The following is a 72089-nucleotide window of genomic DNA, read 5'->3' as shown; positions in this document are numbered from 1 at the left end:
AAAAAGTCCAAGAAGCCCACAGCTAATTTAAGTTTAGAAACACCAGAACCTAGTCAATGCTGTTTGGAATCAGAATCCCCTTAAGTTCGCAATCAAAAACTACCCAGAAGGACAAAAATTTTCAGTATTAGTAAACGTGATCTAAATGTGATAACCTCAAAATAACGTGATACAAGCCAACCAAAATGTATTAAACTCTTTAATAAGTAGATTAAATTGTTTTACAGTTAAATCATTCAATAAATAAGACTTGCTTGTCTATTGCTAAGAATTAAATACAATCAGTATAATATAAATGAATTTAATTATTTACTATCCCTTTGTTTTAATCATTAGAACTACAATTCTAATTAGTACAATTAGTAGTTCTTTATTATAAACTTCTGTCACAATTAGTATAAAAAAAATTAATATTAATATTCTATTATTATCTTTTACTATAATTGTTTGAACTACAATTCATATTTTTGATTCTCTGACACATAGTGGTTGATCCCGGTACTGTTTGTTACCACGATGGCTACCATGCACGTTTACTAACGTGAAAAAGCTTTGCATGCAGTTGGATAATTCAATGATGTTAATTTGCTATTGGAAGCAAACTTTAACTGAGAGAAGAGACTTTCGACGGAGCTTCCATTTATTCGAATAGGAGAAAGAAAGTTTTTGGGGTAAAGTTTAAAAAAGTCTTTAACAAAACCTTTTAGGCCAAACACTAATACCCTTAGCAAGTCCCATGTTTGCCACGAGAGGAATAGTTTTTGCCTTGGGTTGTTTAAGTTGATGTCAGGGTTTCCTGTTAATATTTCTGTTATCCATTCTTCAAAGAATTTAAATCCATTAGATAGGACATAATGATAATTATTAAATGACTATGATATTTACAATGCTTTAGTAATATTTAAGTATTTAAGTAGCGCCAGTATATAGGGTTCAATTATATAGCAAAGATTTACTCTCTTACCTAGTTTTATAGAGCCATGAAAGTGTTCTATGTGTTGTCTCTAATAACGCGGTGCGAACTGGTTAAGATGTAGGTTCGGGCAAGAACGAATTTGTCAAACTGGACAAAAACGCGAGCAAGCTTTGATACAAGCTAGCTAACGTGACACTTAATCAGATGTTAGTTTATGGGAGAGAACTACCGAACTCCACTACCTAACTAGACGGCTACTAACTGTAAACTACTAAAGACTAATGTGAACTGCCAGCCGTACTGCATGGCAGACCTGACTTTATATATCCCACGGACAGGCCTAACGCGTCGCTCAGGTAGTGCAATAGAACGCCACCTATCCGGCTATTGATAAACTATGAGTCAATATGCTAATGAAATAGATTAAATATCGTTTCCCTGTTGTGACCTCCTCAATTACATAACGTAATTCGTCTAGTTTTTGAACTATGCGATATGGACCATCCCATTTTGGAGCCAATTTAGCTGAGAAGTAAGTAGCACCATGGCACTGGGGGTGTAAGACCTTCCAAACATACATGCCTACATCTAATTCCCGCTCCTCTCTACGCTGTTTATAATAATGTCGTTGCTTGGCTTGCATACGAGCTATGTAAGTCCTAACGGCAAGAATGTCAGACTGTAGTTGAGTAACTCTATCCTCTAATCTTTTGCCAGCTTGGGTACATTCAGGAGACTGAAAAAGCTCCGTAGGAAGTTCGCAAGGTAGGCGTGCTTCTCTTCCATGATTCATGTAGAACGGAGTTCGTACTGTGGTCTCGTGAGGTGTTGTATTGAGAAAAATTATTTTGAAAAATCTAAGTTACGATCCCAATTACGGTGTTCATTCCCTACAAAGATACCTAACATAATGCCTATCGACTTATTAACACGTTCTGTGGCATTAGTTTGAGGGTGGTACGGGGTAGTGTAGGTGCATGTGACGTTGAATTGCGCGCAAGTGTCTTTCCAGACACGAGACACAAATTGCGTTCCATTGTCTGAAAGTATAGCCTTAGGGCCTCCCAATGCAGGATCAGACCTTTAAGAGTCTGACTTACAGTATCAGTGGTGATGTTCTTTAATGGTATTAGTTTTACATAGCGAGTATAATAGTCCACATACACTAAGATGTAACGATTACGCTTAGGACTAAGAGGTAAAGGACCTAAAATGTGAACCCCAACTAAATACCAAGGTTGTTCTACCACTGTAGAGTGCATTAACCCAGGAGTTTTGCGGTTGCGTCCTTCATATTGTTGGCACATTAGGCATGTAGGCACAAATAATGCTACATTCTTTTTCAAAGTAGGCCAATAATATCGAAAACGAATACGTTCATACGTACTATCTCTACCTCTATGACCAGCAGTCATGTGTGTGTGAAATAAGTGTAACGCTTGAGGACGTAGTGTACTAGGCAGGTAAATCTTACGCGGTTGAGTACCGCAGCGCTTACGATAAACGAGACCATCTATGATTTGATATAATGGACTAGTCCCATCATGACCTTCTAATTGAGCCTTAAGATTCTGTATACTAGGATCTAGACTTTGTTCACGTGTTATGTCTGCCAGATTAAATGCATTCATAACAGGAGGTAATGGAGGCGGAATTACTTGAGGACGGAGCCTAAGTAACGCGCCTAAAACAAATCCTTTAGGTGGAATATCTCGGGACAAAGCGTCAGCGACTACGTTTTCTACGCCCTTGCGATATTGCACTTTAAATTTGTAAGTCTGTAAATACATAATCCAACGTAATACGCGATATGAAGGGTCAGTACATGTATAAAGCCATTGTAAAGCATTATGATCAGTGATCACAGTGAAGTTTTTGCCATCTAGGAAATGTGTAAATCAGTTAATAGCCCAAAATATAGCTAAACATTCCTTTTCGTACGTAGAATAATTCTTTTCTGCTGCGTTAAGCAGAGTAGAAGCGTAAGCTATAGGCAATTCTATGTTACCATCTTTCTGACTTAGCAAAGCACCTAAACCAACGTTGCTAGCGTCCGTGGTTAAGTAAGTAGGCTTACTATGATCATAATGATGCACTGGATGCTCATTAGCATGCACTATAGCGGCTTTTAATTTAGAAAAGGCTTCTTCACATTGGACATTCTTAGGTTTAAGACGGTATAATGGGGCAGCTAGTTCCGCATAATGAGGAACAAACTTGCTATGCCATCCCGTCAAACCTAAGAATCTTGATAAAGACTTGAGGTCTGTAGGCCTAGGAAGTTGTTTCATTGCTATGGTTTTCGCAGGATTCACATGAATACCTTTCCTATCTATTACATGTCCTAATATTAAGGTTGAAGGTTTAGCGAAGTGACATTTCGTCAGATTCAGGGTGAGACCAGCTTTCGTTAGTTGCCTAAAGACATATTCCAATGCTTTAAGGTGTTCTGTCCATGTTCTAGACGTAATGATTAAATCATCTAAGTAAACAAAAATTGTAAACTTGGACTTATCTCGAAACACCTTATCCATTAACTTTTGGAAAGTGGTTGGTGCATTGCACAACCCAAAAGGCATTACTACAAATTCATATTTACCAAAAGGGGATGAAATTTACTTCGGTTTATTTAATCCTAATAAAATATCTTCAACCTTAGGAAGAGGATAGGGATCGGGTTTACTAACTTTATTCAAAGCTCTATAATCCACACAAAATCTCCAACCTCCTTCCTTTTTCGGTACTAGGCAAATTCCTGAGGACCAGGGGCTTCTGGAAGGACGTATTTTCCAGCCCTAACATTTTGTCAATGTGTTCCTTAGTAATTGCTCTTTTTGCCTCGGTACAACGATAAGCAAAGGTTCTGATAGGTTTATTGTCTCCTGTATCTCTCTTATGTGTAGTCATATGAGTGCAACCTGGCTTAGCTGCCGTGATTGCAGGACGTTTCTGTACTTGTACTGTGTCATTGTATTTTCCTCTAAAGCAGGACTTGTGTCTTGCTGGTCACCTACCGAATCACGTGATGTCGGTGGTGCTGGTAACAGTGTGTATGGTTTAGAATTTATAGTAACTGTTAATGTAGGAAAATCTATATTAGCTAAGTGTGCCATTAAGAAATCTGCCCTGAGATTATGTCACAAAATAAATCAGGGACAATATGAAAATAGTGTAAGAATGAAGTCCCACATATGGTAAACTCTAACTCTACATTACCTCTTGTAAAGAAATATTGACCGTTGGGTAGAAAGATGCAATCTTCTGTATTTTGTGTAAATATTTCAGGGTCAGTAGTGAAGGTCCATAAATACTTGTAGGTATGCCTTAGTTGATATAATACTAACTTCAGCACCTTGATCTACACTCGCTTATATTGTTCTATCAACGGGAAATTTTAAAGCTAAAGCGAATGATAACTTCGAATTAGAAGTGTTACTAGAAGGTGATGCTAAAATAATGGAATTATGAGGGTATTTGTATCGGGAAGAAGGACGCACTCTACGTGCATTCCAGCCCATTAGTTTCCCTTCTTACTTCTAGGTTTCCCTTGAGTAGTAGGCTTATTTTGATTTTAAATTGGGACAATTTGGTCTTATATTTCCTTGTTTCCCACATTCATGGCATGTTATAGAAGAACTACGAGAGGGCTCGGTAGATCTACGAGAACTAGAAGTATTTTTCGAACTCTGACTAGGAGAATCACTTGCAGTGGCACGTTACCCCTTAAGATTTTTAACCCTAGCTTCTATTATTTCTGCTTGTACTAACTAGTCCGAAATAGTAGAACATTGGTGACGTAAATACACATTTATGTCTGAAAGTAAGTTTTCTTCCAAGAGTGGCACTAGTTCCATTTCCGGAAGGGGATCTCTTAAAGGTAGATTAAAATCTTGCATCCTTTCGAAAAACCGAACTATGCTCTCATCACGTCTCTGTTTAGTGCAAATTAATGCGGCTTTCATAAACCTTTGTTTCACAGCAGACATAAAATATTCTCTAAATCGTAATTTAAAGATATTTAAACATGTCTCTAAATCCGTACGTTCCTGACGATACCAAAATCGCGCACCCTCAATTAAGAAAGTAGGCATCAAACCTAACACTTATGCGTGCCATTCCCCGTACTGGTGTAGATCCTTGAAGAGGAACAGATGGTGAAGGACCAGAAAATGAAAAAGGATTCTGTAAGCCTATTGCCGATGGAATATTTCCAAAGGTTTGTGGATTACTATTTGTTGAGGACAAAACCATAGGCGTTGCCCCTGGGGATACGTACTACCCAATCCCGTTACTAAAGTTGAAACAGGTGGCAAATTCCCAGAGCTTGAGAAAGGATTATGTACGCCCCTTACTAATGAAATATTTCCAAAGGATTGTGGTATATTAAATTTGTTGGATTAAACCCTAGGTTGTCCACCAATTACTGTAGTTGTAGTTTTAGGTCTAGCACCCTTAGAAACCGAAGACGTCGTTACGACACTAACAGGGACATGTATATTAGCGGAACAGGACAATTTGGTCTCGCCGAATTGGTCTCGCCATTTCGGTCTCGCCGATTTGGTCGCGGGACTAATTGGTCTCACCGATTTGGTCTCGGGACTATTTGGTATCGTGATTATTTGGTCTCGGGACTGTTTGGTCTCGGGACTATTTGGTATCGGGACTATTTGGTTTCGGGACTATTTGGTCTCGGGACTATTTGGTTTCGGGACTATTTGGTCTCGGGACTATTTGGTCTCGGGACTGTTTGGTCTCGTGATTATTTGGTCACCTAATTAGTTGCCTCCTTTTCCAAAGCAATGGTCCCAATAATTCGTTGCCACCTTTTCCAAAACAATGGTTCTGATAATTCGTTGCCACCTTTTCCAAAATATTCTCCTATTAATTAGTTGCCACCTTTTCCAAAATATTCTCCTATTAATTAGTTGCCACCTTATCCTAAATATTCTCCTATTAATTAGTTGCCACCTTATCCTAAATATTCTCCTATTAATTAGTAGCCACCTTATCCTAAATATTCTCCAATTAATTAGCTGCCACCTTTTCCAAAATATTCTACTATTAATTAGCTGCCACCTTTTCCAGAACATTCTCCTACTAATTAGCCGCCACCTTTTCCAAAATATTCTCCTATTAATTAGCCGCCACCTTTTCCAAAATATTCTCCTATTAATTAGCCGCCACCTTTTCCAAAACATTCTCCTACTAATTAGCTGCCACCTTTTCCAAAACATTATCCTACTAATTAGCTGCCACCTTTTCCAAAACATTATCCTATAAATTAGCTGCCACCTTTTCCAAAATATTCTCCTATTAATTAGCTGCCACCTTTTCCAAAACATTCTCCTACTAATTAGCTGCCACCTTTTCCAAAATATTCTCCTAATAGTTAGCTGCCGCCTATTCCAAAATATTCTCCAATTAAATAGCTGCCACCTTTTCCAAAATATTCTCCAATTAATTAGCTGCCACCTTTTCCAAAATATTCTCCTATTAATTTCTGACACCTTTTCCAAATATTTCTATCATTGCTAATAAATTGTTCGTGGGCTTTTAATACTCATATAAATAATCTTCTTACCTCCAAACAAGGTTGGGTTGGATTAGGTTCCGAGACCCAATTATCTCGAGACCCATTTGTCCCGAGACCCATATGTCCCGAGACACATTTGTCCCGAGGCCCATTTGTCCCGAGGCCCATTTGTCCCGAGACCCATTTGTCCCGATAACTATTTGTCCCGAGACCCAATTGTCCCGAGACCCATTTGTCCCGAGACCAAAACGGCGAGACCAAATCGGCAAGACCATAACGGCGAGACTAAATTGTCGCGGACCGTGTGGTCTTTGTCCATCCCACACGGACACCAGTCTGTACTTACTGGCTTCTAATCACCACCATCTTTTGGTCTTTGTCCATCCCACTTGGACACCAGTCTGTACATTCTGGCTTCTAGACACCACCATCTACTGGTCTTCCGTCTATTTCACATAGACACCAAGCTGTCTCATTGGCTTCTAACTCCATCGTCATCGTTTGGTTTAAGACATTCGCGGCGATCAGCTAGGGTTACGAGAAACGTCTAGCCTCCCTAAGGTGGGTTGTCCATAAAAGGTTTTCGCAATTGCGCTTGGTTTTGCTTTTAACTGTAGTTCGACACCTTATATACTACCTATTTTAGTAAGGCGAAGCAACCGGCGTATGCTTCATATCAAACGCCAATATTAGTCAAGTCTCTCAAGAATGTTTAATTGTCCTTTATGAAAACGATGTTACGCTCAATAAGGCGAACAACTAACGAAGAAAATATTTAATATTAATTATATTTATTTTAATTATTAAGATAATCTTGTTTCTCAACTCAAAATTAATACGGAAAGAGTTAAAAAGCAGTCTATGTTTTTGTCTGTGTGTGTCCGTCCATTGTTACACTAGTGCGTCGCGTTATCAGTTAAGCCTTGTGTTGCTGTGTTAAGAAATCATACAGTACCTTAATATTCCCTTTTTCCATAATATAAAGTGAATATGTGGAAGTATTTTTCGTAATTACGATACCTTTAGTAGTTTTGTAACTTGAAAGCTCTTTCATTTTGATATTCCAAGAACATTTTTTAATATTATTATTTCAAATGGCTGTTTATATATTACTTAAGCTATACTACATCGGTATATAGAATAATCCTTGCTTTATATATATCAAGAAGAACGCTAAGGCTTACACTCTGTCGGTTAAATCAAGTATTATCCGTAACAGGCCTAGTGAACTAAAGAGTAAATAATTGAGGCCTTAGGTGTAGTAAACTATGGGTGTTGATTTTCGTGTCTGTATTGAAGAGACATTAACGGTTCAGAGTGAGCCGAAAATTAAATACACGCTTGAATAATCAGGTGTAGATATTATAATCGAAGAAAAGATCATGGTGGCAATTAGACCAGGGAAAGGGCTAATGGTAAACGGGAATTAGCTACGGAGTTTTCATTCTTTTTATGGTGCGCAAGACTTTCAGTGCGTTTAGCCACAAATCAGCTTTGGTGTTATTTAATCTTAACACGCATAACACGGGTAAACAGCTGAAGCCTAGACAATTGGGCCTTTACAAACACATAAAGGTTATATCTCTCCAAAATTTATACACTTCATTTCCTGTTCTTTTCCCCATTGACTGATTTCCATGTGTCCAAAATTTATCCTTATTTGATGTAAAATGTCGTCTGCTTTGCTATATATTCGCAATGCTTGGAATACTGCTTCAATAATTTGTAAATTTTTACTTCAAAATAAGAGAAATAATTCCATATCTAGGTAAATAATTTTGCAGTAGTAGACCTCTTGACTCGGAGAGGTAAAATTTTGGTTTTCCCAACTTGTCTTCTATCTCTCTGCGTAGGATAAGACGGAACATGTTTAGGCTTAACCGCCATACTAGCGGTAGCACCACCCGTGTCTGAGTCAGAATCTGATGTATGTGCACGTGCAGGCCTCGTGTTAATACGTAACAATACTAAACTAGTTCTAACAAATTAAGCTCGCCAATTATTTCCCCCTGTAACCGATTCACTTTAAAAGAGGGCTACCACGTTGAAATAATTGAGACAAAGAATTACTCTCTTAATCTCAGTTTAATATCCAGGTTCTTTCTGGTTCGTTTACAAAATAAATAACTGATAATTACATAATAATAATTAATTAATGACTATGAATTTTTACAATGCTTTAGTAATAGTTAAGTGTTGAAATAGCGCCAGTAAATAGGGTTTCATCTATATAGTAAAGATTACTCTCTTACCAAGTTTTGTAGAGCCATGAAAGTGTTCAATGTGTTGTCTCTAATAACGCGGCGCAAACTGGTTATGTTATAGGTTCGAGCAAGAACGAAATTGTCAAACTGGACAAAAACGCGAGCAAGCTTTGGTACAAGCTAGCCATGGAGCCTGTATCTTAAACGGAGAGGATAACCCTTATAAAATATGAACCCCTCACAGTCGCTTTGCGGTCTACTTCGCGCTAGTTGGCCGTATCGGAAATTGAGGGCAGTTAAGGTAGTTTATCGTAGGCGGCAGTTGAAAAAGTCGTCTGCTGCCAAATAGATATGTCAATGGCTCGTGTGAACGTTAATAACAATGAAACACTGGGAAATATGTTCATCTTGTCAAAAAATGAACATTCGTACACGGGAAAGTAAGTATTTTTCAATTAGACCTAATAAAATGTATTATTAATTTGGATTGGTGATTTTAAATTTATCCGAGAATATTGTAAACTTGTAAAGATAGTTTTATCATAAGCCTTGGCTAAATCATCTGTCGTTTTGTAGGAAATCTCTTCAGAAAGAGAGAGAAAAGCATGATGTTATCTACTATGGAATAAGTGATACAGAGGAAATCGAAGTAATGCTTATAGTGGATGAATATATAGACAACGATGTATCGCATATCAATCTTAATGAACTTCATATTTGTGAGTTCAATATTCTAAAATATTAACCGCTGCTGCTCCAAAACCTCCAGTAAAAATAATAAAAATGATCCCGTGCGTAGCTTTATGTAGTAAGTTGAATACAAATTTTAAAATTGGAGATGTTAATGTACTAATTTAAATTAACTTCTCTTAGATTTTACCTCGAACAAGTTCCGAGAGATAATTAACGAAGGTTTAGAAAAATTGCAGGATTTGGGAAAATCCACAGATAGCTACACAAATCTTGTAACGGAAGAATTGATAAAAGTTGGAATTGCTAAAAAAGCGGCTGTGTGGGAGACTGGGCTTGAAAGATTTAATACGGAGTTAGATCATTTAAAAATTTCAAAATCTTTTTGGGGCACTGGCTTAGCGATGCTTTCCAATGATGACTTTTTAACTGAAGCTAGTGAATATATTTCTAAGACAGCCCCACCAGTTAGTATCTCTGGTGTTATTCGGGGCACGACTGATAGAGCTTGTCTTTGGCCTTTTGAAAGGAGAAATTGTTGAAAGCAGGGGTCAGTCCTATATGGCTAGAGTGGTTGTGCAAGGTCCTCTTGGATGGTAGATGTAAGACACCACAAGACGCAATAAGGTTGTAGGATGCTGGAGACTTGCGATTGAAATGGATGCACCATTGTAATATTTTGGGATGCCATCTACGCATGCGCTTGTTTTTGGCTTTGAGGACAGATAATTGTTGCTCAATGAATAAGCGTTGAAAAGAATTCTTTGGGAGCATTTTTTCTGTTGGTCTAGTATATTTGTAAAAAATTGGGTGTCTTCAGGTTCCAATTTCTCTCCAAATTTTTTAAGGTCACTTTCCATGCTCGTTTTCATAATTTTCATCTTCCTCCTCATTTGTGAATTTGCAATTGCTTTTTGCTTCATCTTTTTTTCTAGATGGGCTAGTAGCTATTTCTATTTTCACCATTTTTTTATTGCAGCGATCCATGCACTTTTTCAATGACCTCCTGTATTTCAGACAGTTTTGACATAATTGACATGTATCTAGACTCTTTCCATTATTTTGTAACACTTTTTGTAATACAATTTGGCAGTCATTCGCGTGAATAGCATTAGTAAAAACATTTTTACCCCTTTCATCTTTATCTTGCTATCAAAAAGATCTACTATTTTTCTGTCAAAAATTCCGCTACACAAATCAAACGAATCTATTACTTCTATCAAGATACCTAATGAAAGCAAGCTCTGGATATCGTGTAGCGAGTCCCTTATGAATGGAATATTAGAGACGTCTTTTCCGTGGATTTTGAGAGTTCCTCTTTTATCTTGGTTTTTATTGTAAAAGTCTTAATAGCGTAGCGATTTCCTGGATTCAGTTTTACAAATTCCACACTATCATCATTTGAACAGGATGAAGCTACCCATCCACTACATATTGGATTCCCTCCGAAAGTTTACTTAAATGCTCTGTGTACATGATACCATTATTAATGTTTACTTTGGCTTGATTAGTTTCATTTCCATAGGGTGCAAGGTTCACCGACAATGATGGTGGTGTCACTGTTTTTGATAGAAGGCTTTATAAAATAGTTTTACTGGTTTTATTGAGAGAATTTTGAGTCTTCTTCCATAACTTTCATCTGGGTATCATTTACAAGACAAGGTTCAAAATGTGTGAGAAGCTTTGCTTATTGAGACACCGGTATGAGATTTGTCGTCGAGTTTTCCAATGATTTTATTGGATTTTCACTCTTAATATTTAAATGATGAACATAATTTAATTAAAATTTACAAAAATATGTAATAATTTACACACCGAAGACAATAATTTTTGGGTATCATTGGCATCAGGGATTTCTTCTAATATGAAGTACTAAGAATCCTCGGGTTTTTCTACTACGGGTACTTTATCTTGAGGATGTTGGGTGTTAAGACTTAAAGAGTTATTTTCATTTTGATGCGATAATAATTGGACACCATAATTAAAAAGCGACTTAATATGTAAAACTCGGCTATTTAAACTTACCATTAACCGAAGCGTTTCTTGAGTTTTTTCAAACTTTATAGGATCAGGGTTACTTTCTGTTGGTCCATGACCTCCCACAAAATTATTGGAGCATATATAATATGTTGATTTCTTATTTTTTTTCAATTGTAATCCGATTATCAAAACGTTCCCAAGCAGAAATCCATTTTAAACATCTCTCAAAATCAGTTTTTGGTCTCGGAAATGGAAATTACCTTACATGAGCACTATTAGGCCTTGTTTTAAAATAATTTTCCCTATTCCAACACAACTAATACTCGCATTGTTTTTTAACCATCGTGAAACTAAGAGAACAGGTTATATATTCTTAAATTGACATTTTAAATAAATCAGTTATGTACACTTATTTATATTTTTAAGTTCTTTGATTTCTAACCGAGATTTCAGGAAAAGATTTCGGCGCCATTTTTACCGGAAACAGAAATTGGATCACGTGCTCAGATTCGACCTTCACTGCCGAAGTTCACAATACTATCCTTACCACCCCCACTTTGAGAAGGACTGTGGGTGAGAGAGGGATTTTTATACTATGGAAGCTACGGCTTAGCCTCTCCGTTTAAGATATAGCCTCCATGAGCGAGCTAATTGATCACTTAAACTGATGTTAGTTTAGAGGTCTACCGAACTCCACTACTTAACTAGACGGCTACTAACTGTAGACTACTAAAGACTAATCAGTACTGCCACCCGTACTGCATGGCAAACCCGACTTTATATATCCCGGCCTAGCTCAGTATAGGGGTCGCTCAGGTAGTGCAATAGAGCGCCACCTATCCGGCTATTGACAAACTATAAGAAAAATAGGCTTTATAAAAGATATTATCCTATCAAAAACATTAACATGTACAAAAATGGGCCAAGCCTCGCCTCGTGCCATCTCCGCCGTAAAACATTCTGAGATCCCATGTAGAGCCATGTCTGTCATCTTCTTCTCATTCAATCGCCAATTTAACAATTATCTTATAAATTAAGTCCTTTTCCTAATTAATAACCAATATTCTTTGACTCTTTAATTAATATACATCTTTGTTCGTATCAAAAATATCGTGACTTGCCAATCGCAGGAAGATAATGTTAAAAGGAAGTCGAGGTAATATTTACTAAATCGTTGCCGATTTTAAAATAATTGAAGGGATATTCACTAAATCGTTTATGGTCGAGGGGATATGTACAAATTTATAAGAAAAGTCATGAAAACCCTATATACAAACAAGTTTATATGGTGAGTTATGCATAACCCTATGTACACGATTGCCAAGTCACGATATTTTTGATACGAACAAAGATGTATAACAATGAAAGAGTCAAAGAATATTGGTTATTAATTAGGAAAAGGACTTAATTTATAACATAGTTGTTGAATTGGCGATTGAAGGAGAAGAAGATGACAGACTTGGCTCTACATGGGATCTCAGAACGTTTTACGGCGGAGATGGCACGAGGCGACGATTGGCCCATTTTTGTACATGTTAATGTTTTTGATAGGATCTCACTACTTTTTGTAGACCCTCTCGTTATACTTTGGTAGTTAAATTAAAACAAGACCCTCTCGTTATACTTCGTTTGCCAATATAATTGCTAACGTTTGCCCATATTTACGCTCATTTACCCCTTTCGACCCCCAGAGAATATGCCGAAAAGATTGTACGCTATATCCTAATATAGGAATGTAGTATCAGTTACGACACATTTCTTTTAAACTACTACTGCTATTAGCTTTAATATGTATCTAGCTTTCCATTAACTTTGAACCGTTACGTTCTTTCATCAAGAACCCACATTATTTCTGTTGAAAAGACGACAGCGCCATTTAGTTTTAATATCAAGAACTAAAGAGCAATTTTATAAAAATTTGGGGATGTTTTAATTTTTCTGTCCTTTATATAACAAATGAAAACTAAATCTTAAATTTTAAGTTTCTATCTCCTCTAGAAGTACAGTCCCGGACAAAAGTTTCTGGACATTTTCAATTGGCTGTCATTTTGTTCCTATTTGAGCTAGAGTAACAAAATAGGACTTTCTAAATAGGTTGACTTCTCAAGATTATTTTAAAGTTAAAAATGACACTATGGCGCTAATAGGGCGTTAGCCATAGTGGAAATAGTAAAGCCCCCCGATAATGACGTTACGAAATAATGCTTCAAATGGATCAACAATCCTATCGTTGCACGCGTCTTGTTACGTAGAATCCGAAACTGTTTTCAAATTGTAAATCGGTTCAGAAAATCAAAAGTTATGACAAAAACGTGACGTTCAAAACAATAGCAAATAAGCCTAACGATTATTTATTTTATCTATATCAACTTAGCTCAGTAGTAAAACATTACGATTAGAAAAACAAGATGTTCCAATTCGAGAATTTTTAGTTCCACACTGACATATGAGAAATGGGAACTTATGAATTAGACTCAGTCTTCAGAAATGGTGGGTTGTTGGTGGCGGTTTGTAAACGTATAAATATTTAGAGAATTGGATATGTTTAATGATTTTTTATAATTTACTAGTTGCTAATACAGTGGGTGGATATTTGGGGATAATTCTTTTGACGGATATTTTACGACAGACGGCGTTATCTGTTGAATCGCTATTAAAAGTTTAACGAGCCGCGGTATTGGATGATGGACAGTGTTTCAAGAATATTCTTTGAGAAAGTTTATGGAGCAAAATAGGTGGCATGACTAAAATACAGGTGTAACAGAACTTATTTGACGTTCGGTAAATAGTGTTTGGACGCTTGAGAATTGGATGTTGAGAAATGCTCTGAAAATAATGGGAATAATATTTCGACGGCAAATTCATAATGATGGGTGAGAAGACATATTGTTCAATTCAAAGTGGATGAGAATGGTTTGAATTATAATTTATAATATAAATACAGGTTAAATTATTCGCAAGTTCTTATGACATGAAAATATTTTACGACGTGGATAATTTTAACGTATTTCCCGCTTTCTCGGCTTTACTCTGCAAAGTTTTCTTATTCCCAGCACATTTTAAACGTGATAATTATCCCTTTAAACTTTACTTAAGAATTTGGTTTTTTGAAAATTATGGCTGTTTTTGGAACATAGAGCAAAAAAGAGAGAGAGGCCCTAAAAACGATAAAAAGCTCAGCGTTTGCAATTGTGTCGTGTTTCAGCGTATGAAGATCGGAGCTCGGTCGTGCATAAAGATGAAGATCCCGTCGGGGAACCTTTCCAATATGCTAGGAAACCAATAGTTCTCCAGGAGTTGGACATATCGTTGGGCATTGTTCCGTTCTTCGATATGAACCAAACACCCGGAATTCGTTGCCAATAGCCAGCCCCAAACGTTGATTGAGAAACGGTCGCTGCTTTGGACCTCGGCGATGTAAGGCTCATTGTAGCGCGTGTAGGCAGGTCTCCTCGCCCTTATCTTTATAACATTACAGAAATATAGATATTTGAATACTCAAGTCCACTGATAATTATATTAATAGACTATGTTGATCTTATTCTGTCATTCATCTCATTGCTTCCTCTCAATAAATGAAATTACCTGCCCATTATGTCCGACGACGAAACTTTTCTCGTCCGTGAAAACTACTCTTTCCCACTGCTCTAGTGTCCAATTTAAATGTAAACGAGAAAATTCCAGCCTCCCTCGTCAGTTCATGGCGCTCAACTTTTCTTTAGGACACGCGATCCTTCCATGAAGGCCTTGATTTGCCAAGGCTCTTCGTACGGTCCTCACACTTGTCTGCAGCTCAAGTTCCGTTCTAACAAGCCGCGATGTTACAAATGGCTGTGCCCTACTTGTCCTACCAATTAGTCGAACTTCTTTATATGTTAAATCCCTTGGTCGTCCTCCTCTTTGCCTATCAGCTCCACCGTTAAACTCGTTATTTCTGTCACGGTCAATCCAAGTAGCCACTGTCGTAGGTGAAACATTTAACTGCCGAGCGATTTTGCGATTACAAAAACCTTGCTCATGAAGTTCAACAATTTGACGACGAATTAATACTCTATCAGCCATTTTACTTGTTCGGAGAATATGAAAATTAAGTGATAAAAAGAGTGGTTTGCGGTCCCTTTTATATAGTAAACGTGGAATAGGTGAAAATATTTTTTCGTCGAGTGGAAGGTAAAAATTAGTTTTTGGATGAAAATAGACATTCTTAAAAACTTAATTTAACGATGGAGGTGATAGGCAAAGAATTTGACAACCAAAGATTTGACGTCCGAGAAGTTTTTTTAAGCGTGATACTTGTGAGCAACTTCAAATAAGTTTAAAACCGTAAGATGAACTTTGGTGAGACAGGGTCTTTTTGAACGCTTCGCGTGGCACTTAAGAAACGTGAAGTTTCTTTTCTCTAAAAGTCTAAAGAGGCTTCAATTTGGAATAGAGCAGGGTTGTTGATTTTTTTGATTTTTCAAATAAAACCAAAAAAAATGGATTTTTTTTATTTAAATCGGATTTTTTTTATTTTAATTGATTTATTTTATTTTTATTGAACTACTAGATAGTAAATTAGCAACATGAAAAGTCTTGAGTCAAAATTAACCAAAAGCAAAATAATCATGAAATTTAAGCAGCTATTGGATATTGTTGCTATTCAAATGCTTGTATAAAAAGACTAGCTTGACCGCTATTTCATTTCTTAGCCTATCCAGCACTGAAGTTCTGGGAAAAACTTAAACTGAAATATAACAACACTATGATTTTTTTTAATTATAGGTCTTTTCTAGTTAAGTTTCTTCTCGAGTTTCTTAACCTACTTCTTGGAATCTTAGAAGACATTTTTTTAAAAATAAAAATATATTCTTGATTTTAATCAAAGGATTTTTTTAAAAAAATCGCTTGATTAAAATCAAACAACCCTGGAACAGAGCACACAACTTAGACACTCGAGCAAATAGAATGTGTAGTCTTTACGAATAAAAAACGTTTCGTCGTCGGACACGATGGCCAGGTAAATTTATCTACGATGTTTGTGCACCAATTTATGCCCATCCACTCGAGCACTCGAAAGGCTTAATGTGATTTAGTATGGTAAAAGTCTTAAAACGGAAGTTAAAGAGTATCATTTTTTACAACTCAAATAATAGAATTTTTATGTTACCTTTCATAATTTCTCTATTAGGTGATGAAATGATCTTCAAAAAGCTGTGATATCAAATTATGAATGGTTTTAGCATTTTTCAAATATTATAAATTTTATTACGCGTTATTATTGCTATTTTAGAGGAAACCTTTTCGTATATTTCTATGTAAATATTGTAATAATATTGTAAAATATAATGTTTACCAAAAGTTCTACGGCTAAAAAATTTAAAAATCAATTTCTATTTATGTAAAAAGACGGATCTCAGTCTGTTTTTCCTTCCAAGGGTTTTTATCCTACTGGGAACCATAGGAGCATGGATAAAGAGTTCGCGTGAGGAAATTTGTTTATACGCTATAGGATAGGCAACTCCCCTATTTCTGACGACAGCATATTCTGTATAATCTGATTCAGCTTTGGTTGTGAGCACGCGCAAAGCTGGGTCTCTATGTAACGTAGCTTTGTGCGTGATGGCAAGAGACGAAGAAAATTATGATTCTCTGGATTTAAAATATCCGCGAGTTTTAGCTGAAATGTATGGGCGGAAATTCTAGTAGGCTTCGAAAAAAGTTGAAGTGCCTCGGCTGTCGAGTGTCGACTTCATAGTCGAGCCAGTGACTTTTAAAATTTCAAGAAATACTAATTTAGACTATTAGAGAAGGATGTTAGAGTTAGTATTATAAATATTTATTATGTTTCTAAATCTTTTGGGAATCTCAAGAAATAATTTTCGCTATTTTTAATAGCACAACGTTCCTTGATAATGTTTGAAGGACCCACCAATTGATTACATACGACTATGCATGTATTTGAAACTAAAGCCTACAGGTCCGTGCATTTGAGATAAAAATCTCGCGGATATTTATAATCCTTTTTTTTTTCTTCGGCTCTTGTCAGCACGCACACAGCTACATAACATAGAGACCTAGCTTTGCGCGTGCTAACAACCGAAGCTGAAAATAGAGTATATACAGAATAAGCTGCTGTCGGAGATAGGGGAGTTGCCTATCCTATAGCGTGAAAACGAATTTCCTCGCGCGCATTCTTTATCCAAAACAGAAGGTTGAAATTTGGCAAAGAGTTTCCTGAGACCCCGTGAATGGTATGAGTAATTCTAAAACTCCCACAAGTGTTCTTTCAGTGGTTGAACTTATTTTTTCTCTTGAAATGAATGAAAGTCAACGAATTAATTAGAAATAGTCCAATGCATGATCTATTTCATTACCGGATTGCTGAAGTGTTTCGGATTATATTGATATTGTATTTTTTCTATGATGGGGATAATTATCGGGGATTTTTCACTTTTCTCGGATAGGATTAACAACCGAGGATTTTGTCTGGGGATGGGGGATTTTGTACAATTTCAGTAATGGGAGATTATGCCTGGGGTTCTTTGTCTTGGAAGTGTTTAGTCCGTATACCCATGTGAATCGATAAAACCTAAAAGCTATTTTTCAGTTCTTATATGTAAATCGAGATATTGAACAGTGTTTGAACACACTCCAGCTGTTTTTACGTCAATCAATCCTATATCGCTGTTTTTGCATAAGTAAATAAACTGTCGTAAGTATACCAATACAGAAATTAGTACTGGAAGACCAATAAATCAAACCCATGTTCTACAATGCCCTCTATACCATTTGTTACTCAAATTTCAAAGACACCACTAATCTAAGACATCGAGTTTTTTTACATTGGGAATTTCAATTTAAATCTTAAGGACGTCTAGGAAAGGTCAGACACTTTTAGGCCTGACATCTATAAAACCATTCGTTATAATTTGAAAATATTCATGATGCATTTTTTCTCTATATATTCATGGAGAATTTTTTTTCAAATATTCTAGATGGATTTTTCTAAATATTCATGTTAGATTTTTTCTTAGTTATCATGATTGATTTTTCTAAATTTTCATGGTTAATTTTTCTAAATTTTCATGATTAAATTCTTGAAAATATTCATGATGAGATTCTTAAAAATGTTCATGATCAAATTTTCAAAAATATTCATGATTAAATTTTTGCAAACACTCATGATAAAATTCCTGGATATTTTCATTAGTGTTTTTTGCTCCGTGTGGGATGACGAGCTAGGGTTTACAATAAACCTTACAGCTCCGGGTAATAGTAGTTGGACATGAAGGGAGGAGGGTTCGGGACTAAATATTAAATTTTGAGGAATTTTCTTAGTCCTAGTTTAAAAGCAGGTAATGAGGAGGCCAAAACCAGATCAGAGGGGAGAGAGTTCCAGATGGGAATAACCCGCCGAAAAAAGGAGTACTTCATGGGGTCTTTACAGGATGAGGGTAGGAAAAGTTTACGCCTATGCCCTCGGGTATTGTGAGTTGCTGGAGGAGGATACCTAAAAAGAATTTGATCTACACGGGAAAGAATCGAAATAAGCTAACTAGATCTAGGTAAGTACGTCGGGATGCGAGAGGCGACCAATTTAGAGCAGATAATCGCGCCCCACGTGGTAATTTACGAAGATGAAGGGGGATTTTTGAGGCCCTGGCCTGTATTTTATTTAATAAATTTATATCAGCAACGCGATATGGATTCCATATTTGGCTGCCAAATTCGATAACAGGGAGGAGCCTGGTTAGCAGCTTATTTGAAATTTTTGGAAAATTTGCTCTAATAGTTGCAAGGAGACCCGTGGCACGACGGTACGTTTTGCTAATATGCGCGTGGAAGGTGAGGTCATGTGTGACCTGGATGCCTAAGTCCCGACATTCGTTAACACGTTGAATGTTTGTTCCGGCTAGGTAGTACGGGGATGGTAATGCAGGGTTAGCTTTGGTACGCGCAATTGATAGTACCATAGATTTTTGACTGTTGAAGGTTAGACCATTATCAACAGACCAGGTCTCAAGCCGAGTAGGGTCAGCTTGAAGAAGACTGACATCATTAAAAGAGTGAATTTCGCGGTAAATTTTAAGGTCATCTGCAAATAAACATAGGGGGGAAGTTAAGTTGTTCGGAAGGTCATTTATATAGATTAGGAACAAAAGCGGGCCGAGAACACTGCCCTGGGGTACTCCACTAACAACAGGAAGGGGGTCGCCAAGGCAAGCATCGACGCGCACTGATTGGGATCTGTTTTGGGGGTAGGATTTAATCCAACATAGGATATTGTTACGGACGCCTAAAGAATCGAGCTTGGCTAAGAGCCGTGCATGGGGGACAGTATCAAATGACTTAACAAGATCGAGATATATAACATCAACACGTGTTCCCGAATCATAGGCGGCCAACCAGGTATTAAAGGCGGATAACAGATTTGATTCCACTGACCAGTTATTAAGGAATCCGTGCTGAAAATTACTGAGGACGGGGCCTATAAATTTTAACAGCGGGGCGCGAATGCATTTTTCTAAAACCTTAAAAACTGTAGAAGTAAGACTAATAGGTCTGTAATTAGCAGCATCGCTTTTTTTCCCTTGCCCTTATAAATAGGGGTAACATGCGCTCTGCACCAATCACACGGTAATGCACCTTCAGATAAGGATATGGTAAAGAGAGCATGAAGTGGGTTGGATAAAGAAGAGGCACAATTTTTTAGGACTCTATTGGGTATCCCATCTGGACCAGAGGCACTTTTAACATCAAGTTTACGGAGGATAGAGTAAATGTCATTGGGTGTTGAATAGAAATCTGGCATGTTATTAGGGCATGGAGAAGGGGGATTATTGAAATTGGGGGGTGACGAGTTAAAATTTTGAACTAGAGTATGATTGACACAGTTTGCCATTGCAAAATCAGAGTCCGTTTTTAAACCATTCGGTAGGCAAATATTAAGGCGAGATGGCATAGAGCGTAGGTTTCGACGCACAAATCGGTAGAAAGCACGAGGATTTGCGTGAATAGAGTTTAGCTTGCGATGGTGAGATTTTGCAGTTGCATCATGGAGGAGTTTTTTAACAAGTCGCGTTTGTTGTTTATAGGCCGCTTGCGCAAGATTATGACGAAGTGAGTTTCCAGACTTCGAAAGTCGACATAGTTTTTTCCAAAGTCTCTCTTTTTTTCGTATCGCACGTTTGGTGGATACCGATATCCAAGGGCGAGACGAACGGGCATCCGAGTGGTCATATAAGGGGATAGACTTAGCGATGAAGTCAAAGAGCGTATTTTTAAAGTGAGTCCAAGCAGCATCAGTGGCTAGACCAGTGATAACGGACCAGTCATGGTTAGATATTAGGTAGTTAAGGCGAACATAGTCACCACGCGTGTAGTCAAAGTCTCGGGTGAAATGGCCAGAGTTTGATTGGGATGGACCCAGGAGGGGATATAAAACGTGTAGTACTGAGTAGTCACTACCTCCAAGTGGTGGGAGAGCGGCGACCGTTGGTATTATATTAAGTTTGGTTAATACAAGATCTAGTGTATTAGCACTAACTAAATGGCTTTGGCTGTAACGAGTGGGGAAATTTACATGTTGCTGAAGAGCCGCGGAATGTAAGAGGTCAAGGAAAGCTCTATGAAGCTTTGTCGATCCTATGGAACATGATAAAGTTGACCAGCATATTTTGGGTAGGTTGAAGTCTCCCGTGACGATGATTTCCCCAGCACAAGAAGAAAAAGACTTGATGTCCTGATAGAGATTTAAGGTGGCTGCCTCGGACTTATTGGGAGCACGATAGATGCACCCAAGTATAATCCAGGAGGGTGAGGAACGTGGTTTTAATTCAAGCCATACAGCTTCAGAGTAGCTCACATGGGAAGTTATTTGATGAAAAACTAAATCTTGACGGAGATAAATAAACACCCCACCACCAGGGCGATCAGAACGGTCTTGACGTAGTAGGGTATAGCCAGGCAGGTTATATACCGCATCACTTAACGAGGGAGTTGCCCAGGTTTCGGTTTTGCATATACAATCTGCATTCCAAGTGTGAGATAACGCTGATAGTTCTTGCCTTTTACCATATAGATTTTGGGCATTAAATGAAATTACGACGAGGCTGGTGGTGGACGGTGGGGTATCAGTTAGTTTTTTTGCATGGATAAGGTGTTGTTGTAATGAAGGGGTTGGTATTGAACAGGATTGGAATTGGGAGAGGAGAGAGGTATCGGCATACTATGGGTTGAATTTTCAGGGATGGGCGTGTCTTGTGAGTTAGTACCACGCACAATTAATTTACCCTGACGAATAACAAGGTTTGTTTCACCTCTGGCGCGACGGTCGCGTAGTTCGGCTAGTAGACGACGGTGGAAGAGCCGCTGGGATTCAGTACGGTCGAGGGAGACCGCATATTCATAGTGAAAGTGTGACCGCCAATGAGCAATGCCACGAACAAAGTATTGACGATGATTTACTGAGCGAAACTCAAAACGTAAGGGACGGCAGTAGCCTGGACGAAATTGGCCGAGACGCGTAACGCAAATACAGGTACATTGAGCATGGGTAAACTCCATATAACGAAGAATGTCATAGGCTAGAGTATTGTCCGCGCTTGGATCAGCAGTATCAGGAACGTGAAAAAGAAGGGCATTTCGTTTTCGACGCGAAATTTCTTGGTAGTCATCATTAATGGTATTGGTACAGCTCTGGGTGGGCCCATCGGTATGTGCATTCAAGGCAAAATGGGGAGGGTAACAGTTTAGAGTGGCAGGATTATGTATCGTGCTTGTTGAGGTCAGAGGACCACCATTTTGGTAGATGGTAGGCCGGGCAACGTTTGATGCTGGAGTGACTGGGTTGAGAGGGCATTGCCGCATTTGAGATGGAACGGTTGGCGGGGCTTCATTACAAGGAGGAGGGGAAGAAACAGTAATAGGGATATCAGTCGATTTTACTGAGGTAGTAAGGAGGTTAGTTGGGGACAAATAATCATGGGCAGTAGTAGGAGTAACATGAGCGAGGTGAGTGAACAATTTGTCTTGATTTGTGTGTAGCTGGGTCTTCAGGTTTTGCAATTCATCAATTTGTGCTTCCAGTTGCTCAGTTAGGATTGACTGAAAGGCCTTTAGGGCTTGAAGTTCTTCGATAATGGAAGTGCGAGAATTTGAGGCATCGGCTACCACCTCCTCCAAATGAGATTCGAAATGACGAACAGTGTCTTCTAGGGTATTAAGCTCAGGAGGTGGAGAGGTATTGAGTGGCATGGTTGGAATGTTTTTAAAGTCTTCAGAAAGTTTAGCCGTTGCAGCACATAGTGAGGGAAATTTCAAGGCTAGGGGGTCCAATTTCATTTTCATAGATTCAAAGTCTCGAGAGAGGCTTGAGAGAGTTTGTACGATTGACGGGGCATGTTGAAGACAGTCTGGACAGAAAAATAGTAGGCTATCACATGGATTGGCTTGATGGAACTCGTATAGGGCTGAAGAGATGTTAACACAGCTAATGTGACACCAGTTTAGACAGGCCTCACATTGAAATGAGGGGTGGATATCTTCCACAAATTGTGAGCAAACTGGGCAGGGAGAAAAGACATCTGTGGTGAGTTTCGGAGGTTTAGCTTTAGTTTTTGTTTTTTGCGCCTGAGAGTTAGAAGTAGAAAGGGTAACTTTCTGAGGACCTCCTTTATTGCGGGAGCCTTTAAGACGACCACGTGGCGCACGTGGGGGGTTGACCTCATTATCACATGTAGAGTTCCTGACTTGAGCTTTTTGGGCATCGGAACTTGGAGGAGGTATGTCACAGGTAGCATCATTGGAGATATCACTGGAGAGAGTACTCGCATTGTCATTAACAGAAGAACGCGAGATATCACAGGTAGCATCATTGATGATATCACTTAGTAAAGTACGGGCAATATCATAGGCAAAAGCACCTGACAATTCAGTTGCCGGAGAGGAATTGTCACATATCAAAGAGCCAGACGAGGAACTATTAGTATCAGTCTCACAGAATAAGGTATTTGCATGACTTTGATCATTATGTGAGAGGGCACTTGAAGGTGGAACCTGTGACGTAGGAACTGAGGCATTATGAGTCGAACATAAGGCAGGCTTGTGACAAGACAATGTTAATGTATCGGTGAAAGGCGCATTTGTAGACGGCAGAGTACTATCCAAAACACAGGTACGACCCTGCTTTTTGGGTGAGTGGGTGACTACCATTGTTCACATATAAATGTAGTACAGAATAAAGCCGAGGCTTAGGGGAGATCGCAGAAAGACTATTAGGCCTTGGCCAGGCCATCCTTTGAAACCGTTCAGAGACATTATTATGAACACATTAACGACTCAAAAATTAAAATAGCACGTAGAATAACTTCCAACTAAAGATAGATCAAAGATTTAAGGTAATTCTACCGATTTCAGTCAAAAAAGAGCGTAGAGAAGCGCGAGTCAACTAGTTTAGCTTGGAAATAAAATACAAAAGGTATTTATTTCTCGTTTCATGCATGGAGCCCAGCCCCTATTATTATGATGTTGATGACTGTGTAATTTCCAGTGAACTACTTATATAGTTTTTTATATACACATTAAAAATCCATTTCATTCATTGTTTGAAGACTACTTTTTTAAATACGTTCTATAATTAACCTTAGATTTAACAAAAAATATATGGCATTCTAAAATTTAAAGAGATAGTTGTCTAATTTCAAAAGTGGTGGAAAAATTAAACTTCCAGACAAAAGGAGAAGTTTTCGAATATCAATATTTTCATGTCATTAGGACAAGTGAGTCTTTTTAATTTAAGTAATATAATAATTCGAACCATTATCTTCGGAGATTACCATCCATTTCACAATGAGAACTAATATTCGCATCCTTCTTCAAGAATTTGTCGTTGTTACATTCTTCTCTAATTCATGTCATCGTGAATCTTCATTCCCGATTCTCCGCTACATTTCCATGGTAGACACGTCACCTATTTTGCAAACTGGAGTTTTGCCACGATATTTATTCTCCAAGCACTCAAAACATTTCTTAACAAAATCCAAACCAAACATTTTTATACCGAAAAGACACCCAAACATTATTTACCGAAAAGACACAAAAACATTAATCATCGAAAACCCACCCACCCGTAAGCTACACAAAATATTTTTTCTTTAAGAGCTTAAAACTTTTACTACAGAAAAGCCACAGAAGAATTCAACCCAAAACGCAATCTTCGCGCATTATACAATATTTGCAAAATTTTTATGTCGAAAATCCTTCCACTTTAGCAATCACAACTTGCTTATTTTTCCAAATTCACAGATTTAACACTACCCTGCACACAAATCCAAAATTTCTACTTTCCAAAGCGCCATCCAAAACCTTTATCTCTAAGTTGGAACCCTATTGTCCTTTTAAAATCGAGACCCTACTGGCAATTAACTAATAAATCGCCACATTACTGAACGTAATTCTTAAAACCTCATTTCTATAATTTCAGAATAAAACTATGCTGTGGCTTGAACATCCTGTTTTTCTGATCGTTTTGTGTTACTACTGAGCTAAGTTGATATAGAAGAAATAAATATTCGTTTTTAACGTCACGTTTTTTGTCATAACTTTTGATTGTCTGAACCGATTGACAATTTGAAAACAGGTTTAGATTCTACATGACAAAACGCGTGCAACGATAGCTTTGCTGATCCATTTGAAGCATTATTTCGTGACGTCATTATCGGGGGGCTTTACTATTTGCGCTATGGCTTACGCCCTATTAGTGCCACAGTGGCATATTTAATTTTAAAATAATTTTGAGAAGCGTACATATCTAGAAAGTCCTATTTTATTACTCTAGCTCAAATAGGAACAAAATGGCAGCCAAATGAAAATGTCCAGAAACTTTTGTCCGGGACTGTACAGCAATGTTTAGGAATTGATTTAAATCCCGAAGAATGGGGGTGGCAACGAAACTCAAGTAGTGGTTTAAGATCAATTGTATCAACACTTCCACCAGCTCCAGATAATCTCTTAAAACTGGTAACTTGTGCGTGCAAAGTATCTTGGAAAAGGAAATAAGAATGCAAGAAGGCGGGACTTGTGTGCTCAGCAATGTGCGCACACTGTCGGGGAAACAGTTGTGATAACGGTGATTCCATCACTTTAAATGAAGAGATGGTTAAAGAGATTTTAGGTGGATTTTTTTTCATTTTATAGACTGTATATCGAAGCAAATTTTTTGCACTTAAAATTTTCTGTAAATCATTTTCACAAAATTTATTTAAATGTCCATTAAACCTTATTTGGATATGCTTTATATCGTTGTAATGTAATAAAAATTCTAAACCGATGATAAGATTAGTTGTAAGACTTCTTGTGAATTGCCAGCCATATTTCAAGATGGTGTTTAATATTGGTTTTTCGTTCATAATATTTTAGACGTCGAAATCATTAACAAATTTGCCTCTGGAAATTTATTTTCAGGAACTTCCGTTTTAAAATAAATTTTTTTTTTAATTTTTGGATTTTTTTCCTTTTTGGCAGCTATTTTAGAAAATGGCGACGACGCAAGCATCGTAGAGGTGGGGACTTTTAGTATATTTTTTCTTACGTCAAATACTACCTGTGTGCCAAATTTCAGCTTGTGACTAAAATTGTTGGGATTAAATTCCAAAGTGCCTGTACTAAATAATACGTAATTTTGATTTATCGGAAGGAATGCTTCCCGATACGTTCAGGTCCAGCCAGTCATTCCATGAATCGTCATACACTTGAACTAATTTAATGTCTTTCGCAAACATTTGACATTTGCTCAACCAAATCATTTCCGGAAATGGTTGATTTAACTATTTTCTTATTTTCGTCACAAGTTACATGGTACTTGTAAAAAGAATCCTCGTCGCTCATGCTAGAAATTCGATGCATATTGTATATATTTACAAGTAGTCGGCTCGATATATTGAAAAAATATTTTAAACTAGTCGGCTAAACAAAGCCAGTGTTCAAGTTTAATATATTCTTCTCCCAGAGACTTGAAAGAATGGAGCGGAGGATGATTAACGTTTGACAATAGCACACTCGGATATAAGAGTTCCCACGTGTTTAGTTCCTTTACGGAATAAGCAGCCATATTTTTACTGTAGCTTATAGTTTGATACATTCTAACACTTATAACCCAGTCCTTTTGAATTTTTAAAATATATATAACCTAGGCGAAAATTGGAATGCCTTCGCCCGCGATCCGTCCGAGAATAAAGAAATAATTTGGAGCAAATCTAACGCATCCCCTAACCAAATATTTGGTTTTTGAAACAGTTTCATCTTCTAACCCACCCAACTGGGTGTGAATTATTTCCCTTAAATTCCCTGGTAATTTTTGAATTTGAATTTCGGTGCATTTCCCTTCATCACAATCGTTTTCAAAACCATTTGGTCCACTTTGCCACCAACAAAGTAGCTTTTGATGACGGTTAGCTAAGGTTTTTGCAATATTTTTAAAATTTCGGGATTTTGCCGCAATGTTTTTAAAATATTGGTGTTTGGCTTCATAGCGCATACACCAATGTCGTATAAGCGGACCATATTCTTCAATTAACCTTGGATAATGCATTAAGTAATGGATCTCGGGAATAAAAGATTTAGGGAAAAGATGTTTAAGTGCTTCGCAAAAGTCTAAAAGTATATATTTTAAGTAAGACAACCAATCTTTTAAATAACTGGCGATACAATTATTTGCAAATTTTCCGTCAAGAGCAACAAAAGATCCCAATGGTTTTCACCAACTGGGACAATATCGCCTAAAATAAGTGTTATAATATAAAAAAAGCATTTTTTTGCGAGGCACTTCCACATATTTTACCATTGTCATGAAGGATTCTTTTGTTAAGTAAAACTGGCTTATTTTTACGATATAGCTCGCCAAATGGAAAAGATTCAATTTTAGAATTAAGGTAGTCTAATGAAAAGAATCCGTTCTTCACAAACTTTGTTATAACTAACTTCATTATAAGTGGTACTACGACTTCAAATAAATCGTGCATTATATCAGGGGGAAATGACTCTGTTACACTGAGTTTGGTATTTTGCTAAATGGGCAACTCTTATCTACCCCGTAAATTTTAGCATTGTCTTCATTTCTTTCAACTTCCCCTACGTGATAGTTATGAATCTGCTCGTTTCCTAACGTAAAGTTATTTTCATCAAACTCAACAGAAATTTCATCTTTAAGAGCCATGCATACCCGACAAATACGGTTGTATGTAAAGTTTTGAGTAAAACCAGCAAATGAATGAGCCGAAAGATTATCAGCAGAAATGGTTGTTGTTATACCCTGTTTTGTTTCTCAATAAAAACTCCCTCGGTTTGGAGAGCTTTCAAGTCATTCGTAACTTGGAGTAAAATTTTATCATAGCCATATTTAGAGATGTGTTTGTATTTAAATACGGCAAGTAAACATATTTGACTAAGTTTGCTTCTTCGGCAAGCCTTAATATTTCCTATGGTAAAGTAAAATAGGCTAACCTTATTTTTACCTCTTTTGCCATGCACTTAGGGGATTACAAACCTCCAGTTCGTCCAAGTATAATTGAATCCTTAGAATTATATTATTCGACGTTGTTTTAAAAAGTGTTCCTTTTAAATATTTCGCTATCAGTAAAATCAGTGAATGAATTACTATCAGCCCCATTTCTTAATTCTAGCTTGATTTATCTAGAAATGTTCCTTGCCAAACATCATCTTGACTTATTAGCACTCTTATAACTTCTCTTATTGGTAAAACTAAAACTGTATCTTTAATTTCTCTGTTTCCTATATTTTGAACCCCTAAAATATATTCTTCTGGCTCAATCAAATTAAGGGACGTTTTACAATACGAGTTGAGCATGTGCTCACATTTAACGAAACTAGTAATGGAAGTTAAAACATCTAGATTATCCAAAATACTCTCTCTTGGTAGTTCTAAGACGCTTTCTAATATCCCATTAAAGTCATTTGCTATATTTTGAGCAACTGCGGTTGGAAGAGTATGTTGTTCTCTTATTTTTAATAAAAAAGGGCTACGTTGTTTCAAAGTCTTTGTATATCACTTGTACCATGTGGTCTATCCTGGCTATTTTCGGTTGTATCATTATCAAAATCTTCAGGGGTTAATTCATTTTCGTTATATTCAGGGGTTAGATTGTAGTTTTCCCTATCTACACAATTATTTTCAATGTTCTGTCCAATGTTGAACTTAATATGCGAGCCGCGTTTTCTAAATGTATGTTTTTTAGAGAGTGAACGTTTTGAAAAGCACTAGCACATTTAGCAACTGGACAAGACACATGAAATCTTTGTTGTGGCCAATGCAAAATTCTAATATGAGAGAGAGCCTTTAATAAAATAGTTCTGGTTGTCCCACATATCGAACAACGGTATTGATATGTATGTGGTTCCATTGTGTCTAATTTTTTTAAATAAACAAAATGAAGAACTTACGCGTAAATATTCACAATGAGCTAATTCTGAAGCCATATAGCAATATAGCTCATACCTTTACTGTATAATTGGCTAAGGTCAACATGCAAGGTAAGTGGCATAAGTATTCTTGCATATCTAATATAAGCATTAGTAAATTCAAGAAAGCCATTCGCTTGCATCTTGACTTTAACCATAATTTTATTTATTTGTTTAATTCTTTAAATCTTTAAACTTATTTTTTTTCTTGCCCGCAGAATGAACATTTAGAAAGGGTCACTACATTAGTATAGGTCCGATTTTCCCTACATGTTGTTTATACCCTAAACATCAGTTATTTGAGGTCAATACGGTATTTTCAGATCTCAGTATTTTTACTAAGGGTGAAGAGTGTTTTATCCGATTGACTAAATTACAAAAGCTATTTAAATGGCTTCAAATGGCCACACTGTAAATTATATTTAAATATACTTATCTGATAATAGAACTATTATTAATAAAAACAAATCAATAGAAAAATTATAAATTTTGTTTAAGGGAAAAACACTATCCGACTACATTTAGTACTAAAATTTAATTTTCACTTACTTGTTTGGAAGTCCAAATAGAAAACTTGTAGCTATTTCCTCTACCCTTACAAAAACTTTCTTTCGAATCCTTAAAGGAATGGTTCCCCCTAGAATTTTTAATTTTTTATTGGAAAGATCAAATAAAAATATGGATATTTAAAATTGTAATCATGTATTTATTCACAATTCTACAGGCCTGTAGGCCCTTGTAGATATGACTTGATACCCTTCCGTAATGTTAAAGAAAAAGTCACACCTTTTAGGGTTTTTTTAACGCAATTGTCATAGGCCATACGGAAAAAGTATAGCGAAGTTAGTTTTCGGAATACTTCTAAATTAAAAAGCATTTATTAAATGGGAAACTTACCTGTTTCGATTTTTTGATTATTGAAGTCTAAGTATTCTACTTTAACTAATTAACAAAGTACGTCAAAAAATTACTATTGGGTCAGAAGTCAGCCTAACCTTATAGCGCGCTTAAACCTATTTCTTCATTTCGTTCTCGTTGACAACTAGAAGGGCCTATGTTTGTGGGTGCTAACAAGTTACGTTGACAAATAGCAAATGTTGGCTTTCTTGCTCATTTTCCTAATTTCTTAGCAGTAGACGCTAAAAAATTACTTTGGTATTTCATCCGAGCTTGAGCACCTTTATATGTATTTTCTTATTAGCTGTAGCACCCTTAATAAGAAATACGTCGTTATCAGGTCGAATTTTCGTCTAGAAAAGTAATTCAGGTAAATAATTACAATTAAGAGGTTTTTATATCATTTCAAGTAAGCTTTTCGAAGTTCTTTACGGCCAAGGCTTAAGTTGTATATTAGTTTGTCTATGTAATATAGTGTTTATAGTGTCTTTCCTTTTAAAGATTATAAGAAAGCTTATTTCCAGCACTGTTTTGGATTGGAATTACAAAAATATGCAGTCTGCTTCGATTCATGCTACAAATCCTAACCCTAGAGCCTACACTCTAAGAAATAGAGGTGTAAGTCTACACCTTTTTAACTCTTTTTGATGGTGCTAAATTCAACACCATTTCCAGTGTTGGTTTACAACCCAAAGGGTGTTAAATTACACACTCTAAGGTGTTCTTTAACACCTTTAAAATAAGTTTATATGGATCGAAATTTGACACCGTTTCAGTTGTTCCTTTACACCCCTGAAAGGATTTAATAACACTTTTAAGCAATGGGTGTCAAAGATAAGAGTGTCGCATAAAACCTTTAAGAGTGTCGCATAAAACCTTTAAGAGTGTCGCATAACACCTTTAAGAGTGTCGCATAATACCTTTAAGAGTGTCGCATAACACCTTTAAGAGTGTCCCATGAAACCTTTAAAGAGTGTCGCAAAACACCTTTAAGAGTGTCGCAAAACACCTTTAAGAGTGTCACTTAACACCTTTAAGAGTGTCACTTAACACCTTTAAGAGTGTCGCAAAACACCTTTAAGAGTGTCGCAAAACATCTTTAAGAGTGTCGCTTAACACCTTTAAGAGTGTCGCTTAACACCTTTCAGAGTGTCGCTTAACACCTTAAGATTGTCGCTTAACTCCTCTCGGAGTGTTGCATAACACCTTTAAGAGTGTTGCATAAAACCTTTAAGAGTGTTGCATAAAACCTTTAAGAGTGTTGCATAAAACCTTTAAGACTGTTGCATAAAACCTTTAAGAGTGTTCCATAACACCTTTAAGAGTGTCGCATAACACATTTAAGAGTGTCGCATAACATCTTTCAGAATGTCGCTTAACACCTCTCGGAGTGTCGCATAACACCTCTCGGAGTGTCGCATAACACCTTTAAGAGTGTCGCTTAACACCTTTAGGAGTGTCGCTTAACACCTTTCAGAATGTCGTTTAACACCTCTCGGAGTGTCGCATAACACCTTTAAGAGTGTCGCTTAACACCTTTCAGAGTGTCGCTTAACACCCTTAAGAGTAGGAGGAAATTTCTCACGTGCAGAACTATACCCCTTTAAGTTAGTGTATTTCAGGAGTGAAGTGTGCTAATGGCTAACTTAATATGCATTAAGTCAGCCATTTCATCACCTTAAAATGCAGTGTAAAATTGCATGGAAAAATCGGTAAATTTTCCCGTATTAAACCTTCTGAATAAAGGCAGACAGTTTCCGATTTGTACAAATGCAATGGAAATTAAATTGGTTTTTGAGGCCATAATATTCAGGCAGTAGATTTATACGTTCTTCTTAAATTTAATAATCTCTTTTCACTAAGAGTTTTTCGAGCACCAGAAACGCGTTTAATCTAATTTACTCTACAACATTTACAAAAGCAAAACCCTTTTTGTACTCTAATTTTTCTCAAAATGATGATAAAACATGTCAAAAAAGCAAGTGCCCCACAAGTTGGCCTGTCAACACTAGACTAGAGGTCTGAAAATGGTCTCTACATGGTTTAAACTTAAACATCATACCAGTAGTAGTTTAAATTTAGGTGTATTATGGTTCATTTTTATACAAAGGAAACGTGCTATAGAGAAAAATCTATCCCGTTTACCAGTCCCTTTAGAGATCCAGAGTTCATGACGCTACTATTGATATTACTTCAATCCTAATTTTTTTAAGAAAAAAATACTAGCGTTGTGGTTTTAAAACCTAGAACCATCAGAGAACATTTGATTATTGCCATAAGAGAAGCAAACACAACAGGGCAGGGCTGCCATCGGAGGTGGTTTCCCTCACATCAAGAAGCACCGTTAGAGGCAGTGGGAGTTGGCCAGCCTTCCGCGTGTAGTGACCGGGGCTTCGTCTGGTGTTGCATAATTAATGCCAATATTAATGAACTAAGTCTATATTTATTCAAAACCAAGGAAATGAATATATAAAAATCATCAAAAGCTGAACTAAATATAGATGGCGCAACAAAGAAGGTTAATTTAATGTTAAGTGTACACGGCGCCCACACTCTTCCTAAAAGGCTCAAAGTGCTGGGCTTCGGTTGAATAAAAATTTTTTTGAAAACCCTAATAATAACAAAATTTATTCTGATCTAAAATTGCTTGCTTCTGCTGATATAAATTTGAAATACAAACAAAACTTTCATTAAAAATCCATTAAAATCTCAACAATTTACTGTAAATTGTTTATTTCCCCCGATTTAAATATAAGTTTATCCTTTTAAGCATCATTTTGCAATAATATCAAAGGATATGTTATTGATTATGGCTTATTTCACCTTTCTTTTATATATAGATAAACTAGCAAATCGTTAAACAAGGTATCTCTTTACTTCTCTATTATTATCGGAGATATATTAGCATTATACACACTCAGTAAGTGCCGTCTTTTGACGCTATTTCGTACTTTGGTAAAGCCGAACTAGGCGCGGGAGTTCGGTTAAATGGTACGTCCCAAGGTTGGTTTCCATTGTAAATTCTGTTCAAGGGTAGGGAAAAAACACGACCATCAGAGAAATATTTTCATTATTGGTAACTCTTTAACGTTAAACAACCAGAAAACCTGACCTTGTAACTTCGCCAACATTATTAATTCAGGCCTATTTCGAGAATTTTTTTCGGTACCCTTTAATTTGCCGAATGCGTCCGCAAGGGACACGCTTTAGAACCTAAATTTCCCGCGAAATTTGAAACGCAGCAAAACTTGGCGTGAATATCCATATAGTAGACGATGGTCATTCTTTTTTTAAAGGGCTGAGGGATGAGATTAGATAATAGAACATCAAGAATTATTAGATTTTTAGGGATGGAATCGTTGTAACTTCTAAATATAAAATAAGGAATTTAAGAATGAAAAAACCCTTTCTATTCGTTTAATTTTTCTAGTAAGTTTTTTATTTTATATTATTAAGAGTGTCGCCTAACACTATTAGGAGTTTCGCCTAACACTATTAGGAGTGTCGCCTAACTCTATTAAGAGTGTCGCCTAACACTATTAAGAGTGTCGCCTAACACTATTAAGAGTGTCGCCTAACACTATTAAGAGTGTCGCCTAACACTATTAAGAGTGTCGCCTAACACTATTAAGAGTGTCGCCTAACACTATTAAGAGTGTCGCCTAACACTATTAAGAGTGTCGCCTAACACTATTAAGAGTGTCGCCTAACACTATTAAGAGTGTCGCCTAACACTATTAAGAGTGTCGCCTAACACTATTAAGAGTGTCGCCTAACACTATTAAGAGTGTCGCCTAACACTATTAAGAGTGTCGCCTAGCACTATTAAGAGTGTCGCCTAACACTATTAAGAGTGTCGCCTAACACTAGAGAGTTTAAGCATCCCCTATACGCGTACGTGTAGCCACCTTTGACAATGCATTGGTCTAATGCACTGTGGAAGGTAGCTACACGTACGCGTTTAGGGGATGCTTAAACTCTCTAGTATTAAGAGTGTCGCCTAACACTATTAAGAGTGTCGCCTAACACTATTAAGAGTGTCGCCTAACACTATTAAGAGTGTCGCCTAATACTATTAGGAGTGTCGCCAAACACTATTAAAAGTGTCGCCTAACACTATTAGGAGTGTCGCCTAACACTATTTGGAGTGTCGCCTAACACTATTAAGAGTGTCGCCTAGCACTATTAGGAGTGTCGCCTAACACTATTAGGAGTGTCGCCTAACACTATTAGGAGTGTCGCCTAACACTATTAAGAGTGTCGCCTAGCACTATTAGGAGTGTCGCCTAACACCGTTAAGAGTGTCGCCTAGCACTATTAAGATTCTCGCCTAACACCTGTAAGAGTGTCGCTTAACACGTTTAGCAGTGTTTTATAATGGTACAATACCGCCTGATTACCAATTTCTTAGTTATTTTATTTAAAGGAAAAATATGTTCTTTCATGAATATCATCTTTAAATAAATGTTTAACAAATAATTTTTTACTCTAATATTCAAACATTAATGGAAATAAAAGACCTTATTTGAGAAACCAGCCATATTATAAATTTCCATGTTTAATTTCAAAGGGTGTTTTTAAAGTGTTACTTTACACTGTATTTACACCTTAAATTGGCCACAAAAACTCAAGGTAATAAAAACTCTCTTTTGGGTGTTTTTACGGTGTAAAAAAAAGAGTATTCTAAATTTACACCCTTTTAACACATTTTTAACACTTCGATTTCTTAGAGTGTAGGTTTTACGCTACGTAACTAGTATTCATCATGACTGTTTGTTGGCGCTTCTAGTTTTAAGTAAAAAATGGCATATCTATCCAAATTATTATGGTTTAGAAATCAACGGTAGTGTTTTCACCCTGTGAAGAATTCAACTTCAAAATATCACAGGAAAGATGACAAAATGTTCAATGTGTTTTCCCTACGGCAGTTAAAAGAGTGGTGTTTACGTTAGCGCAGTTAATTCATCATTCTCATTTGAGGACAGGTATACACGGTTTCATTATTTGTTAATCTCACTAAAATGCTACTAATTGTGAAGGTGTGTGATATAATTCCTGAAACTAAACCAATGTAGAGGACTAAATTATTCGTTAAAACAATTTTGATCCTATTGAATCAGTCATACTGTGATGTTACGTTATCATTTTATAAACTATTTGTTACCAACAGTGGATTGTTCACTTCATATGTAACAGTGGTACTGGTTAATCCAGGAGGACAGTGTCGTTGTATAATTTAATTGGTGAAATAATTTTTAGGTTTACATCACAGATTCTCTCAACGTAACCACGTTAGAAACGGAGTGTTACGTTATTTGCTATTTCCACAGTCCACATTGCCGTTTGTTTAATGGTTTAAATTGCTATGAATTGTATAGGTATTTGATTTAATTACTGGTCTGGTATTCAAGCTAAACTATAGAATAACATCATTCATTAACATATTGTATAGATAATCTTTACCACAAACCTAGCACAGGATATGATAAAAATTTAACGCAATGTGTTGGAAATAATCAAAAACTCCTCTAAACATTAGAATTAAGGTGAATTAATTGTTGAATGTCATTTTATAAGCTTATTGAGTACTGACGACAAGTTCATTTCAACATAATTAAGTATAATTAACGTGAAATTAAACCCTAAATATACATTTTTTGGATGAAAACTCAGATAACTCTTAAATGATGTTCTTGATTAAGATTGTAACTACCCTAGCCGTTGGTAAAGCCCCATGTTTTCTCTTTCACACTTAAGCTTATTTAAATGATCTCCAAAGTACCTTAATAGGCGTGAAATTCAAAAGTTTAGAGTAAAATGAGAATCGAAAACTCCACTAAAAATTGCAATTAAGGTGATGCATACATTTAAACTCATTATATAACCTAAATGTACACTGCCAAAACACAATCTTACGTTAATTTTAACTCAATTTAATATAATTAACGTGAAATTAAACCAAAATATACATTTTTGGATAAAAGCTCAAATAACTTTTAAATAAACTCTTTAATTATGATTAAAACTACCCAAGCCATTGATAAAGCGCAATATTTTCTATTTCACACTTAAGTTCATTTAAACTATCTTTAAAGCACAATAATTGCCGCAAAATTCAAAAGTTTAGGGTACCATCCCTTACAAAATGTTTCTTTGAAACTTCAAAGAAATTCCTATAGTTTTATGAAGGTCTTGGGGGAGTATTCTAAGGAAAATTTATCTAAGGATAATCTTAAGAGCATCCTTTGGATAATATTCTTGAGACATAATTCCCTAAGGATCTTAAGAAAATCATTAGAAATTATTGTATACAATTGTCTTAAGAAATAATTCCTTGAGGGTCTTGAGAAAATCACTAGAAAATATTGAGAAAATCACTAGAAAATATTGTATGCAATTGTCTTAAGAAATAAGACCTTAAGGTTCTTAAGAATATCATTAGAAATTAATGTATATAATTGACTTCGGAAATTCCCTACAATTCCCTCGGATATTCCATTCAATTCCTGCGGGTATTCCTTTTACCTCCCTCGGATATTCCCTTCAATTCCTTCGGATATTCCCTTCAGTTCCTGCGGGTATTCCTTTCAGCTCCCTCGGATATTTCCTTCAACTCCCTCGGATATTCCCATCAACTCCCTCGGATATTTCCTTCAACTCCCTCGGATATTCCCTTGAACCCCTCGGATATTCCCTTCAACCCCCTCGGATATTCCGTTCAACTACCTCGGATATTCCAATAAACTACCTCGGATATTCCAATAAACTACCTCGGATATTCCAATAAACTACCTCGGATATTCCAATAAACTACCTCCGATATTCCAATAAACTACCTCCGATATTCCAATAAACTACCTCCGATATTCCAATAAACTACCTCGGATATTCCAATAAACTACCTCGGATATTCCAATAAACTACCTCGGATATTCCAATAAACTACCTCGGATATTCCAATAAACTACCTCGGATATTCCAATAAACTACGTCACTTATTCCCTTCAACTCCGTCACTTATTCCCTTCAACTCCCTCGGTTATTCCCTTCAACTCCCTCGGTTATTCCCTTCAACTCCCTCGGTTATTCCCTTCAACTCCCTCGGATATTCCCTTCAACTCCCTCGGATATTCCCTTCAACTCCCTCGGATATTCCCTTCAACTCCCTCGGATATTCCCTTCAACTCCCTCGGATATTCCCTTCAACTCCCTCGGATATTCCCTTCAACTCCCTCTGATATTCCCTTCAACTACCTCGGATATTCCAATAAACTACCTCGGATATTCCAATAAACTACCTCGGATATTCCAATAAACTACCTCGGATATTCCAATAAACTACCTCGGATATTCCAATAAACTACCTCGGATATTCCAATAAACTACCTCGGATATTCCAATAAACTACCTCGGATATTCCAATAAACTACCTCGGTGTGGTAACCTTGTTGAAGATTTGTTTTGCCGATTTGGAATATTTCGCGATTGTGGGAGAGTCAGTTTTAATTGAGGTGACCGACTGAAAAATCACCCCAAACTTTAAGAGAACTAATCACGACGTTTGGATAAACTTTATTTAAAAAAGTTAAAGTTAAATTGGCTCATTTGGAGCTGGCTAAATTAAAGGAATTTGCCCATTTGGGGCCTAACTAAAGTTTTAAGAATTTGCCCATTTGGGGCCTAACTATGGTGGTTGAGAATTTCGTTCTCTACTACACGAGCTCTCGGTCTAAACTAGTTTTTTTTTGTAAGGTAAATTTTCGGTGTAAGCTGGGAGCGAAGAACAGATAACGAAAGGGGTGTAACCCCTAGCGCGGTACGGGATGGAAAGTTTCGATAAAAACGCTGACTCATTCCTGCTTCGTATTTTTATTTTGCACACGACATCTAGATGGCGTTTGCAAAATATTACTCTATACGGAAAATTTGACGAGGGAGAAGCCACTCTATAATAAACTCTTTCTGAGGGTGTAAGATGGGAAGCGTATTACGCCGTATAACGCGGAAATACACTCGGAATTACTTTTTACAGTTTTTATTTCAATATTAGAACGGATTAAAGGCATATCTCCCGAATTTACGGCATTAAAACCACCAAAAAGGTAATATCGGGGGAATACGCCAGTGGCTGATCCCTCGAATGGCGTGGTGCGTTTCTAGTTGTCGAGGGGAAAGCCGCTCCGTAATAAAGTCTATCTGAGGGTGTACGATGGGAAGCGTATTACGCTAGTTGCCTGATCCCTCGTATGCCGAGCGCTCTCGCGGGGTGCGGGTTTGTAACCTCGTATTTTAAGCTTAAGATGATACTGAGAATAAACTGGCGGAGATTGGCGCTACTCTAGAGACCGCGCGCGTTATCAGGGGTATCGTAAATTATGTACGTAGGTAACCTCGTATTTTTAGCTTAAGATGATACTGAGAATAAACGAAGGAGAGATCTCTGGTCTAAACGCGCCAGATTTTACGGTAGACCGGGAGTCTTATATTACGTACGCGGGAACCTTGCGGACTGACAACGGCAATGGTCTAAGCCTTTGCTTAACTGAATTTTCTACTTTGATTTAAATATTAATTTATCAAGCTAGGTATACTTTTTGTGATCTACAAGACGTTTAATGTTATAAACAGATTCCCGATTAGTAAAATCCATTGTCGGTAAGTGTATACAAATGGCCAATTGATTCAAGTTCCTATATAGAAACTAGTTCAAATAAAACGAAAATTATCAAATCGTAACTGAAATTCCTACTTAGATTTAAATATCAATTTTTCAAGCTAAGTATAATTTTTGTAAACACTGCGATTAATTGTATTATTTACTAAACATTGTGATTAGTGTTTAGAGCTCGGCATTATCTATCCATTATCCACAAATTGGTGGATAACCGATTATTTATAAACAAAGTTGTGGATTATAATACAATTTAGCATATGAGTTATGTGGATAATTTTCGAATATGGATGAAGATAAAATAACTTGGATAATGGATAGATAATGCCGGGCTCTAAACATTGTGATTAATGTAACATTAGTAAATAAATCATTAATGATGACTTATTTACTAAACATTGTTATTAAGGCGTTAGAGCCGAATATTAAATCTTAACTGAATCTCCTACTTAGATTTAAATATCAATTTTTCAAGCTAAGTATAAGCCCTGAAAATTTACTGACAAATGTGTTACAATCGATTATATCCAAAAATGGTTAAAATTGTTCATAATTAATTAGTTTTATAAAAAAATTATTTTAGTACTTTCACTCCCTTTTCAAGATTAAACGTATTGCTTAAACATTACGGTAAAATTCTTATAATTAAACAAAATTATAGTCCCTAAAGCCTAAAAAACACCTATTTTGGGAAAGTTCAGAAGAACCCTTGTGTTTCTACCAAGAGCACTTTACAATTATGACATTGGAAATTAATTTTTATTAAAATAATTATAAACTCTAAAAGTTTGAATTCTTTTTAATATAATATAATAGTTTGTAACACACCTCTCATTAAAATTTTAGGACATTTAAGTATAATTTTTGTGGTTTAAGTGAGACCATTTTTGTTCGTAATATATTATTTTACTAATAGCTCCTTAGAAGATTGCGTCAAGTGAGGAATTTTAGCTTGACCATTGCAAGCAAAACTCTGAGGCCATTGCCCAACGTTCACTGAGCCGCTTCGTCGCATTATCTTATTACATTATCACAAATAATGATAAGTTTAACCAAGGATATCCTGTTGAGATTGTTTTAAAGTTCCTAACTCTCGATTTTTGAAGTTATATACTGTCTAGTGACACTTGAAGTTCCGATTTAATGTTATAAACAGACTAGGATCGTTAGCCGATATAGTAAATTAACCGATGTCAAAATCAAAGCTTAACTGAAACACTGAAACCAATTTTTTTAACTCATTTATCTGAAATAAAAATATAATCTTTCATATTTAAGAAATATTCTGGTAGTATTTATAAAATATTAATTAAAAGACGTAGTAATTGTCTAGATTAGTAAAATCCATTATCGGTAAGTGTACTCATACAAATGGCCATTTGATTAAAGTTCCTTTATAGAAACTAGTTCAAAAGAAACGAAAATTTTATTTATATTTCTCCTTTAATATCACAAAACGTTAACGTTTCTATTTTGGTATAAAAAAAACTTCGGGAATTATGCAAAGAAGCTGCCAATTTTGGTGTCAGAAAATAATAAAATTCATCTTCTTTTGAAACTTAACCTGAGAAATTTAAATTAAAGAATAGCTTGATATCTTTTCCAGTGGATAATTGTTTGATATTGATATTTCGTTTCATTGATTTTAAATAAATTGGTATTGACATCGGTTAATTTACGATATTGGCCAATTGATCATCACCAATAGTTTAAATAATTTCAATTAAACGGTTCAAAACCTTCAGGAAAAGCTTAGTTTTATATTGAATAAATTCCTAATTTTAAAGTAATAAATTAATTTATCGCAGGTAATTAATTTACTGCCTTAGTGTAATTTATGCTGAAATAAAATTATGCAATGAAAGAGGAAGTGACGTACATTTGGGTAAGTGTTTCGCGGGAGATTCAAATGTCGATTTGGGTTAAAGAAATAAGAGAATAATTTGAGATGGTGAAATGTTTGGCGGGAGATTCAAATGTCTATTTGGATTTGGGTTAGAGAATAAGGTTTTAAGCTCTCTCTCTCCTTATGGAACCAGCCCTAATGTTTATATTTGGATTTGGGTATTTAATCAATGAAATTTTTAGAGAATAGTGTCCCTGGATACATTTCAAGTGTTCTGCTTATTTCCGCTCTCGCGAATTTCCAGGAGGCTCAAAGTATTTGAGTTATTTCCGCCCCAATTCAACCTTTTCTAGCTGTGATTTATTTCATCGGTTTTATTTTAAGCAAGGACGGAAATAAGATAACTTTGAGACACTTATAGGGGTCACTGCCTCACTGGACCAATGTCCTATAAATTGATTGGGTGTGCAAAATGTTCTGGTTGCTGGACCAGCTTGTTTGGTTTTATAGGTGTTTTTTACCCAGCTTACACGGGCGTTTTCGCTGCTTTACCTTTATCATAAGTAACAAGGTATTACAAAGTACAGAGGTTTACATAGGATTTCAGATCGGTTACAGATATTTTTTCATTAATTTTTTAACGTTACAAATACAGATTTAAATAGTTTTATACAAAAAGAGATAATAATCAGAAATTACAAAATAAAGTAAATTAAACAAAGATAAATTCAAAAACAAGTTGGTAAAGTTCAAAGTTTGGCGCGTTAAATTCAACACTCCCCACCAAATAATATTTCCAAATATTATTGGAAATAGTGTTACGCGACAAAATATAGCTAGCTAATTAATTTCCAGATTATAAAGAAGTGAGATGGGACGTCTTATTTCGTTTCCATTTGGCGTACGTACCAAACATGACCTTATTAATCCATCTCGGCCTTTCATTGTTTCAGTAATTAAACCTAAGCGCCACATATTTTTTGGCATTCGGTCTTCGTGAATAATGACCACGTCTCCTACTTTTAGGGCATTATCATTTTTGGTTAACAGTACTTGATGAGCACTGCGCAATTCCATCAAGTATTCTTGCTTCCATCGCTTCCATAAGCGATCTAGTACGGTTTCTCGGTACCGTAGTCTTCGGGCCATCGCGCGTTGAGAGTTTGGTAACTCGGCTTCTTTGACTCTTTGAGGTGGGAGGCACGAAATTCTTTTTCCCGTAAGAAAGTGTGCAGGTGTTAGTGGTGTCGGTTCCTGCACCTCGTTAAACACGTAAGTCATTGGGCGTGAGTTGATAATTGCCTCTGTCTCGAGGAGTACAGTCTCCATTTCTTGATAAGTTAGTGCGGCTTGACCAAGTACTTTGCGTAGGGCCGTTTTAACAGTTCTCACTAACCGCTCCCAGTATCCTCCCCACCATGCAGCTCTATCAGCTATGAAGCGCCAGCTGATTCCCTTTTCTCCGTAGAAGGAGTGGTACAAGCTTTAAATGAATTGCTCGGGTGACCGCGCATGTAAAGAGGCATATGTATGCTTTCTCCACGTTTTCTCCAACCTTTACATACAGTGGTCCGGCGAAGTCAACTCCGACGACTTGAAATGGCGGTGCTTCATCTATTCTTTCTTGAGGAAGGGGGGCCATGGGTGCCTCCCCTGGTTTGGCTTGAAATCTTCTGCAGACCATGCAGTTGCGTATGACATTCATTGTCATCTGTCTCCCAGTGATTACCCAAATTCTGCCTCTGGTCTGAGTTAGGGTACTTTGAACCCCAGAGTGGTAAACCTGCCAGTGACTACGGTTGATGAACAAAAACGATAGTCTGTGGCCTTTGTTCAGTATTATTGGATGTTTCTCTTCTTCTGGCATTCTTGAATGGTGTAAACGTCCACCGACGCATAGAAGTCCGTATTGGTTCAAAATAGGCTTAAGCTTTGCGATATCTGACTTCTTCCCGTTTATTAGATCGGTAATTTCGGCCTTAAAGTCTTGTTTCTGCACGCTCTTGATCCATTCTATTTCTACTTGACCCATTTCTTCTGCTGTAATCGGTCCGGTTTCGGTTTTAACTTTCCTCATCTTATTAATGGACCTCTTGACGATAGCCGTAATTCTAAATACCTTATTTAGGGATTGGTATTTGCTTAAATCGATTAGGTTTGAAATTCCTTTATCGAAATCTTCCTGGATACATTGGACTACTAAAACTGTCTTCTTGTTTTCGTTTTCCATTACTTCTTTTTGTTCATCCGTCATCTTATCAGAGTTCTGTGGCCAACTTGTCTTCTCTTTCTTAAGCCATTCGGGTCCTCCCCACCAGTGCTTACTTCTTACAATTTCTTCTGCCTTTGCTCCCCTGGTGGGAATGTCTGCCGGATTGTTAGTGCCAGGGCAGTGCTGCCATTCTTGGGGGTTAGTTCTCGTTTGAATTTCTTCTAGTCTATTTTGAACAAATGGCTTCAGGGTTTTCTAGTTTGACTTGATCCAGCCAAGGGCTACCATGGAATCTGTCCATAAGTATCGGTTAATGTTCTTGGACTCGAATGATTCTTGGACTACATTGATTAGCCGGGCTCCTAGTAAGCATCCTAAGAGTTCCAGACGTGGAATAGATATTGTTTTCAGGGGTGCGACCCTTGCCTTTGATACTACAAATGTCACGCCCACCTTTCCAGAGATTGTTACATAGCGCAGTTAGATAACTGTAGCGTATGCCTGTGAACTGGCGTCACAGAAGGCGTGTAGTTCTTCCTTTTCCGTGTAGTAACAACGCTGTAGTTTTGACGAATAATTGGCATTTCTTTTCTCCAATTTTCAAATAGGATCCTTATTTCTGAAGGTAAATCTTGGTCCCATTTTACACCGTTAACCCATAGCTGCTGGAACAGGAATTTGGCCCTTATCACGAAAGGGGAAAGCATTCCTAGGGGGTCGTAAATTTGGGCTATGGCACTTAGTACGCCTCTTTTTGACAATTTTGCTTCTTGGATAGTTTCAACCAAATTTGTTAGGTCGAAAGAAAATACGTCCGCGTTCGGTTCCCATAGTAACCCCAGTATTTTTTGAGCCTTCGCTTCTGATCCGTCTATTATCATGTTTTCAGTACTCGAGTTTTCTTCTCCCCATTTCTCTCTTAACTCCGGCGAGTTAGTCCTCCATTTCCTTAAATTCATGTTAGCTTCTTTCATGATGTTAGTAGCCTTTTTGGAGAGTTCAAGGCCTTTTTGGAGAGTTCAAGGCCTTCTTTTACGTCTTTTTTCCCTCCTGTGTAGTCGTCCACGTAAATGTCTCTTTCCAACGAAGCCACGGTTTCTGGATCTTGGGTGGCGTATTTCTTTAGATGTACCTTTATAGTTGCAGCTAGCAAAAATGGACTTGACGTCACTCCAAATGGAACGCGCGTCATTCTTAGGGTATCGAATTGGTTCTCCAGAAGGCGCCCATTTTGCTCTTTCACCCATAAGAATCTTACGAAATTTCTTTCTTCTTCGATCAAGGAAACCTGCAGGAAGGCCTTTTCGATGTCGGCGCTTATGGCAATGATGTGGGTTCGGAAACGAATTAGTGCCTTCAAAATGTCGGGGTTAAGGTTGGGCCCACTATCAAGGCAATCATTGAGGCTTGGCGCCCCTTTCACTTTAGACGAGGCGTCGAACACCAGTCAAAGTTTTGTGGTTAACCTATCTTCCTTTTTTACCCCCTGGTGTGGCATGTAGTAGCAAGGGGTGGTGGCTCCTCCAGTAGGGACTCGTTTCGCTATCCCCAGTTTTAATTGCTCTTCTACGACGGCTTTATAATCTTGATAGAAGATTGGATTGAGCTTGAACTTAAGTAGTAGGCTTCTCATCCTTTTGGTGGCTACAGATAGATTATAGGGTAGTTTCTCCTTGGACACCTTCCAAGGAAACTTCACTCCGTATCTCCCATTTTGAAATACGGTTTCTGTTTCGAACTTCTCCATGACTTGGTTACTCGTTGGTTCATCTGGACTATCTGTAATTCCAAGGGATTCTATTTCCCAGAAGGCTTTTAGGTTCTTGGCTTTTTCCGGCTCAGTTAATCTAATATTAACCGTCATGACTTGGATTCCAATATTGTTGACGCTGGGTCTGTCTGAATTGACGGGTCCTTGTATTGTCCATCCAAGTTTGGTCTCCACTGCTACTAGAGCGCCGTTAATTCTTTCGTGGTTCAAAGTGGCTACGTCATAATAATAGTCTGCCCCAATAAGTATTCCAATGCTGCTTGATGGGGGCGTATTTTTGCTCGGCTCATCAGCTAGTTGCATGTGTCTTTCAAGAGCGAATCTTTCTACTTCTTCGCAATTAATTAAGGTAACCGCTGTAGTTAAGTAGGGCATCTCTACGGCTAAGAGATCAATGGCTTCTCCTGGCTGTCTGGCGTTCTGAATGGTAACGCGTACTACTTTTCTCTTAGTTACTCCTGGATTCGGGTTTCCGAAATTGTTGATTTCTATGTTTCTTTCTCCTACGACTGGCAATTTCAGGCTTCGAGAAACATCTTCTAAGATGAATGTGGCTTGACTACAGTTGTCTAGGGTACAACGTATTTTCTGGCTGTTTCTTGGTTCGTTCGGGCTTTTAGCGTTTGCCATAGCGGTTTGCAAAAGCACGGTTCTCGGTTGGGGGCATCTTACTAGAGACGTAGTTATTATTTCTGTTTGGTTTACGGGCTCCTCCTGATTTTGCTTCACCCCCTCTCTTCTATTTCTTGCGATTGTTTTATTGGCTTTATTCTTCTCGCAAACAGCTGAATTATGTCCACCTCCACAGATTTTGCAATCTTTGTACCTAGAATTACATCTTCTAGCATCATGGCCTATTCTTGTGCATACGTAGCATCTTCCTTGGGTGTGTATTAGTATTTTCTTTTCGTCTAAAGTGTAGTTGGTGCAGTCGATGGTGGCATGAAAGGGCGTTTTGCAGAAAATGCAGTAAATGTTTGGCTGATACTGATTTTGGTACAGTTTGACGTTGGTATTTAGAGCTGTAGCGCTTGACCAGTTTGTTCTTCTGAACGGTCTTTCTGGTTGGCCAGTTTCCGGTCTGGGGTGGGGTAACCTTTCTTGTTTAGGCACGCTTTTGGCGTTTATTTGGTCTTTGCAGAGCATGGAACAGGTCTCGCGACCTTCTACCTCTTCTTTTAGGAAACTTACCAGAAATTCGCCGTCAAACTCATCTTTATCGCGTATCATGCTATATTTAAGCCTAATATCATATGGTAACAATCCTACTAAAACTGGACACAAGGAAACCCCGTTCGCCTTTATATCTACTTTTAGAGCTTTCAAGCTTATTAATTTACTCTCGCATGCGTCATACAATTGTCTTAACCCTTTAATATCATTAGATCTTTCAACCTCTGGTAATCTCATGAGAGTTTTCATTAATATATTAACAGTTAATTCTCTCTTATCATATTTGTCCTTCAGACATGTTACCGCTGCATCGTAATTTTCATCGGATACTTTATATCCCGAGAAGGATTCTTTAGCCTCCCCCTCTAAATATGATAGTAAATAATTAAATCGTTCTACCTTTGATAGTCTCTGTCTTGTGTCAATTGTTGAACTAAATTGGCTCCAAAAACCGAGCCATTCGGTTATGTCACCACGGAATTTTTGGAGTGTTAGGGTTGGAAGTCTCGACTCTTCTCTTAAGTTCAAAAATTGTTCTTGTTGATTCACCAGGTTCACTGTTGATCCACTCGCGGGTGTTGATGTTCCCCTCGAGGAAACGTTTAGTCTCTTAAGTTGTCGATTCACTTTGTTTTTCGTTACGGTGATATCCTCCTGGTATTCCTCTGGCGCGTTGAATTCCGTCTCTATTAAGGGGTCGTCTTCTGAAGTTGGCGTCATCTGGTCCAAGACATGGTTGTCTAGTTCTTTCAAAGCTTTCTCCTTTAGTTCAAAGAGATTTAATTGGTCTTCAAGTTCTTCTGCACTGGTTTCCTGGTCTCTTAGCATAGCCTCTATGCTATTAATCGCCTTAGTTGCGTTTGCTCGGACAGTCTTCCTCATAGCCTTATATTTTATCAAACTCGTCATGATTAACTTTACCGATTTGTCGGTTCACAGTTCAAAAGGTATTAATCCAGAGGTTCTCGTTCGTACTGTCCCGGGATTCTGCACCAAATTTATGTGGTAACCTTGTTGAAGATTTGTTTTGCCGATTTGGAATATTTCGCGATTGTGGGAGAGTCAGTTTTAATTGAGGTGACCGACTGAAAAATCACCCCAAACTTTAAGAGAATTAATCACGACGTTTGGATAAACATAAATCAAACACTTTATTTAAAAAAGTTAAAGTTAAATTGGCTCATTTGGAGCTGGCTAAATTAAAGGAATTTGCCCATTTGGGGCCTAACTAAAGTTTTAAGAATTTGCCCATTTGGGGCCTAACAAAAGTTTTAAGAATTTGCCCATTTGGGGCCTAACTATGGTGGTTGAGAATTTCGTTCTCTACTACACGAGCTCTCGGTCTAAACTATTTTTTTTGTAAGGTAAATTTTCGGTGTAAGCTGGGAGCGAAGAACAGATAAAGAAAGGGGTGTAACCCCTAGCGCGGTACGGGATGGAAAGTTTCGATAAAAACGCTGACTCATTCCTGCTTCGTATTTTTTGGTTTTTTGAGGTGTTTTTTACCCCAGCTTACACGGGCGTTTTCGCTACTTTACCTTTATCATAAGTAACAAGGTATTACAAAGTACAGAGGTTTACATAGGATTTCAGATCGGTTACAGATATTTTTTCATTAATTTTTTAAGGTTACAAATACAGATTAAATAGTTTTATACAAAAAGAGATTATAATCAGAAGTTACAAAATAAAGTAAATTAAACAAAGATAAATTCCAAAACAAGTTGGTAAAGTTCAAAGTTTGGCGCGTTAAATTCAACACTCCATTTATAATAAATTTATTCCAATAAACTACCTCCGATATTCCAATAAACTACCTCGGATATTCCAATAAACTACCTCGGATATTCCAATAAACTACCTCGGATATTCCAATAAACTACCTCGGATATTCCCTTCAACTACCTCGGATATTCCCTTCAACCCCCTCGGATATTCCCTTCAACCCCCTCGGATATTCCCTTCAACCCCCTCGGATATTCCCTTCAACTCCCTCGGATATTCCCTTCAACTCCCTCGGATATTCCCTTCAACTCCCTCGGATATTCCCTTCAACTCCCTCGGATATTCCCTTCAACTACCTCGGATATTCCCTTCAACTCCCTCGGTTATTCCCTTCAACTCCCTCGGTTATTCCCTTCAACTCCCTCGGTTATTCCCTTCAACTCCCTCGGTTATTCCCTTCAACTCCCTCGGTTATTCCCTTCAACTCCCTCGGTTATTCCCTTCAACTCCCTCGGTTATTCCCTTCAACTCCCTCGGTTATTCCCTTCAACTCCCTCGGTTATTCCCTTCAACCCCCTCGGATATTCCCTTCAACCCCCTCGGATATTCCCTTCAACCCCCTCGGATATTCCCTTCAACCCCCTCGGATATTCCCTTCAACCCCCTCGGATATTCCCTTCAACTCCCTCGGATATTCCTTTCAACTCCCTCGGATATTCCCTTCAACTACCTCGGATATTCCCTTCAACTCCCTCGGTTATTCCCTTCAACTCCCTCGGTTATTCCCTTCAACTCCCTCGGTTATTCCCTTCAACTCCCTCGGTTATTCCCTTCAACTCCCTCGGTTATTCCCTTCAACTCCCTCGGTTATTCCCTTCAACTCCCTCGGTTATTCCCTTCAACTCCCTCGGTTATTCCCTTCAACTCCCTCGGTTATTCCCTTTAACTCCCTCGGTTATTCCCTTCCACTCCCTCGGATATTCCCTTCAACTCCCTCGGATATTCCCTTCAACCCCCTCGGATATTCTCTTCAACCCCCTCGGATATTCCCTTCAACCCCCTCGGATATTCCCTTCAACCCCCTCGGATATTCCCTTCAACCCCCTCGGATATTCCCTTCAACCCCCTCGGATATTCCCTTCAACCCCCTCGGATATTCCCTTCAACTCCCTCGGATATTCCCTTCAACTCCCTCGGATATTCCCTTCAACTCCCTCGGATATTCCCTTCAACTCCCTCGGATATTCCCTTCAACTCCCTCGGATATTCCCTTCAACTCCCTCGGATATTCCCTTCAACTCCCTCGGATATTCCCTTCAACTCCCTCGGATATTCCCTTCAACTCCCTCGGATATTACCCCCAACCACCTCGGATATTCCCTTCAACTCCCTCGGATATTACCCCCAACTACCTCGGATATTCCCTTCAACCCCCTCGGATATTCCCTTCAACCCCCTCGGATATTCCCTTCAACCCCCTCGGATATTCCCTTCAACCCCCTCGAATATTCCCTTCAACCCCCTCGGATATTCCCTTCAACCCCCTCGGATATTCCCTTCAACTCCCTCGGATATTCCCTTCAACTCCCTCGGATATTCCCTTCAACCCCCTCGGATATTCCCTTCAACTCCCTCGGATATTCCCTTCAACTCCCTCGGATATTCCCTTCAACTCCCTCGGATATTACCCCCAACTACCTCGGATATTCCCTTCAACTCCCTCGGATATTACCCCCAACTACCTCGGATATTCCCTTCAACTCCCTCGGATATTCCAATCAGCTAATTAACCCGCTCGGAATTTTGCTTTAACCCCAGGATTTTGAATACCATATTCATTTAAATAACCACTCCAACTTCCAAAACTCCCAACAGGAGCAACGTACTACAGAATTAAGTACAATTCTATTCAGTAAACTATCTAAACGAATTAACGATAAATTAAACTAGTGGTATTATGAAGTAAATGCCTTCTCAATATTTTATTAACTACTTTCCATTAGTTTCCCTCTAACACTGGTTTAACAACCAACAAAATGGCTTTTTCTTCAAAATAAATACATTTTCTCATTTTACAATTTAGTGGGATTAAGGAAATATTGGAGGTGTCTTTGACTACATAAAAATTTTCTAACTTCACATTTGAATTATTTCGCGAAAATTGAATTGCCGGCTGATAATATTTATAATTTGAGCCGAAATGAATTTTTCGTCATTTTTTTGTTTGCAATAATCAATCGAATTTTAGAAAATTTGTCAATTTGCTTATCTTCTATACAAAAAAAGCTATCATCAGATTTCTTACTTCTTGTTTTGCAAGCGAAAGTGGCCCCGTTTATAGTAACCTTTCGGTGAAACGTCAGATCTGATATAGTAATGTTTTTTCTATTAAATATTTCCAAGTCTTCTTTCAATGGAAAGAGAGGAAGTTGCCATTCCAAGGCTTATTTGGTTTTTTGAAAGGTTGTTGGTAGATGGAAAAAGACTAGTATTTAGTTAGATTGTCGAAATAACGTTCGATAAGGTGATTATCCTTAAACGCGTTCCCATTCATGACTAATTGAGGAATATTTTGTAACAGAAGGTATTTTTGAGCAATTTGCAAATGAACGTTTTGAGTACCATTAAAGAGTTTGAGAAGTCGACCGTTGTTTGTCTCAAAGGGAAATGCTGAAAAATTCCACAAGGGACCCCAATTTCCAACACATTCGACTAAGTGAGAAACCTGGTGTATGTTGAAGGTCATATTTTGTTTTCCGTAAAGGTTTTCATACCCAAAAAGAAAATCTTTTACGTCGCTTTGTACTAAATACAGCATATCAATAGCAATGTTTTCTGCTAGTAAGGCTTGAAAAACCTTTACTAACATGACCCAATTATGGTAATACTTTGCTGGTAAAAAGTCTTTTAAAATAACCGGCGAATAAAGAAGTGCCCAGCTCTGCCACTCGGAAGCTTTCCAATAAGCTCGCTTAGTAGGTGACCGAAGTTTCCTCGAAAACTATTTAGGCACTTTAATTTTTACTAGTTGCTGATCAATAGCAATCAGTTTTGTGCCTAAGTAAAAATCCTGGTTGCTGTTTTTCGAATCAAACCAAAGATTTGTAGTGGCTCTACTCACACCCAAGTCCAGGCAGTGCATGTAGTCCACTACTACATCTTCGTGAACATCAAAATAGTTTAGTTCAAATAACACGGTTGGACCCTTTATACCTCGTGAAATGTATCCTTCTTGCATGGAAATCTTAGCGTCTTCAAGAATACTTGCGTAGTTTCTTCTCTCAAACCCAGTATCATCTAACCGAGTATCATAAACTCGGCTGTGGCCACCACCTCTTCTAATAACTTCACCTGGGTGTAGACGCCAAGGGAATCCGTGTTCACCGTTAAATTGTGTCATGTTTAGCAACATGCATCTTGCAACAGAATCAACGGCACATGGTCCAGGATAAACTCTAGTATTTATCAGTTCCATATTTTTATTTTCCCAATTGATACTCTCGTCGGACAATTCATTCATAATTTCGATAAATGGCTTTAAAAAGGTATTGATATTGGGTTTTTTTCTCCAAACCATAGGCTCGCCATCATGGTGTTTCTACTTCTCATATTGCGCGGCAATTCATTGATTGTAAATTGAAGAGGCCAAATATTAAAGGTGGATGAGTTGAAAACTGGAACTCCATCTGTGTTCCACGAAATAGTGATGTCGTTTTTTGCTCTTTTCTTGTTTTGATAACAACGGGACTGCGTTATGTCGGAAACTTCCAATGAAATGTTAGTATATTCCAATTTTGGATATAACACTTCTAACAAAGTTTTAATTTGTTCCTTAAAATCGAAAACCAAAAAGTAGTTTCCACGTTTTGTCATTTCATCTATGGTTCATGTTGATTCGCAATAAGCACACCTAAAGCTGCCTATTCCGTTTTTGGGAACTCCTAAATAGTTGCAGCAACCGTTATTTTGACAATAAAAATGTTGGGTGACTAAATTTTTTATTTTAGAAAATTGTTTGAAAAACTTGTATTTTGATATTGGAAATGGCGTATTTTTTGGCAAATGCCAAAAAGGCAATTCTAATACGCTTGTCGTAGCTTCATTCGATGAGTGAAACCTTAAAACATGGCTCATTACTAAAAGTAAACTTTCCTTGATGGTAAGATTAGATCCTTCGTACAAAGAATTTTCCTAAAATAGTGTAAAACAAATATCAGTATTTGAAAGAAAGTTTAATGTGACTCCGTCCTTAGCTTCGACACTGTCAGGGCACGCGAACCGGGGATATGATACCGAGGTAAGAGGTAGAAAGGGGTGACGTTGCAATAAGTAAAAATTTTGCAGCACGGTTGACCATTGTTAATTATCAAACTAACAATGGCAAACCGTGCTGAAAAGTTTTTCAGTTTCACTAGAACCCTTTTCGCCGTTACTCAGCCTTTAAATCAGTATAAATCCAGGAAAGGGATAACTACTTCATACCATTTCGTCTGTTATTTGTTCCCGAGAATTTGCATTTAAATCCGAATCCATTGATTTGTTGGCTGAAGAAATCGAGGATTCAGACGACGAGGAACTGTCACTTAATTGACTAACATTGTCGCTAAGATTGTCGTCATTTTCTTCTAGCCTAATGGAGTTAGAAGCTGCACTGTAATGTTCATTAAATTTAAGTTTAGAAAATTATTTTTACCCTTTTTCTTTATCCGAATAAATTAATTCGTGAATATCAGTCTGACCCATTTCCACCTCATTTTCCGATTCAGAAGTCGATGAATTGGCGGGGGCTGCTAGATGCAGTTGTGTTTTTTTAGTATCTCTTGGTTTTTTTCTGAACCTTGTTAATGTTCTTTTAGGGATTTTGGCATTACTGGACCATAAGTAAGACTTATAATTCGACATAATTGTCTAAGGTTAGCTCAACTTTAAATATGTATTGAATCCGTTTGAAGTTTAATTTGTAAAAAATGTAAAGACCTTAAACTTGAACATATATAAGCAACTTTGTCTCCGTTGGTGTACAAACAGGGGGATTTTTTTTCTAAGAAAATGAACTCAAAACTGGCTTAAGGGGACTGTAAAGAGGTCGGCGGACCCTTGAATTTTTTTTAAAATAAACTCACCCGACCCATCCTCCCCTCTCTTGTGATTGGTTGAGTGCCGCCCTGCTTCGGCGTTTCCCAAGTTCTGACCCTCGAGAGTCTGAGAACCCCGCTGCGTTTGCTAGAAGGAAAGACTCGTTTTGCTCACCCCCGGGGATTGTGACGTCAATAACGAAGTTTTCAAAAAAAAAATTCCAACGGTCCACCGACTTCTTTAGAGACCCTTTAAGGCCCTTCAAGGCGACCCCCCTTTTACAATGCATTCCATTCCATTCTTGAATCTCTAAAGCAGTAAAGGGAGGATGAAAAGGAAAATCAAATGATTTTTATCGATTTTCTACGATTTTAACGAGGAGTGAATCACTCTTTCGGAAAGTGTCCCCGGAATACGTAATACGCGATATTACACTTGGTAATACAATGCTATTTACTCGCAAAAATTTCCATATTACATCATAATACAGAGTAAAGTGTACACCGGAATACATGAGTGACTCGCCCCTCCGATTTTAAAAAACATAATAGATTGAGATTTCACCGGCAAACTATCTTTATGAAATTTTCATGGAAATACTTAGAAGTATATAAAACCTAATTATGATTAGAGCCCAGCTCTATATTATCTCATAGCAAGATAGACCTAGAGAAGATACTCCACACTGATTCGAGGGGCGAGTCACTCGTGTATTCCGGTGTACACTTTACGATGTAATATGGAATTTTTTGCGAGTAAATAGATTTGTATTACCAAGTGTAATATCGCGTATTACGTATTCCGGGGACACTTTCCGAAAGAGTGATTCACCCCTCGCACTGAATGGATGTAAATGTGTACTGGCCATCGTTTAAAATATTTCTAAGTTATCAGTTTGTTTTATTTTCATTCATTGTCACGATTAACGAGTTATATGTTTAAATCGCGTGAAAAATATAAGAGAAATTGCGTAATCGACTAATGACTCGACTCTCCATACACTTCAATTTACCTTGCAATGGACAAATCTTGAAAAACAAACTTAATTTTGGGTGTAATGTGATAATTAGATAAAATGCTACCTTTTTATAGAGTTATTATAATGCAGATTGAAGTGTACGAAAAATCAAGTAATAAGTGGTGTTACAATTACACAATTACAAAGGTAGATTTTCACTAAAGGGGCTTGAGAAAGTTTTTACCCTCCGTCTTAGCTTTAACTTCACTGCAGTGTTGTCAGATCTTTTGGAAGTCAAATCTCTCAAGAACTGAATTAAACTGGAACTGCTAGCCTTTCCCTCTTGATTACAGTTGGTTTCCAGTTGGTCTGGCAACAGTGAAAACAATGCATACGAAATTTCTAATGTTGTTAACTATAATAAGAACTGCTACTTCATGGAGTAAATTTTATATGTTTATTTAAAATTTAAAATTTTGGGAGCTTTCGGACCGCGGTCCTTCCTCAGCCAATTTTTAAAATGAACTAAATTAATTTAATTTTACAAGTAACCAATTTTAATTTTTTTACATAGATTGAAGGTGACATTGCCCCCTTTTTTATATATCGTTATTTATATCATTTTTTATTTAAGTTAAAACCTCCCCACCCGCTTATGTTTACTGAACCTTGATCTAAGTTTAAATTTCCTCTATCTTTAATTCTGAGAGAGCGGTAGCTCTCTTAGATAAGACTTCATACTGCCCTTAATGTATAAGGGTGGTTTTTTGATTGGATGTAACTTTTTTTGTATTAAGTTTACAGTTTTGAAAAAAATCCACAGAACTACAGTTCGGGCCCTAAATATGTGGTTAAAATTTCAAAAAGATCCATCCATTAGTTTTCTTATAAAAAATAAAGTTGCTAAGGGTGGTTTTCATTTCCATAAAATTCATCACACCTTTTTATGAAAAACAGGAATTTTTCCCATAGAAATAATATGGGAAATTTTTGAAAAAAAAACCGTCCGGTTAATCCGATGTTAGAAAATCTATACGTTTGTTAGTTTTGGGAACGGTCTTAAATGAAAGGTAGAACATTTCTCAGTCCTCTAAGCGATTTTCATGGAAAATAATTAAGTTTAAGTATTAATTTTGATAACATTTAGAACATAACTCGATTTGCGATTTTATATCATGGATACGCTAATTTACTACAAAATATCAGCGCGACCAAAATTGGCGTATTTTAACGTTTAGTTGCCTCATAATAATTTGAGAGTTTCTTCATAATGCTTTTTGGATGAAATGGCCTATAGAGAGCGGGATAAGACGGCTTTAATAATGCCGCGCAGCCGCCGTGACGTTGAAACAGCGATAGCTTAAGTCGGCGACGCCATCAAAGACTCGAGTCTAAATCGTCGCCTTAAATAGCGTTTATAAACTTTGTGAAGCTTTGGGATAGTAATTTGGTCTAATTTTAGTATTTTTAGTTGCTAAAACTTAATATTATTTAAATATTAAACGCTTAAGGTAAGAATTATCATTAAATTTGAACATTATTGTAAATTAATCTATTTCATTTCACTAAGCCTTGGTCAAAACAATTTCAGTTAGTAGCAAGCACGGTGCTTATTATTACCCAGGTTTCCTTATATCCTCTGTTCTTAACTTCGAAGTCGTAATTATGCTATGATTTTATGCATCAATTAAAGTAAATAATTTCTTAGAATGCTAAAAGTATTTTTCTTTTATTTCAACATAAAATACTTGCATCAGTTTGGGGGAGAAAATGACCGTTAGCGTTAACATAGTTTTCTGAACATCGAATAATGGGATGTTGAAATCAGTATTTAATGCCCAACATTTGTTATTAGGTAAAAATTGAATTATAATTAAATTGTTTGCGTGTCCAGTCACTGTTTATAACTCAGTTTCAAAAAAACCAATGTTCCTAATGTTGTAAAATTATTGATTTCCATGAAAAACTGTTTATTTTGCCAAGGTTAGCGGGGAAATAAACTCCTCCATTACAGGACCATCTAGTGCCGTCGGCTTAAATTAACCCTAACAGATATTTTGCTTTGATATGTGTGTGGAAATTAATTATGTGGACAAAATTGTTACCGCAAATTTATAAATAAATTGGCAATTTTTAATAGATATTATTAATATTAGACAACAGTAACTGAAAGACTCCATTCATTCATGACATGATTCATTGTCAGTATACATGTTTGTTCATTATTTTCAGTATAAATGATTCATTTATGTCAGTGTAAATAATTCGTTTATGTCAGTGTAAATAATTCGTTTATGTCAGTGTAAATAAATTATTAATTTATTCTGAAATTATTGGGAAAAAATGTTTTTTAGATGCAAATGTACGTTACCTGACCTTACCAAAAATCTCATTTCAACACAACTGTAACCGTATAGAATGAATCATTTAATAATATTCTCATTTCGAATTATTTAAATTTAAAGGGCTGTATTAACTTTTATGGGAAAAACCGTTGTGGTTTATTGGACTTCTAACATGCTTTCCAAATTTTCGATATACAAACATAGCATTGCTTGTTTGAGGTTGCGTTTTTTAAAGACGTTTATAACACTATTTTGCTTAATTAAATGGTATTAATTTTGGTTTATGTCAAATAAGTACCAAAGCTAAGTCGCATAGAAGTAATAAACATTAAGTTAGCAATCAACCGTAGAGTTCTACTCACAAGGGTTTGTTGCAAGTTTGATGAACTCAGTGCTACCACCCGGGATCAAACCAAATAAATTAATTTTATTTTAGATAGAATTTTAACATTTTAAATAGAATTTTAACAGTACTTAAAAACACATTAAATCTTGAAAATCCCCCCCCTTGTATGAATTAAAAAATTGGCATGCAGATAGACAAGATTTAAATGATAAATAAAAAGTGATATATGGATTTTAATGATTTTCGCAAAATATTTTATTTATTATTTTTAGGGAATGAAATAATTGATTTTTGCAAAATGAAATTATGATTTTTAAAAAATGAAATATTTATTATTTTTAGGTAATGAAGTTATGATTTTAAAAAAGAAAATAATGATTTTTACAAAAAAATTATTTATGTTACTTACATAAAAAAAGAAAAAATCTACATATAAAACGAGAAAAGATAATTGTGATGATGCTATATGAAACAAGATGACAAAATTATACTCTAATAAGAATGCTATTGGAACACAGGAAATTAATTTAACTATACAATACCGGCAGAAAAGCAAGTAACAAATACATAATGAGGCTACTAATCTATAACCCACCAATTTAACTTGGAAACTACAAGCATGGAGGCTACCATTAACACAGGGAGACCAAGCCACCTAGAGTGTCAAATCGTCTGTTATTTTACACTCTAAGTTGCGTGGTCTCCTTGTGCAAAGGGTATGAATCCTCCTTGCGTGTAAACTATGTATACTTTGCTCATATTTATAGGGCGCCAATGTAAGTTCCTTATGCTTAAGGAACTATAGATAGTTTTCACACATGGAGGATTCATTCCATTTACACCAGGAAGCCAGGCTACCTGGAGGACAAAAGCAGACAGGTTTTTGTCCTCCAGGTGGCCCGGCCTCCTGTAGTAAATGGTTTGAATTCTCCATGTGTGAAAACTATCTATATTTCGTCATTAATTATATTTGTTCCCAAATTTTACCATGTTATATGATATTCATGTCTAACACATTAAAACTGTTAACATTTTTTCCTGTGCCCCGGGTTTAATATAATTCATCACATTTTTGTAATAACTTTAATTATTTATCTTACTTACAAAATAAAAATTAAACTGTCACTGGCGCATCCTTTTTATCGTCATCGATTTCGATATCGATGACGACATCTTGTGGGGGCTTTGATTCAAAAAACTGGACAAAAAAAGCGGTTTTTATCCGGTCGTTTATGATAAATGTTGAAAAATGCGATACTCAAACGTAAACTCAAAGACGAAATTTTAGTACCGAGTGGTTAGTACCAATAGGTGTTAAGTAATGCCGTTTTCCATTGGCATTCTAGAATAGGCCAATGAAAATTACTCGATAGATGGAGTAATTTTCTTGGAGTGAGAACGAAAGTTCCATTAAAATTGCATTATACGCATCTATGTCTCCTTTGATATTGCTCCATGGTGGTAGATTGTTAGCAGCCAACCGTAGCTAAATAACATTAAGCGACGAAAATGGAAAACTTTTAATTCTGTGGATTAAAAAAAACCGATTCGGTTTTCGGTTTTCATTTTAAAAAACCGGTGCTCCGGGATTGAAAAAACCGCTTTTCGGTAAAACCGGGCGGTAACCCCACAACACAGACCCTAAAAGTTCAGATGGAAGGAAAATTTTACTCTCGTGTCTTTCCGTCTCTTTTACATAGAAGTGGTGTATTGTCCGAAAATGATTGAAGCCCGGGGTAATTAAGGGAACGTTTACCAGTTTCAAATGTGTTGCAGATACTTTAGACGGCGCGAAAGTATAATTTATTTGACACCTAATTTGGTAGCACAAAATACCTTTAAAAGTATGTTTTCGAACCTTTGTGAGTGTTAACAGGTACACCTTTCGGTAATAAGGAGTATCTTTCAAAATTTTAAAAAGTTTTATTCTGACCATTACGGGATCACAAAATGCCTTCTTTAAGAGGTTTTTCAGAGTACCTTTACACAACGGTATTTTGTAGTACCTGGGGATGCATCGAAAAATACCTTTAAAGGTACTAGACAGTACGGTGGTTTTTACAGTGTAGGCTTGTGCGAGTGCACGGCTTCGAGGCTTAAATCCGAAATTTTGAAGGCTCGAAGGCGATATCAAGCCTAAAAAAGGCTCTGCCTGGGCTCGATTAAGACACGAATTCAAATTTCATTCTCTTTCGAGTGCTCGTAGAGATCATTTAAAAGGAAATCCCGCAAACCAATAGGCAATTTTAAAAATGACGTCATGCCAGAAACCAGGAGGAGAAAAATATCTTCCGTCTCTGCTTTTCCCTCGGGCTACGCCTTTTGTATAGGGGACTTTTTAAACCTGGATTTTTGGTCAGCGGGTTTTTTGGGCATTATTTTGCTCTACCCATGTAGTTTATTTAATTTTGAGAAGGAATGGGGACAAGTATAGACATTTTAAGGCTTGTTAATTAGGCCTACTCGAATAAATAGTTTTGACAAGTGTAAATGTTCGAATCCGGAATTTTTAAGGTTCAGACTCGGCTCGAAAGCCAGAAATGAAGGCTCGCACACCCCTTGTTTTAATCAGTGTTTCATAAAATTATTACAAGGAAATAGAATAAGATATTTTGGAAATAGAATAAGGTCTTATAGACCGTCAGCTTGACAATAGTAAATCACGTCTAACCATTATTACCTCTCCGAGTGACGTATGTCACGGAGAGGTATTACACCGGCCGTGTCTGTCTGTCTGTGTGTCTGTCTGTCAGACCCCACGTGACCGCGTTCGCAGTTTACAAATCGGAGCAAACAAATACCCGACTTCCGGAACGCGTTCGCGGTTCACGGAAATTTGGCCATTCATCTACCAGCACGTCTTTACTAACTGGCTCCTAAGGACCACAATCTGCTAGTCTTTGTACATCCCACATGGACAGTAGCCTGTACTTGCTGGCTCGTAAGCACCACCATCTTCTGTTCTTCGTCAATCCCACATTGACACCAGCTTCTATGCACCACCATCTTCTTTTCTTCGTCAATCCCACATTGACAACAGCTTCTATGCACCACCATCTTCTGGTCTTTGTCCATTCCGGCTTCTTCTCCATCGTTATCGTTTGGTGTTAAGAAACGTCTAACCTCCCCATGGCAGGGCTTCCACCATGGGCTCACGCGAATGCGTTTTTAGTAGTATAGGGCCCCACTTGGTACCACGGTAGAGGTATAAATTAGGAGCGTGGGAACTAAAATTAGCATATTTCAATGGTATGAACTGTTCGCCGCTGCGGGGAATCTTCGCGAGTTCCTTCCCCCATGAGACTCACCCCCGCGGGGGCGTTAACCCCACGCGCGCCGCGAGTTCTTTCCCCCACTTTAACTCCGCGCGCGGCGCTAGTTTCGTACTATTCAATTCCAGGAAAAATTCTATTGTTAAATTCTTACTATTTACCGAGATTTTACACTGAGACTATCCCTTTCGTATTTTATACTGAGACTATCCCTTTAGTTTTTTATCCTGAGACTGTCCTTTTAAAGAATTAAGAGGAGGAGCTCACTTTGAAGATAAGTGCATCGCCTTCCTGGCCACCCATTGCCACCCCTTTTCGGGCTCATCTTTTTTCTTTTTTCTTTTTGTAGTAGCGTCTCCCAATCGGTGGTTGGAAAATTTAAACCAAATTCAATTAACGCCCACAGGAGGCTCTTCGCGGGTATATTTTCGAAGGACGGAGTGTTTTTAAATTTACTATTTGGTGGGTTCTGTGACTATAGAACTTCTAGAAACTGGACAAAGCACGCAAGGGAGGCAATCAAGGAAGCGAAAAATAAAGGCAGTGGTATAAAAGAGAGATTAAAAGTTATTGCTAATAAGTTTATTCATTGTGAAGAAATTAGCGCCCAAGAATGCTGTTACATACTACTTTCCATTACAATTTGCCGGAGCAGTCGTGCTCATATTTTCATAAACACTTCACCCCTGAAGAAAGGGTACACATTTTGAAAAGACCATCTGAATTGGAATTATTGCCTGATGATAGTACTAACGTTTTTTCCGATGGAATCATCGAGCACTACATTGTGAGACCCGATGAACTGGAAAATCTCAGTCTAGCCGCTTTCGCCTCATGGTATGAGTTTTCCCGAACCAAACGCAATAGGAGAACCCAAAATTTGAACGAAGATGAAGACCAAGAAATTGAAACGACTAATGTGGAAACGTCTCTTGAGCTGAAAGATTCTTCAGGATACGTCAGGAAAAGGATGCAGGCTAAAGTAATCAGATTCAAAAAGTACAGTATGGTGAAAGATCTCAAAAACTACTGTCGAGTGGAAATTATGTTATTTTTACCTTGGCGTTGTGAGGAAACCGAATTGCTAGAAGCTAACGTAGAAGAAATTTACGAAGCCCATAAGCAGGAAATATCTGAAGCTAGAAGGGAATTTATAAGTGAAGTTGATGATTTGGATCTGGACCAAATGATTCAAGAAGTAAGAGAAAACCAACACTCAAATGACGTTCAAAATATTCAACCTATGATTGAACATCAAAACGAGCGTGATAGAAGTTTCACATTGGATGACCCGCAATCTTTTGTCAACTCTCTTCAAGAAGCCGTTTGTGACGTAACTTCTGATATTCAACAGTCTAGCGCTGCCGACTTCACTCCAACAATTACTCTTGTCAACAATGAAGAATATTACAGCATGCTTCGAAAACTAAATTTAAAGCAGCGAGAAATTTTCTACTACGTACTTAATCATTTCAAAACATCTCAAGAAAAACCTCTGAGGATTTTGATAACAGGCGGTGCTGGTGTTGGGAAAAGTCTCTTGATTCAAGCCATTTTTGAAGCCGTATCCAGGCATGAAAAGAATAAACCCGGTGCCGATCCATCACGATTATCTGTTCTAAGAACGTCATTCACCGGGAAAGCGGCTTTTAATATTGATGGTGTCACTCTTCACTCTGCATTTAACTTGCCAACAAATCAATTTTCTGGCAAGATGAATCCTTTGGACAACGACACTTTGAACAGAAAAAGATGTTCACTTTTAGGCCTGAAACTTCTGATAATAGATGAGATATCTATGTGTGGAGCCAAAATCTTCAATTATATTAATGTAAGAGCCCAACAAATCTTCGGATCTCCAAAGCATTTTGGTGGTATTTCAGTTGTTCTCGTGGGAGAATTCAACCAGTTACCCCCTGTTGGGGATAATTACACATTTATGCCCTTAAAAGAAAAAAACAACCCCTATGCGGCCCTAATTGGAAGTCCACTGTGGGAAGAATAAGTTGTATGAGCTTGACGAAATTATGAGACAGAAAGATGACAAAATATTCGCTATGGCTTTAAATCGAATGTCCATGGGAGAGATGACACCCGCCGACGTTGACTTGTTTCGAAGCCTGGAAACATCTATTTCAAGGCCTCTACCTCTGGAATCCCTTCATTTGTTTGCAACAAATGATGAAGTAAATGCATTCAATGAATCAAAGTTATGTTCACGGAATGCTGAAAAGATATGCTCTGTCGCATTTGACTCGGCTACGGGTGACGCTAGCAATGAAATCAAAACAAGAATTCTTGAAGCCGTAAAAACCTTGAAAACCCAAGAAACCAGCAGTTTACCAAGAGAATTAACCCTAATGGTTGGTATCAGGTACATGATTACCAATAATTTGAACACCGCCGATGGTCTAGTAAATGGTGCAACTGGAAGGTTAAGAAAAATACAGTATGGTCAAAATCAAAATGGTGAACAAGTCCCCGTTCGAGTTTGGATTGAATTTAATGATAACAAGACTGGAAAAGAGACTAGAGCCCAGTCTCAAGGATTAATGATAGCCAATAATATTAATGAATTATGGACGCCTGTTGAGAAGGTTGTCAGAAGTTTCACTAGACGTTCAGGACAAAAGAACATCTACGTTTCAAGAAAGCAATATCCTCTAGTAATTGCCGAAGCTATTACTGTACACAAGAGCAGTAGTAGGGACTACCCAAATACGCATGGATCCAAGATGGCCGCCCCATCCACCAGACTCAGACCAAACTTCCAACCAAAAATTGTGTTATTTAATAACAAAATCTTACCTGCCTTCCACCCTGCTAAGACTATTCAGAGGGGTTTTACCCATTTTTCCCCAAACAAGCCCGGCTTAACGCTCGGAGGGTGTAGTTCTTTTTGCAAGAGCCCCGTTTAAATTTAAGACCACAGATTACGTTATTGTATGAGAAAATCTTACCTGACATACCCTGCCTTCCACCGTGCTATTAAGGGGGTTTTCTTAATGAAAACAAAAACAAGCTATATTCAACCTTGACGTCATCCCCCAATCTTACTCTCCCTGCTAGGGTGCTAGTAATGGGCGGTACCTCTTTAATAAACCCAAACCAGCCCGGACTTTAAAACAGCTTACCTTCAGTCCTACCTTCCAGCGTGCTATTAAGGGGAAATAACCTATTTAATAACCCCCCAAACAAGCTCGGACTACCAGCCCTACTGGTAGAGGGTGCTTTCAACCGGGGCATCCATAGCGTCATCCTTCCAACTTAAACTAATATGAAATTATTGGCGCCATATTTAAAAAACTTCTCTCTAGCCCCGCCTTCTAGCGGACTATTTTAGTAACCATTAATAGCTGTGACCCGTTCAATGGTCATGAACAAGTTCGAACCAGCCCTACTAGTAAAGGGTACCAAATTTAAAAAACTTACAACCAGCCCCTCCTTCTAGCGGATTATTTTAGTAACTAATAAGGTAATTTACCCATAGAATCAATTAAAAACAAGTCCGGTCCAGTCCCAGTCGTAGAGGGTGCTTTCAACCTGGGTGACTATGACGTCATCCTCCAGACTCAGACTCAAACCAAAACTAAAATATATTAATTATATAATTATATGAGTCATGCCTTCTAGCGGGCTATTTTAGTAACTATTAAGAAAATTTACCCATTGAACAAATCAAAACTAGCCCGTATCAGTCTAGGCTTATTGATGTAGAGGTTGTAGCCCAAGAAAAAAACCCGAAACAAGTTCAATCCCTGCCTTTCACCCTGTTATTTTATGCCTTAAACTGTACTTTAAATAGATGTCACCCATTGAAGGGTTTCCGAACTAGTCAAAACAAGCCCAAACATGTCTGGGCCAACCAAGTTTCGTCCAAGTATAGATTTACCCCCTTTGATTGGACTAAAAATGGGTGGATTACTTATGTAACTGCTACCGTTTGATTACTTACCCATGTAGATGTTCCAAGGATGATGTTTTAACTAGGGTGTCCTCGTTTCCTTAGCGAAAATAAACGCTGTCAGTGGTTAGTTGACGAACAGTAAGGTTTTCTCATGCGGTAAACGAAAAGGTAGCGGGTTCGAATCCCGGTGGACAAATAAACAAGCGCGGATTAACCTGGATTTGTATACAGGGTGTTACTGTTGTACGTAGATTGGACTATTTACCCTGACTACGCCATTAATACGGGTAACCAATTTAACTACGTTTGCCTTAACTCGAACACGTACGGGTGACTCCCATAATCCCCCTGGACATAATCCCCCCAAAAAATTCCCCCGTCCAAATGCGCATAAGACAAAATCCCCCCAAACTGGAGACAAAATCCCCCGCTTGAAATCCCCACCTTGGAGACGAACCCTTCAGGGGTCATTCCTATTTTAGAGGTCGTTTTCCACAGTGGAAATATTTTTAGTAGGATAGTAGTAAAAATAGTAGTATTCCCCCTACGAGGAAAAGCGGAACCAATGATGGAGAAAATAGTATGAATTGCCGACTACTCATAAATTTTCGCCTTTTCCAAAATATTGCTCACTAACCATAAATTTCCGCCTTTTCCAAAATATCGCTGACTAACCATAAATTTCCGCCTTTTCCAAAATATCGCTGACTAACCATAAATTTCCGTCTTTTCCAAAATATCGCTGACTAATTATAAATTTCCGCCTTTTCCAAAATATCGCTGACTAACCCTAAATTTCAGCCTTTTCCAAAATATCGCTGACTAACCATAAATTTCCCCCTTTTCCAAAATACTGCTGATAACCATAAATTTCCGCCTTTTCCAAAATATTGCCGACTAACCATAAATTTTCGCCTTTTCCAAAATATAGCTGACTAACCATAAATTTTCGCCTTTTCCAAAATATAGCTGACTAACCCTAAATTTCAGCCTTTTCCAAAATATCTCTGACTAACCATAAATTTCCCCCTTTTCCAAAATACTGCTGATAACCATAAATTTCCGCCTTTTCCAAAATATTGCCGACTAACCATAAATTTTCGCCTTTTCCAAAATATCTCAGACTAACCATAAATTTCCCCCTTTTCCAAAATACTGCTGATAACCATAAATTTCCGCCTTTTCCAAAATATTGCCGACTAACCATAAATTTTCGCCTTTTCCAAAATATAGCTGACTAACCATAAATTTCCGCCTTTTCCAAAATATCGCTGACTAACCATAAATTTCCGCCTTTTCCAAAATATCGCTGACTAACCATAAATTTCCGCCTTTTCCAAAATATCGCTGACTAACCATAAATTTCCTCCTTTTCCAAAATATCGCTGACTAACCATAAATTTCCGCCTTTTCCAAAATACTGCTGATAACCATAAATTTTCGCCTTTTCCAAAATATAGCTGACTAACCATAAATTTCCGCCTTTTCCAAAATATCGCTGACTAACCATAAATTTCCGCCTTTTCCAAAATATCGCTGACTAACCATAAATTTCCGCCTTTTCCAAAATTTCGCTGACTAACCATAAATTTCCTCCTTTTCCAAAATATCGCTGACTAACCATAAATTTCCGCCTTTTCCAAAATACTGCTGATAACCATAAATTTCCGCCTTTTCCAAAATATTGCTGACTAACCATAAATTTCTGCCTTTTCCAAAATATCGCTGACTAACCATAAATTTGCGCCTTTTCCAAAATATTTTTGACTAACCCTAAATTTCCGCCTTTTCCAAAATATTTTTGACTAACCATAAATTTCCCCCTTTTCCAAAATATTGCTGACTAACCATAAATTTCCGCCTTTTCCAAAATATCGCTGACTAACCATAAATTTCCGCCTTTTCCAAAATATTGCTGACTAACCATAAAATGCCGCCTTTTCCAAAATATTGGAATTTTGGAAATAAGTTAAAACAAAATCAGTAGTTTACTTCTTTTGGTTTAGGAACATTGTTTCCAATACCTTTCACTCTTGTGAATTATACTTTTGCATTATTATTAAAGATAATCTTTGGATTTGGGCTTCCGTTTACCTTTACTTCTAAATGCCTATTATCTGGGGGATTTTCAATAAAATGATCCTTTCGGTAGGATTTTGTTGAACAGTTTTCCTTTTGGGGGATTTTGTCCTGGACGTTTTCTCTGGGGGGGATTTTGTACAAACACGTCTAAAATCGGGGGGAAAAAGTTTTGGCAAATCCAAAATAGGGGGATTTTGTCCGGGGGGATTATGTCCAGGGGGATTATGTACGAGACCCGAACACGTACAGACCGTCGCTGTTTAAATTTTCCCGCCAGCAATTTAGTGCCTTTTATTATTCGCCGGCAAAAAAAAACTTGATTTTGAGACAAATCAACTTTGTTTCCTTCTAATTCAAAAGTTAATGAAAAAACAGACACACATTTTAAAAAACAAAAGATATTTACTCTTACGTCTTGTACACAAATTTAATACAAAATAAACAAATGAGTAGCCAAACAAAGGCGTTATTCTTAAAGTATCCATATATTTATTCCAAAGAATTCATTTCTAAATACCTAAATTTTCCATTTAGCCGTTAAGAGAGAGAGAAATTTGGATTTGCGCGAGTTTTATTCGTCTCAATATAGCCAGGGGGCAAAAAAAAGAGATTCTAAAAAAAAGAAGGTCATTCTTCCCGGCTTCAGTAAGAGATATTTCCGAAAGCGTTTTACCAATTTTAGCGAGACTAGAGTTTTAAACTAGATACAGAATAAATCTTTATACATTTTTTTTAGCTTTAACAACGACAAATAAGACGGGGAAACTAATATTTTCATCCTTTTGTCAGGCGAAACTCAAATATTAGCCAATTAGTACGATCTTTAAGGGAAGATCCTGCTCCACATTCCGAAAACTCAAAACTTTTAATCTGCATCAAGAATGCGTAAGGCAGAGCAGGATCCCCCCGTAAATAGTAATTTTAGCATTCCTTAATTACTTTAAGAGAACCACCAAAGAACCCTCATTGGGCCCCCTGGTTTATGAATCTCGACAAGTAAACAAGCGGGTTTATTGTCGCATATAAAAAGATTTCCTGTAAAGCTTTTACAGAAAAACCTCATTATGTGGCAAGAAACTCGCTTCCTTGCCTATTGAAACTCATAGATTAAAGGTAAATGATAACCCATTGGGGGCGCGCGTAATTCCCGGAGAAAAAAATCCGAGCCGCATCTTGACAAAATATTAATAATCCTCAAAAAGCGGGCTGCAACAAAAAGAAGAAATTAGCTAAATTCTGGTACGTACCAAGTGGCTGTACATACCGAGTCACGATTCGAAACTTTGCCATCAAATAATCCCTGTTTTTTTGAAAACATTTAATATAGAAAACATTTGGCTACGAATCCATAATTTTAGGAGTGACGAGCCCCTCTTTATCGCTTTTTACGGGTTAACAATGGCGTTAAAGTACAGTCAACAAGATCGTAATGCACGGCCGTCGAATTCATCTTAAATATTCAAGAAACGTTTTTCACAAATATATATTGCTAAGTCTAAATATATTTCCTTAACTTGCGCGCTAAAAATAAGAGATTCTACCCCGTTACTCACCGATTATAAAGAGAGACGCATTCAGAGTTTAAATTCTTAACATTTAAAAAACCAGTATATATACCGGCAAAAAAATTAGGTCCCCCACCCTTTTTTACGTCTAGTCTTGTACTCACCTTGATTTTCTTTTTCCCACTACAGAAAGCCAGTTTTTTTCCGCGTAAATTACTTTCTCTCTCTCTCTCTTAGCGGCGAAAGACTCGCAAATAACCTTGAGAGGGAGGAGTGAAATATTTCCGTACACGTTTACCTTGTTACGAAAGACCTAGGAATGGTTTAAAGTTACACGCTGGGCTAGTCAAAGAAAGGGATAAAATACATACATTGAGAGGAAGGATGTGTCTCGGTTAAAAAAAAGCACCCATAGATTGTTTACCTGTCCAATTTTTTTCTATTACAAGGAATCCCAGCTGAATATTATGCTAGAGGTAAACCTCTGAAAGTGATGCCAATAATAATTACGTCAATCATAGAGGTGATTAAATTGAATATGCTGTAGAGAATGGAGGGTGTCTTAAAAAACTGTTATTTAGTGGCTTATTTTTTTAAGCTGTAAAATTAACGTGTTAAATAAATCTGTTTCCTTTTCTATTTTTATACTAGAGCTCTCTTTAGAGTCTGTAATAAGTATACATGCCTCTAAGTATACATGCCTCTAAGTAAAAAATATTATTGGATAATTCATTTACTCTTTTGTGACTTAATTATAGTCCTTCTAGAGATAATTTTATAAATTTACCGAAATGAGCAACCTTTACTTTTCCAAACAAAAAAGAAACATAACTAAAAGCGTAGATAAATATTAAAATAAGCTAGCCAATCATTTTTGACAAGTTATGTATTTTGAAGTATTACTCTAAGGTAACGCAAAAGAAAAAATCTAATGTATTTGTGGTTGAAATGTGGAAAAAAACAAAGCGACTATAATAGAGAAAATTCTTGACATGTCCTATATGACAAATTAATTGTAACACTGTTTCGTGTGTTTCTCAGGTTTTCGAGTACTAACTCACACATTTTGATTTATGGCAAGCAAAAACACCTTGTATAATGGGAGGAGAAAATCTTAAACTTGCCGCTAACAAATTCATAATTGACTTTTACAATTAAATTTGAATAAGCCAATACTTTCAAGATTCTAAAATTCAATAAATAGCAAAAAGTTAATTAGGCATAAAATTAAAAATCTCTCCAAGGTCTAAGTTTCTTTTTTGTATGCAAAAAAAATTGTCTAGGCATAATTTAAATAATTTAAATGACATTAAATTTAAATAATTTGCATGAGATTGCTTTATATAAGAAAAACAATTTATTAGTGAAGGTTAAAAGTAATTACTTTAGGAGAAAAAGAAATTGTTTTTCACATGAGTTAAATCTAAATAAATATATTTAAATAATTTAAATGACAATAAATTTGAATAATTTGCATGAGATTGCTTTATATAAGAAAAAACAATTTATTAGTGAAGGTTGAAAGTAATTACTTTAGGAGGAACAGAAATTGTTTTTTTTAGCATGAGTTAAATCTAAATAAATATATATTAATATTGAAATATTAGAGTTATTTTTTATATAGTTACATATACTAACACCCTTTACAATCTTTAGTATCAACTCCACAATAAATAAAAATGTATTTTTGGGGCGTAAATAATATCAATTTTTTTGAGTATTTAAAGGCCAGAGTCTCGTTACTTTCTTCATTCGAAAATTTTATAGTAGCTCTCATTCGCTTTACAAGCTCTTAAACACTTGTAAGTAATGTCTATTTTAATTCCTTGCGGTCGCTCGATGATATGGAGGGTGAATAGAAAGCTCTATGACAATCCTGATTTAAAGGATTTTACTTGGGATAATTTATTTAGAGATGTTTGGGATAAAAATACTTTCACGGACTCTCAGAAAAGGAACATTTGGCGTAGGGTGACAGGGGCATACAATGCTTCTTTCCTAGTGTTTACGATTCAAGACGTCTATAATCACCATTATAGACCTGACGCGAATTTACTCCACGCTCTCGTTAGAGGTTGTTCCAATTACACGGACCATATGTTTTTTAAAGTCGAAAACGATGGTATCTTTACTAGCTGGTGGTTTAGCCTTAACGCAGATAAGTTTTGGTTTTCAAACCCATTTTGTGTACAGGAGCGAGAAGAGCGCAATAGAATAGAAAGCTACGAAATACAATACGATATGGCAGTTGATTATACCTTCAATGCGCTGGAGGATCTATGCTGGCTGAGACTATTTCGCCAACATAGAATCCTGGAAAAACCCCATGTCCAGAATGCATTGCGTTTAATTTCTAAACACCTTTTTAACGGTCGCGTTTTTGTGAGCGTAACCCAATCTTTTACGACTATAAACAACCCCCAAAACAATAGCCCGGTCCTAATGAGTAGATTTACAGCGTGGATAGTTCCTCCGCAAACCTTTTCTAAAATAGAGTGTCCGTACGGGCCTATACATCACGCTTCGGTGAAATGTGCGGCGCGTTATTGGTATTACGGGGGATATTGTTTTCACGAAGAAACGTTCTATAGACGTGTCTTGGACATGTGTTTTAAACTATGCTTGCTGCAACTCAAGAGGATAAATAGACCGTGCCCTAAAGAAAAGACTCACTTTCGACAGTCCTTAGCTAGATGGTATTTAAAGAAAGCCATGTATATAGCGGGCGTAGCTCGGCTATATTGCAATACCACCTGGTGTTTAACATTATCAGACATTATGCAAGGACTGATCGACAGCGACGCGTTACTCTTTTTAGTAACGTTGATTTAAAATAATTGAATGGTCAAGCGACGGTAAAGATTTAAAACGGCCGGTGGATAAAGACAGTGAGCTCAAGAATTACAATATCAAACTGGTCCTTAGTTTTGCTAATTACCCGAATTAAATGTTTTTTAATATTAAGGCTGCTAATCTATTCTGTAGTATATTAGAATAGGGTTATAATTAATTTTGCGTAATTATATACAAGTTCCAGTTTAAATAGTACAGAGAGTAGTTGCGATAATACAATTGTGGTGAATTTTTTTTTATTAGAAATTCTAATCCATCTTTGAAGCTCTTTTATTCTCCAAAAAAAATGTAAGTAATATATTTGATATAAATATATTTGTATGTATTTCTTTTTAAAACTCTGGTGATAATTTAGGGCCAGCGTCGAGAGCTTTGTGGACGTTATTAAGAAGCAAGGCTCTGCCCTCATGCCCCGTAACAGGCATCTTTATTGTCCACATTGCGAAGGGACATTAAAGGATATGCCCGACTATGGCCAATTAAATTACTATTGCACGACGCGCGACTGTAATTATTTTAAAAAATGCGTTCTCGTGCAATGTAAACAATATATCAGTTTTGCTACGCGTAGCGACCAGCGGCATCTGCTCGGCACACGGAACTTTTGTTCACTTTGCGGTGAATTTAAGTACCTTGTAAAAGACATATGCCCCTGTTACGAGTGGTCATGTGATTGACAGGTAATTCTCATTTGGTACTATTATTCGTTTTAAAAAGTGTAAATTTTTGACTGAATGTTTCTGTATAATATTTAGGTTAAGTCTCAACAGAAGGATGCTGTTGTTTTTTATTTTTTGATTAATTTTATATTTTTTATGTTAATTTTTTTAATTATTTAATATTCTATTTTTCTATGTTAATTTTTTTACTTATTTAATATTTTATTTTTCTATGTTAATTTTTTTACTTATTTAATATTTTATTTTTCTATGTTAATTTTTTTTAGTTATTTAATATATTATTTTTTGTTAGTGATTAAAATATATTAGTTTTATAATAAATTATTTATAAAAATATGGTTTTATCATTTTAATTATTGTATTTTGATATGCAAATGTAAAAATTTAAAAAAAAGGTTCATATTGATTCAAGACGTATTATTTCTCAGCTAAATTACCTTGATAACCTCAAAAAAAATAATCGCACTAAAGTTTACTTTAAAATAAAACATATCTTAATGTCTGGAAGTTTTAAAAAACCTTCAATAATCTCTGAATAGCGGGAGTAAGCGAGAGGTCTTTAAAAAACCTGTTCTCATTTTTTAAAGAAAGGTCTGGAAATTAGTTTAGCCTAAAGTGTTTAAGAAAGTATTTGATTAATAGCTGTCAACCTTTTGCTTATTAAATTTCAACCCGCTTAAAAATTTAAATTAACCAAAAATATTTAATAAAAATTATTATTGTGAAATAAAAAATGGTATAGTACGTTATAAAACAATCTTCCTTTGCTTAATTTTTTCCGATATCCCCCACCTTAAAATTGTCGATTTTCAAAGAAAGACGCCATTTTACAAGAGTAGTAATGCGATAAAATGTAGTGTCTCGTGTGATGATTTCATAAGCGGATAATATTACAGCCATTTATAAATACTGGCCAACATAACACAGCGATACGTTAGCATTTTCACCCAGTACTTTAGAAGACGTTTTAAAAAAAATCTACATTTTAAGCAACAAAATAAGCAATTAAAACAAGCCTAATGATTCTCTTTCGGGGAGAAACAACTTGCAACTACACTCCGTAACGAATTGCCTTCAATAATTTAAGCGAGGTCAACTTGGTCTAAATTATTTTGATGCTGGAAAAGTTAAATATTAACAATGGATTTCATTTAGAAAGCTTTTCACGCTTCAAAATTCGAATTCAGTTCACAATTGTTCAGTTATCTAGGGTAAAATTTAGGTAATACTTCAGGCCTTTTCACGCCAGCGAATGTTTGTAAATTTGTTCTTGATAAAATACGTTCTATGTTAATGGAACCTTTATATTCAACAGGGATCGTTGGTTAAGGTGTTAAAAATTTAATAATAAATGCATGCATTTTTATAAAAAAATTGAAAATCGGCATAGATTTTGCATAACTTTTTTTCCTTCATTACATTTGCAAGTGTATTCGGAACTATCTGGAGACATAGAACAAAAAATATCCGTACATTCGCAACTAATATCCAGAACACAATGCGCGTTATTTTTTGGCGCAAATTTCCTTCCCCTCTCGCTTGCAAACATCCTCGCATTTTTCCGTTTTCCCTTAAGACCAATCCCGGGTAACACTCGCATTTATAAGTACTGTTATTGGAAGATTTTGGGGGGTTGCAAACGGTTTTGATGTCGGAAAAAATTATCATTTCCCTCGATTTCGCATATATCGACGCACGACAAATCGGAATCAGGGATCAAACCAATGGAACATTGGCAATAATACGTTGCGTTATTAGATTCATTAACGTGACATTCTGCATTAAGATTCTGACATTCAATATCCCCTTTTGCTTCGCCAATGTCAACGCAAATGCCAGTCTGACTATCATAGTGACCAGCTGAGCATTTGCAGTAAAATGTAGTATTTTCCTGACTCGATACGACGCATTCGGCTTTAAGCTCTGAGCAGGTATTATCTCCAATAGTTTTACAAATATTTTCGCATGTTTGGGTATTATCCTCGAACAG

General features: G+C 36.8%; 3 protein-coding genes across 3 annotated transcripts; all 3 read right to left on the bottom strand.

Moving 5' to 3' along the window:
- Positions 1-15016: 15016 nt before the first annotated feature.
- LOC149677727 (uncharacterized) lies at positions 15017-15385 on the bottom strand. Its single transcript, XM_089837393.1, has one exon. The coding sequence runs from the start codon at positions 15383-15385 to the stop codon at positions 15017-15019; it is 369 nt and encodes a 122-aa protein (XP_089693519.1).
- A 25649-nt stretch (positions 15386-41034) lies between these two features.
- On the bottom strand, positions 41035-43380 carry LOC149677726 (uncharacterized). The gene is made up of 3 exons (XM_089837392.1): positions 42878-43380; positions 41760-42632; positions 41035-41677 (listed from the first exon to the last, which is right to left on the bottom strand). The coding sequence occupies exons 1-3, from the start codon at positions 43378-43380 to the stop codon at positions 41035-41037; spliced, it is 2019 nt and encodes a 672-aa protein (XP_089693518.1).
- Positions 43377-46259, bottom strand: LOC149677725 (uncharacterized). The gene is made up of 2 exons (XM_089837391.1): positions 43890-46259; positions 43377-43760 (listed from the first exon to the last, which is right to left on the bottom strand). Exons 1-2 carry the CDS (start codon positions 46257-46259, stop codon positions 43377-43379), a joined length of 2754 nt encoding a protein of 917 aa, XP_089693517.1.
- Positions 46260-72089: the final 25830 nt, after the last annotated feature.

The sequence above is a fragment of the Phalangium opilio genome, unplaced genomic scaffold (assembly GCF_054372755.1).
Source record: "Phalangium opilio isolate 3A_F unplaced genomic scaffold, DU_Popi_V2 ptg000043l_1, whole genome shotgun sequence".
In the NCBI taxonomy this organism is placed as follows: Eukaryota; Metazoa; Arthropoda; class Arachnida; order Opiliones; family Phalangiidae; genus Phalangium; species Phalangium opilio.
This window is presented reverse-complemented; position numbering and strand designations above follow the sequence as displayed.

Coding starts and splice junctions, on each gene's coding strand:
- LOC149677727 (XM_089837393.1), bottom strand. CDS start 15,385: ATGGCTGATAGAGTATTAATTCGTCGTCAAATTGTTGAACTTCATGAG.
- LOC149677726 (XM_089837392.1), bottom strand. CDS start 43,380: ATGAAAGAAGCTAACATGAATTTAAGGAAATGGAGGACTAACTCGCCG. Junction 42,633..42,877: donor CAGTTATCTAACTGCGCTAT/GTAACAATCTCT, acceptor TGTTCAAAATAG/ACTAGAAGAAATTCAAACGA. Junction 41,678..41,759: donor GTTGACTTCGCCGGACCACT/GTATGTAAAGGT, acceptor ATTCATTTAAAG/CTTGTACCACTCCTTCTACG.
- LOC149677725 (XM_089837391.1), bottom strand. CDS start 46,259: ATGACGAGTTTGATAAAATATAAGGCTATGAGGAAGACTGTCCGAGCA. Junction 43,761..43,889: donor ACTACATGCCACACCAGGGG/GTAAAAAAGGAA, acceptor GACATTTTGAAG/GCACTAATTCGTTTCCGAAC.